Genomic DNA, 65,336 nt, shown 5'->3' with positions numbered 1-65,336 from the left:
CAGAGCAAGCTGTCACATTCGCACTTAATGCATTCACCTAACCCCTCTGGCCGCATTAATGGGGATATAACCCCTTGGCAGGGCAACGTTGATCAGAGTGAACCACTTGAGTACTGATAAGGCCTCTGATGGGACGGACGGCCAGAAGAAAGGCAAATGGATGATCAACGATGGAATAAGGAGATAGGCAGATGGAAACTATATAAGAAAAGTAAGTAAAGTAAGAAGGGGGGGGGGGAAAGAAAGAAGAAAAGGGTCTCCTCGGCCATGGGCCGAGGAGCATCCCCCCATTTGTAAAGAAACTCTTAGTATTTTTTATAAAGAAAGTTCATGCATAGTGATCGACGGCCAGCACCTAAACCTTTAACCCACTCTCTATAAATTTATTGTTTGGACTTGTTGGGCTGAAAACCCATCAAAACTCAGGGTCAATCCAAACTGAGTCCCTACAGGGAATAATGCAATTTAACTTCCAAACTAAAAAATAAAAATAAACAATTGCCAAATATGTCTGAATTGTATTAATAACTGGTAAGAACCATAAATCAATAGTCTACCAACTTGTGTTTGTAAAGAGGTTGTACTATTCAAATTTATATATGATTGAGTTAAATTGTATCTAAGAAATGGTTATTTTGGAATTATTTCTTTTGTTTATATTTGTTTTATTGTTTATACTAAACAGATGCTCATTTTATTTTTCATATTTTAATTAGTTTTGAATTTTAGTATACTTCTTAATTTTTTTGTTTCATTTTTTGTCTCTTTAAAGATAAAATATTTATTCTGTCCTTTTTTTAGTATGATTTTTAGAACATAATTTTTGTTATATAGTGAAATATATGATATAATAAATTAAGAGAAAAGGGGAAAAGGACAGTTGGTGCAAAATAAGGGCCCAAAGGGACCCAATGAATATTGGCATTTGGGATCTCATGGGCCATACAAGTTTTTCTAACCTCTATTGCTACTTTGGGGGGCATGATTCTCCTCCCTACGCTCAAAGATTTTGTACTCTTTCACAGTGTACTAGATTATCTGCTGGGCCCCTTATTCGGCCCCCTCAAAGTTATTGTTGTCATGATTGTAGCCCTCCTGTATTTCAAGCGTTATACATCAACATCTTTAGTTTCTTCCTTTATTTTTTTTATTTTTTGGCAAACTACCTTTATAAATCGCACAAGTTTGAGTTTCTAACCCAAAATTATAATACTGGTTTTACTATAAATACACCACTTCATATATATATATATATATATTATTTTGTAATAGGAAAAAAAAAAACCACTATGAATTGTCCATGTAGGTTATAAATTTTATCATATAATAAAATATAAAATATCTAAAAGAGTAATCATTATACAACAAATTTTCAAAAAATAAAATAAAATTATTATACAACAGATATTATAAATTTAAATCATCTTATATTTATTTAAAAAAATGTTAGAATAAATGAAAATATAAAAGAGAGTATAAAGAAAAGAGAGAGGACACAAGGATTATCTAGTTCGGCCTGGTGACTTTTGTCCACATAGGAAGCTTTTGATGATTACATCTTCACTATAATTTCAATTGTGCTATTACGATGAACCCTGGGCAAGATATATATATATATATATATATATATATACACGCTTGCAAGAATTAATGGTTTGAGTTTTTTTTTTTTAGAGAGTTTCAACCTATGCCGTCTGCTTATGATAATAGTTTTTTTATTATCAGACCAAGATACTAGTCGATTTTTGGTGTAGATGGTGATTGAACTCTAGATCTCTTATTTAATTAATGGTTCGAGTTGGGTATACATAAACTTACAATGTAATTGGACCTCTTGAACCAATATACATGAACTTAATATCTCTATAAACAATGTAGGTTCCAGTTAGCTCAACTAGTAAAGTCTCTAATGGTTAAATAAGATATTTGAGGTTCAATTCTCACTTACATCAAAAACTTATATCATTAAGAGTGGACGACATGAGTTGAAATTCTCTTAAAAAAAATCCCAAAAGAAATCTAATTCAAATATATATAAATATAAGTTATATAACTACCATTCATTAAGGCTTTAGCCTACCTAAAAGTAATATTTTTTTCGATTTCTCCCTTTTGCTTTGCCTAAAATAGGATTAAAAAAAAACCAACACCCTTTGATGTTGATCTCTCTCTTTCTCACTTGCACAAAACCGTAATATTCATCAACTGTCAAACTCATTTATTTCAGAACATAGTACATAAATAATTCACATGCATTCCACTGTCAACAGAAATTATCCGTACTCTGCCATGTCTTTAATTTTTTTTTTTTTCCTTCAGAAACTTTCATTTATCATAATTCATAAGTAACTAAAATATTCCCAAAAAAAAAAAAAATACACGTTTTTATATTTAAAGTACAATAAGGACTATAATTTTTATGTTTTATTAGAGCATTACCGTCAAATCTTTTATAAAAAATGTCATTTTGACACATGAAAAGTTTACTTTATTATTTTATCACATCATTTTACAATATTTCATTCATAGATNACTTCCTTGTGCAACCATTTTTTGCTCTCTCTCCTCTACTCCACGTCACTACCTCCCTCTCCGACGAAACCCAGGACAGAGCATCAAACCAGGCCAATCTCTTTTTTTTCTTTTTTCTTTTTTCTTTTTTCTTTTTTTGCAGTGATTTGATACCCAGTTCAGCAGTTGGTGGGTTGAGATGGTGATGGGCGGATCAGTGGTGGCGGGTGGGTCGGCTGGTGATGGGCAAATTGATGGTGGGCGAATCGGTGGTGGTGTCGATCTCTTATTTAGAGAGAGAGAGAGAGAGAGAGAGAGAGAGAGAGAGAGAGAGAGAGAGAGAGAGAGAGCAGATATTGGTCGGTGAAGATGAAGAGATATTTTAATCGGGATGAGAGAGAAAACTGAATAAAAAAATAATAAACCCATATGCTATATTGTTCCGTACTGTGCCAAAGTTATCACGGTATTGTAGCATGTTGCAAAATTTTGATACATTTGGAACACTCATGAGACTTGAATAGTGGTGTTTGGTGTGTCAAATGCTAATATTTGGCATTTGACACACCTGATGGTAATGCTCTAATTATTATGTAAAAATATACTAATGTGATTGAATTTTAATACTTCTATCAGCAATATAGTGGTTCATTAACTGTTATACTAATTATACCCACTTGTGTAATTGGTATTATAGTTGTTTGCTAAATATTATAACAACCTATGTTATTACTATCAACAACACAGTCATCCACATGTTTATTGTTTCTCAAAAAAGAAAAAAAAAAGTCACATGTTTATTGCTTTTTTTGAAAGTATGACTATAAATATAAATAAATCAAATTATTTAAATAATGCCGAGAAGGTGGGGCATTAAGATAGTTGAAAATATGGTAGAATTGACTTGGTTGAGGGAATGTGTGCCCTCTCATGTCTCATCTTTGGATTAATGGGCAAATATTTATTCAATAAAGGGGGAAAAAACCCTTAAATAGTAGTATCTTAAATTAATTGGTTTTTGACAAAATCTTACTCTCAAATTATTATATTAATTAATAACAAACTTATTAATCTAATATATGATAAAAACAGGAAAACATTTTACAATGTTGATTATAAAAAAAAAAAAATCTATAAAAAATAAACTAAAATAACAATAAAAAATATTATAAAAAAGAAAAAAGAAAATACATATTTTGTTCCATAGAAATTAGTGACTATTATGCAAGCATGGAAACATTTATGCCTTTTATATATATATATATATATTTGGTTTTCACTTTTTAGGGCTAGGCAAATGTATGTCTAAATTATTTTTAGGGTTGTTGATGAAGTGATGAAACGAGGACTAGGAGAGTCAAAATGCTATCATATGGATGAAACCACTGGTTATACTCTTTCTCTCTCTCTTTCTCTCTCTCTCTCTCTTTTTTTTTTTTTTTTTTTTGAGAAACAAACACACTTATACACACAAGGGAGATGAAAATGAGTTCTAACACAAAGACACATCATAATTCACAAATCTACTCAAAAGCTATGGTAACTTTTAATGGAGGATGAGACAAGTTATACTACACACAACATACTCTCTTAAGCAATGTGAGATAATTACCCATTATTTATTTATTTATTATTATAGAAACAACTATTTATACTCATTGTGTCACAATAAATTATATATAAGGTTCACAGTTCTTTTTATTGAATATTTTATAGAACCAACCACCAATGACCCAAGAAGTTAGTTGGCAAAAATTAGGGAAGGGAAGCAATTTCGAGAATTCAAAAAAAAAAAAAAAATCCTAATATATAGCTGACAAATCTTTAATGCCTACTAGTTTTTGAGCATGCGCTCACGCACGTGCTCAAAGGGTCTTCTATTTTATTTTTTTTTTGGTAAAAGTTAATAATTTGAATCCATTATAATTTGGAATTACTACATTTTCCAATCACAAAAATACCTAGGGGTGTGATGAAAAAAATATTTCATCTACAAATGCATAACACTCATTACACCCCTAGATATTTTGTGATTAGAAAATGTAGTAATCCCAAATTATAATGGATTCAAATTATTAACCTTTACAAATATATATATATATATATGAGAGGCAAATATCATTTAAAATTTTAAAATGTATTTTCTTGAAAAAGAAGAAGAAGAAGTTGGAGTGAAAGGCAAGACAATTGTTATGGATAATTAATTAATTTCGTAGGGAAGAGATGTGATTGAGAAAAATAAAGCTAAACTGTAGGAGTTTCGATTAATGATATGTACATTAATTTCCCAAAAAAAAAAAAAAATTGAATCCAACATAGAATTACACAAATTGATAAATATAGGCATAGATAGGATTTTTTTTTTCTTATATACAAAAAAAAAGGTCTTTAACAACCACTTGATAGATGACTGCCACTTTATGTGAGCTTTGAATTATACAATAATTTTGTAAAGTGTCTCACTCAAACTCATCCAATGTGCCCATTATGCAATTCAACAAAATTGTTGATATGTCACCCTAAAAAAAACAAAGAAAGAGAGAGTAAGGATTAAATATAACTACTTTCTCTAAATAATCAATTAACATATTAATTATATTGCAATCTTTTGCAAATTGCATAGTTCGTCAAGTTTAATGCACCTAAAAAAAAACTTTTCAATGTATTAATTATATTGCAATCTTATCCAAATTGCACAATTTGTCAAGTTTAATACTATTTTTTCATTGGTTAAGATTGCAATATAATTAATACGTTCTGTTAAGGACATATTTTATGTAATTGGCTAATTCTTTGACAAAATGCACTTTACTTGTAATTGGGTAGATCTAGGATGTGTTTAGTACTTCAAGAAACAATAGTTCAAGTCAAGTATTAAAGTCATGAAGATTGGACCAAGAAATAAGTGAAGAAAAACTGTTCATTAAAACTCAACAGATACCTCGATAGAAACGGTATCTATCAAGATTTAAGAATAAAGCTCGACAGAAGTTGAATCTGTCGAGATCTACAAAGTCAAAATTTCCAAATTTGATTTTTTGCCTTAGTTGATAGGTATGTGTAGGATTTCTTTTCTCACAACCCTAGACATAGATAAGATTTATTTTAAATGCTGTTATACATGGAGAACACACGCAGAAAGTGACCTAGTGCCTTATTCTCTTTGCAAAAAGTTACCGCGCCTTTTGTGCCTTAGGGTTTTGTAACCAAGTACTTTTTTATCTTCATTGTTGATGAAGTAAAGAAATTTGCAGCTAACAACATCTTCAAGTTACTGGAGTTAGTCACGCACTGAGATTCACACATCATTTATTAGTCACGTACCGAGATTCGTGCATTAAACGACGTTCATATATTGAAGAGTTCAGAGGTTCTGAAGCGATAAAAGATTTCTGCTGTAAGTTCATCTACGGGAATTGTAGAGGCTAGGGACAAAGGTTTTGTACTAGATCTGAAACTTCTCTTTACTATAATGAATTGCTTTTTGGGAAGGTTTCCCTCTAGGTTTTTTATTATGAAACTAGTTTGTTTCATTGGTTTTCCTGGATCATCATATTTTATCTTATTTACTATTCCGCTGTGCATGATATTGATGTTTGTTTGTTTTAACAAGGTTTATTTATAATAAATCTAATTAACAATTTGGGTTTAAAACTTGTTAATTTTATCAACTAGGGTCTAAATTTCCCAACAAGTGGTATCAAAGTAGGTACACTCTGATTAGATTAATTTCTTGAGTGTGATCCTTGATCCCTGTTGTCATGGAAACTCTTGATTGTGTTAATTTGCGTGATCTTATGTTGAATGATGATGATGATATTCAAGTTGCCTATTGCAAGCTTTATAATTTTTGTATGAAAACTTTTAAATGTGCTACAAAATTAAAAGCTAATTTTAAAAAGGTCAAACTTGAAAGAGATGAATTGATTGCAAAATTGGATGAAGCCAATAATTTGAATGAGAAATTTAAAAATCAAATTTCATCTCAAGAGGACAAAATTAAGAGTTTGGAAAAGCAACTAGTTGAATCTAAAACTGAAGTTGAAAAACTAATTAGTGCCAAACTTCTTGTTGAGCCTAACTCAAAGGAAAAATGTGTTTATATTCCTGCATTTAAAAGGAATAATGAAGATGTAGGAGTGCAATTTAGCTCCCAAGCCCAAAGGATGTATGAACTTAGGCCCAAAGAGTCCAATACAACGAATTTGTAGAGAGTAGGTTGGAAAACTGGGTTTCAATGAGTCAGACAATAAGCAAAGTGGATCCAGATGAAAAGAAAATGAAGATAAACTGGTTTAATATAAAGAAAGTCGTCCTCAACACAATCCGAGGATATCAATTCTTATATATTTCTTCTTGACTTTGATTACAAGTTTAATTTTTGATTGCTACAGTATTTTCCTCTCAATTTCTCCATCCCCTCCTTTCATTGCCTTCTTCCTATTTTATACTATCCCTTTGCCTTCATCTCTACCCTCCACGTGTAGATTAGATTGTTGGTATTGATCTCTGTCACATCAGCACCTTTCTGAAGTCTCTGGAGAGTAGCTGCAAGGTTGAAAACTACTGTTCATGTATCACTTCCTAATTAATGCGGCCAGAGGGTTAGTTGCAAAGCATTCAATGTGGTAGTAACAGCTTTCCCTCAGATATTTCCTGCCTCCTAGTTGTCTTGGACGTTTATAATGTATATCGTTATCACTAGAATTTCCCAGAAGGTCACCCTAGATGACAGGGCACTCTTTCTGATCTCTATTTCGCTTAGCCGAGGAGATACTCCTCTTTGGTTTACCTTCGCCAGCATTCTCACCCATAGCTCACTCATGAAACCCTAAGTCTTACATATTCATTACTGTTTATCTGTCCTCAGACCGCAAAGTGTCCTCGGACAAGGCCCAAGGTCCAGCATATGTTCTTGGGCCCCTTATCCCTACAATAGCCCCTCAAAACTCTGATTCTCTCCATTCTGTCTGAGGAGAAAAAATAGGGTTTTGACTTTGGATAATTAATTCCACACTTTTATCTAATTTCCACACGTGAGAATGTCGCTTCGTGTGTCCTATTATTGTTCTTGACACTTCGGAGCCCGCGATGTCTCATTAATTGCTCTAGGAGGCGCTCTGTTCCTTGCATCCTACGGTGGGGTGCTGATTCCATGGCTGGCATTTCTCCTTGAATTTTGAGCGGGATAATTCCCACTTAACTCCGCCTTCTATATAAGGCGCTTGGTGGGTTTACTTTTCTCTTTACTTCACAAATTTGCAAACTCTTAAGACCTTTCAAACTCTCAAGCTCTCAAGTCTTCCCAAATCTCCCAACTTTCAAGAAGCTCATGAAATGTCACATGTTTTCATGTCTCTACGTCTTTAAGTTATTTTCTTCTCGGCCAACCTCCTCGGCCTTCTAATCTTTTAGTTCCTTTTCAAAAACATTTCCCTTACTTTTCCTTAATTTGCTTAGATAGGTAGATTCAAGCACCTCGTAGATTCTTCCATCGGTATGGAGGGCTTTAGGGCCAAATATCACATTCCACACAGGATTGCCTTGCAGTATTGTGCTCCAAACTAGGTGGTTACAGATAGAAACAAAGGAGAGGTTGTCATTCCTATGATCGCTTTCATAGAAGGAGAAATGATGCTTCCCATGGGTAGGATGACCTGAGACTACCTAATCAACCATAGGCTGTGTCCCCACTAGTGCGCTCCCAACCTATTTAGAGTTTTAGGTAGGGTCGATGCTCTCAAGGAGCAAATGGGTTTAAGACTCACCTAGTACAACGTCGTCCATTTGTACAAGTGCCATTCACTTGCTGACTCGGGGTATTACCTCAAGTCCAAGTCCAACATTGTTAGGCTTGTATCATGCCTTCCCAAGTCCAACAAGGGCATGAAGGACGAATACTTGATTGCCTCTAGGGAATGGCATGACGGTTTTCACTACCCAACTCGAGAGGGAGAGCTAGGTGGGGTACCCTAGGGTTAGGTCCCTTGGCATGGGATTCAATTCCTTTAGCTTTGCCACTCTTTCTTTTAATATTTCTTTTTCCTTTGATGATGGGTTTTATTAGTTTAACTATAATTTGCCCCTTGGCTATTTTTGCAAATAAAAGGCACATGGTGCCCCGCCTTAGTTTGGTCAACGTCGCGGACCTTAACAGAGTCTTAAGCTTCGAGGTATTCGTGAGTGAGGATAGGCAGTTCAGAGTGGTCCACCTCATTTTGGACTTCGGACCAATCTCGGACAACTTCCAAGAAGTCAGCCACATGATTAGGGTAGATGACCCTAGACTCAGCAAGATAGACTTCTATATCCCTGGTTTCCTTACCTGAAAGGACGTCGTGCCTATTGAGCTGCCTCCCATCCTTGCTCTCCTTGAAGCAGCAGCTCTGAGGGAAGAAACCGCTTCCTTATGCTTATTACTTGAGGAGGAAATAGATCAATTCCAACTTGAGGAAGAATAAGAGGTGCGAGCAGATCCCATTGAGATCCCGGATTCTGAGGGTCAATTTGATAGGGCCTCAGCAGCTCGCTTCCCCTAGTTGATAATCGTCGAGGTAGATAGTAGCTCCGAGGAGGAAGACGCAATGGCTCCGAATCAAAGAAAAGGCTTGAGGGACCTCATGGCTGGGAGAAATAAAGGGTCATCATCCAAGGAGGCCCCCAAATCCCAACTTCCCCTTACCCTCCCCACTCCCCCTTCTCTTCCCAAAGCCACAATTGGCCTGCTCCCCATCCCTAACTTGAAGAAGAAAAGGTAGGAGCAGGAAGTAGAGAAGGGTGAGGTGGTTCCTCAGAAGGAGGCCAAACATTAGAAGACGGCTAAGGACAAGCGGGCCTCCTCTGTGGATATTAGGGAGAACCCAAGTATGGTCGAGGTGCGCCAACAACAAAGTACTTGGGCACCTTGACTAGAGCTGGATGGCGCTACCATCCTATGGACCTCCTCCATTAGGGAGTTCTAGAGAGGACTCTCCTCCTATGTTGCTAAAACCCTACAATAGCCCCTTCTCCTTTTGAAAGATATGGACGCTCTGAGGCACATGAGGCAATCAGACCTCTTCATGTCCTTGAAAAGGGATCTTCCCTTGATAAGTGCACCATCATATCTTTTAGCTAAATGCTAAGGTGCCTTTTCCATTCTTTCTACTTCTTTTTTTTTTTTTTTTACGTGGTATACCATTGTCATTTTTGTGCAGGCTATCCAAAAGGTTTTTGTAGCTGAGAAATGGGTCAAGGACGCCCGGAACGTGGCCAGGGTTGAGGCCAATCTCCACGCCAAGACCAACATGGCCCTGGGAGCTATAAAGCAGGAGAACTAAGAACTGACCACCAAGCTGACCGCCAAGGAGAGGGCACGGAGGAGCGTTGAGGCCAGCCTAAAAAATGTCCAGGTTCAGGCTGAAAATCTTACTGAGATAGAGCTGACCACACAGAAGCAACTAGTCTCAGACCTTAAAGCTGATTTGGAGAAAGCCAAAGCCATCGCTCGGACGGCCGAAGAAGCTGCGGAGGCCTCGAGGCAAACATCCTATAACCTCGAGGTAGAAGAAATTGAGATCCAGTCGGCTGAGGAGCTGGCCGAGGTATGCAAGGATTACTACAATGAGACATGGATGAAGGCCCTCAACCTTGCAGGGGTCCCAACTGCCCTTCCACCTCCCTCTGCCCTTGTTCCAGAATCCTTTAAGCAGCCCCGAACTGCTTAGGCCTTTCTTTCCCCCTTCGAGGCTTCCAAAGGATCCAGCCAAGCTGGTGATCAAGGTCAAGGGGCTGAGGTGGCTGAGGATAAGGGCAAGGGCAAGGAGGTCAAGCCCTCCTTAGAGGCCAAGGATACTGCCAAAGCTAAGGAGGTTGACCCCAAGGCCAAAGATGCTTTTGCCTCTCAGTCGAGTAAGAAAGAAGACCCTTCTTCTTCAGCCAAGGCTTAGCTCTTAGGATTTTATTTCCTTTCTGTCATTTTTCTTTTTTCTTTTTGTAGTTTTCCTTTGTATCTTTTCTTTTGTGGTGGCAGTTTGCCATTGTATAAAATGTACATTTCCTTTATTTAATAAAAAGGGTTGCATTTTTTACTTTATGAATCTTTCCTTTCTTTGTAATATTTATTTTATAGTTGGTGTAGTCATCATTTTTCCATTTGATGGGACTTAAAACTGATGCTGTTGTTGACAGTAATGAATTATTGCGACCCTGACTTTTCTAAAGGTAATAGTAGTGCATTGCTGCTAACTCACACAAATTAGACACGTATAAATATAGGGAAAATGACCATGTACTTAGGTAAATAACCAAGAACATTAACTTACCTGGGGCAAGTGATCTGAGGAGCTGGATATAACCTGTGACTTGTTTTAACACTTAGAAAAAATAAATAAAGAGTGCTGATTTACCCAAGGCATGTGGTATGAGAAGTTAGACATAATCAAAGTTCTGTTTAACACTTAGAAAGATGTTACTAAGTATTAATTTACTCAAAACATGTGATCCAAGGGACCAGGCATAACTAAGGTTTTGTTTAACACTTAGAAAGATGTCACTAAGTATTAATTTACTCAAAGCATGTGATCCAAGAGACCAGGCATAATTAAAGTTTTGTTTAACACTTAGAAAGATGTCACTAAGTATTAATTTACCCAAAGTATGTGATCCGAGGGACCAGGCATAACTAAGGTTCTATTTAACACTTAGAAAGATGTCATTAAGTATTAATTTATCCAAAATATGTGGTCTGAAGGACCAGACATAACTAAGATTCTATTTAACACTTAAAAAGATATCTGAAAATATCAATTTACCCAAGGTATATGGTCCGAGGAGCTAGATATGGCCAATGTTCTGTTTGATATTCAAATAAATAATAGGAAATACAGCAGCATAATGTAATAAATGAGAATATGACAAGGTAAACTTTTATTAATAATAATACATTCTCAAGTTGTTTACATTTTAGGGGCGTGGTACAACATTTTCATCTAGGTCTTCAAGATAATACGCACCTATTCCAGCCACCGAGGCGATGCAATACGGCCTTTCCCAATTGGGCCATAATTTTTCCCATGTTTGGTTCTTTGTAATACCTAAAACCTTTCTTAACACCAAGTCTCCAGGTGCTAGTGGCCTTAACTTCATGTTGGCATCATACCCTTGCTTGACCTTGTATTGATAATACGCCAATTAAACCATGTCATTTTCTCTTCGCTTTTCAATTAGGTCTAAGCTCTTCCCTAATAGCCCATCATTGTTGTTCGGGGTGAAAGAACTCGTTTTCAGCGTTGGGAATCCAATCTTCAGAGGGATAACAGCCTCGGCTCCATAAGTCATTGAAAGGGTGTCTCCCCCGTTGACATACGAGGTGTGGTCTGATGTATTCAAAGGATGTGTTATAGCTCTTCCACCCATTCTCTCTTCGCATCATCTAATCTTTTCTTGAGTCCATTCACTATGACCTTATTAACAGTCTCGGCTTATCCATTCTCTTGTGGATAGGCCAGGGCGGAATACCTATTTGTAATTCCCATGTCATAACAATACCCTGAAGTCCTTGTTATCAAACTAAAGGCTGTTGTCTGAGATGAGGGTATGGGGAATTTCGAGCCGAGTGACAATATTTTTCCAAACAAACCTCTTAGCATCCACGTCCTTGATATTTGCCAATGGTTCAACTTCAACCCACTTGGTGAAATAATCCGTGTCGACTAGCAAATATCTCTTATTCCCTGCTGCCTTAGGAAAAGGACCTACAATGTCCAAGCCCCATTGAACAAATGGCCAAGGGCTAGACAGAGGATTAACGACTCCTGTTTGGTGAATTTTTGGTGTAAATCTTTGGCACTGATCATACTTCTTCACAAACTCTTGTTCTTCCTTTTCCATGTTCGGCCAACAGTATCCTTGAGTGAGTGCTTTATGAGACAAAGATCTGCCTCTTGTGTGGCTTCCACAAATCCCTTCATGCAACTCCTCAATGAATAGCTATGATGCTTCAGGGTGTGTACATAGCAATTATGGCCTAGAGAAAGAGAGCTTGTACAATTTTTGGTCCTCAGACAACCAAAACCGAGGAGCCTTTCTTTGCAACTTGTCAACTTCTAATTTCTCCTCGGGCAAGATATTTTCTTTAAGGAATAGCACTATAGGGTCCATCCAGCTAGGACCCACCCTAATTTGATGGATATGGACCATATCTCTCTTCACTTCAGTAGACTTGCATAAGTCTTCAACAAGGATGACCTGAGGTAAACCTTGTGTCGAAGAGGTTGTAAGAGTGGCCAGAGAGTCAATATGTGTATTTCCATTCTTAGGGATATGCAATAAGTTGAAAGACTCAAATCTTGATTGCAAGTGCCTAACCTAATTCAAATATTCTTACATTCTCACATCCCTGGCCTCTAACTCCCCTTTCACTTGGCTTACGACCAATCTTGAATTCGAGAATATCTTCACTGCCTTTCCGCCCATTTTTTTGAACCATGACCATCTCCACCAATAGAGTCTCATACTCAACCTCGTTGTTTGTGTCCGAGAAGCCTAGTCTTAAAGATTTCTTAATAGTGATCTTCTCAGGAGATATTAACACTAACCCTACTCTAGATCCTCTTTGATTCACTGCACCATCAACATACACCCTCTAAGACAAAGGTTCCTGTAAGGAGACCATGCCAACTAATTTTTCATTCATGCCCTGCTTCTCTACCTCTTCTCCCAATAGGGATTCAACAAACTCAGCCACCAAATCTGTGAGGACCTGACCCTTGACAGAGGTGCAAGACATGTACTTGATGTCAAAAGCCCTTAGGATTGTATCCCACTTAGCAATTCTCCCTGTGATATCAGCACTCAAAAGTAATGATCGAAGCGGTAGTTGAGTTAAAACAACAACTGTGTGGGATTGGAAGTAGTGGGGGAGTTTACATAAAGCATGTACCACTTTCAAAATGGTCTTCTCCAATGGTAGATAACGAACTTCTGCTTCATACAACGACTTGCTTATATAGTAGACTGGCCTCTACACACCATCATCAATTCGTATCAGCACTAAACTTACAGATTGGGAAGCCACAACAATATAAGCAAATAAGACCTCGTCCACCTCAGGCTTGGACATGACAGGTGGCCAAGAAAGGTATTCCTTAAGCTGTTGAAAAACCAATACACATTTTTCGGTCTACTCAAATCCCTTCCACTTATTCAACAAATGAAAGAAGGGTCTACATTTCTCAACTGACCGAGAGATAAACCGATTCAAGGCAGCACTTATTTCTATTAACTTCTGGACCTCTTTAGGATTCTGAGGTGGTTGCAGATTGTTAATTACCTTAACCTGATCAAGGTTGACCTCAATTCCACAATAAGTGACCATATAGCGTAGAAACTTGCCTGATCCCATACCAAAGGAGCACTTGGAAGTATTAAGGTGCAGTTTGTGCCTCCTCAATATTTCAAAAATATCCCCAAGGTCCCCCACATGCTCGGACACCACCTTACTCTTCACTACCATATCATCTATATAGACTTCAATATTCTTGCCCAATTGTGGCTTAGACATACTAGTCATCATCCTCTAATAGGTAGACCTTGTGTTCTTCAAACCAAATGGCATAACTTTGTAGTGGTAATTTCCTATAGGAGTGACAAAAACTGTCTTTTCTTGATCATCTAAAGCCAGTGGTATTTGATGGTATCCCTAGAAGGCATCTAAAAAGCTCATCCGAGGATGGCCTAGAGTTGCATCCACTAGCTGGTGTATCTGAGGCATAGGGAAAGGGTCTTTTAGACAGGCCTTATTTAGATCCATGAAGTCCACACACACTCGCCATTTCTCATTCTTCTTCTTCGCCACTACAGTATTGGCCAGCCACTCAGGATAAACACCTCTTTAATAGTCCCAGCCTGCTTGAGCTTCACCATTTCATTTTTGACAACATCAGAATGGTCCTTAGATGAGTGCCGATGTGGTTGCTTTTTAGGGGTGACAGATTGATTGACATTCAAATGATGACAGATGAACCTCGAATCCACCCTCGGAGCCTCGTAAGCACTCCATGCAAACACGTCAATGTTTCTCTTGAGAAATTCTACTAGCTCTTCCTTCTCCTAAGGAGGCAGCTGAGATTCGACCTGAAAAAATTTCTTGGGATCGTTACCTACAACAATTTTCTATAAATCCTCACACTTTGCCTCCTCGGCTGTCCCATCCATGGGTAACACCGAAGTCCTTGATTGCTATAAACCCCTATCAGTAGAGGTCGAGGACCCAGTGTTGGGCTGATGCATGATAACGGCTACCAAGCATTGTCTAGCCACAGACTAGCTCCCTATTGGCTCCTCAACCTGATCCCTGAACAGATACTTCACTTTCAAATGGAGGGTGGAAGAAACAGCCTCTAGGGCATAGAGCCAAGGCCATGCTACAATGGATTTGTATGGAGAATAAGCATCCACCACAATAAAATTCACTTTCACCTCCTTTGAGCCTGCTTGCATGGGTAGTCTAACTTGACCCTTTGGAATAATAACATTTCCATCAAAGCCCACAAGAGGTGAATCATAACTCGTCAAATCTTCCGGCTTCAAATTTAGCCCCTTGTACAAATCATGATACATAATCTCCGCCCCACTAACCTGATCTACTAGCACCTTCTTAACATCTTACCCCCTATCCTAAGGGTGACCACCAGGGCATCATCATGTGGTTGTATAGTTCTAGCGTTATCATCGTTCGAGAAGCTCAACGTTAGTCAAAATTCTACCCTAGCCCTTTTTGGCTCATGTCCAAAACCCTCGACAAGCGACCAAGCCACAGACATTACCCTGGACGTATGAGGACTAGTCCTTCCCAGAGCAGCGAGGATGACATTGATTTTTCCTAAAGGGGCTCTCAACGGAGCATCCTTTCGAGGTTCTGATCCTGCCTGGCCCCCCTGACCAGTGGGATGATACAGAATTTGCTTCAACCTTCCCTCTAGGACCAACTGATCCAGATGATTCTACAAAGTTCTGCAATCCTCTGTGGTGTGCCCTCGGTCCTAGTGGTATTGGCAGTGAAGGCTTTGATTGCGCTTCGTGAGGTCACCTCCCATCTTATTTGGCCATTTAAAGAATGACTTGTTCTTGATCTTCTCCAAAACTTGATGTACTGGTTCTTCGAACGCCACGTTAACCATTTGAGTATTAGTGGACCCCAATTTCCCAGCGTAGTCTCTCTGGAGCCGGTTATTGTTGTATCGATCCGACCTGAAATCTCTCATCTCTTGAAAGATAACCTTAGCCTTCCCCTTCCCCGACTCTTGGTCTTCCTCGACCCTCTTATATTTATCAATTCGGTTCATAAGCTGGCGTACACTGATCCTAGTTAAAGACTTCCTCAAACCATGCTCAGCAGGTAGGACGACCTTGAAAGTCCTGATGGCCACATCGTTAAAGTCACCATCTATCTCATTGAGCATCTCCTAGTATCTATTCGAGTATGTTTTCAAGGTCTCCCCTTCTCACATGGTCATAGACAATAGAGAATCTAAGGGTTGAGACACTCTACTATATATGATAAAGTGAGATCCAAATGCTTGAGTGAGTTCCTTAAAGGAATCAATGGATCTCTATCTCAAGCCATCAAACCACTTCACAGCCACATGCTCTAAAATGGAGGGGAACACCTTGCATATCAAGGCCTTATTCTTGGAGTGCACTGCTATTCTTTGATTGAAGTAGCTCACATACTCCACAGGGTTTGTTCGACCATTGTACATGATAAACGTTGGCTGAGTGAATCATTGAGGAAGTCTCACCTCTTCAATTCTACACGTGAAAGGCGACCTAAAAATCTGGTTGAGCGCTTTGCTCATCGCATAATTTTCCAAACCTTTGGAAGATGAACTCCTGGTCCTGCACTTATGGTGGTTGTCCTCATCATACAAGAGAGACTCACTGGGGAGAGTCCTTGACCTGGGTCTATAACTATCATCCTCCTCATTGCCAGAAAAGAAGTCAGTATTGGAGGGAGTTCACCTTCACCATTCATGGCGTAACTTCCTTTTTAGGTTGTCAATCTTCAATTGTATGGCTTTAGTATTCTCCTTATGAGAAAGGTGGCTCCTACCTCGTGATTGGCTACTACTAGTATGGGTGGTATATACACTAACTTCTTGGTCCCTCCTTCACTCAAGATTAACAAAATGATCTTGACGTTGGGACCCCATAAACTCCTTTAGATTCGGACCTGAACTTACCATAGTTGGACGTTAATTTCATTACAGTAGCATAATTCCTACAAACAATGCCAATTGTAGGAGTGCAATTTGACTCTTAAGCCCAAAGAATGTATGACCTTAGGCCCAAAGAGCCCAATATAATGAATTTATAGAGAGTGAATTGGAAAACTAAGCTTTAATGAGTCGGACAACAAGCAAAGTAGATTTAGATAACAAAGAAATGAAGATAGACTGGTTTAATCTAAAGAAAGTCGTCCTCGACATAATTCGAGGAGATCAATTCCTATATATTTCTTCTCGAGTTTGATTACAAATTTAATTTTTAATTGCTACAGTATTTTCCTCTCAATTTCTCCATCCCCTCCTCTCAATTTCTGTGCTCTCTATCTACTCGATACATTCTCGATCCATTGAGATTTCTGGGTAGCTTCTCAATAGATTTTCAACACATATCTCGATTTATCGAGATAATTTATGTACTCTCTACCAGCTCAATAGCAGCTCAACAGCTTCTTGATTTGTTGAGATCCTCTTGCATGCATTGTTTTTCACATGTTTTGCATCTTTTTATTATCTTGTGATCCATAGCATCTTGTTTCATTACATTCATGCATTTATATGGATTCCTTGTGTTCCTTGATCAGCTTAGAGCATCTTTATATTTCTCCGGTGAAGCTTTATAGTTTCTTGTACCCTTTGTCAATCATGACAAAAAGGGAGAGAAAATGTGGTTTCTTTTTAAGATTCTACATGTTAGGGGGAGAAATACATGCTTTTGTAAGGGGAAGTGTGTTTCATCTTGTTAGGGGGAGTGTTTACTTCCTTGTTGTTTTAGGAGCTTCTTTTTAGCTTATTGTACACCGGTCTTGTAACCATTTTTATATACATTATGCTTATCTTTAATATATATATATATATATATGATGTATGTCTACTTCCCCTATCTTTACATGTGTTGTTTCTTCTCTATCTTTATATGCATGTTTCTTTATGCACGCAATCTTTATTTCTATTTCACAAATGATACATTGATGAGTTTTGTTTAAGTGTTTCAGAAAGACAAGTTGTGAAAGTCTATCATGCTATGAACTCTTTTCTTGCAAAGTTTTTCAAGAGTTTGTAGTATGGAGAGATTTATTTTGTAATACAACAAGTGGTTATAAGTTAAGTAATTTAAGACTTCTCTCATGATTAGTTGTTTTGTTGTGGTTTTGTCATGGATTGCTAAATGGGGAGATTGCTAAGGACATATTTTATGTAATTGGCTAATCTTTTAACAAAATGCACTTTACTTGTAATTGGATAAATTTAGGATGAGTTTAGTATTTTAAGAAACAAGAATTCAAGTCAAATATTAAAATCATGAAAATTGGACCAAGAAACAAGTAAAGAAAAGTTGTTCATTAAAGCTTAACAGATATCTCGACAGAAATAGTATCTATCAAGATTTAAGAATGAAGCTCGATAGAAGCTGAATCTGTTGAGATCTACGAAATCAGAATTTCCAGATCAGATTTTTGGCCCTAACTGACATGTATGTGTAGAGTTTCTTTTCTCACAACCCTAGACATATATAAGGCTTATTTTAAAGGTAGTTATACATGGAGAATACATGCAGAAAGTGACCTAGTGCCTTATTTTCTCTGCAAAAATTTACTGCGTCTTTTGCGCCTTAGGGTTTTGTAACCAAGTACTTCTTAATCTTCATTGTTGATGAAGTGAAGAACTTTGTAGCCAACAACATCTTCAAGTTGCTGGAGTTAGTCACGTACTAGGATCTATGCATCATTGGTTAGTCACGTACTGAAATTTGTGCATTAAACAACGTTCATATATTGAAGAGTTCAGAGGTTCTGAAGCGGTAGAAAGTTTCTGCTGTAAGTTCATCTACAGAGATTGTAGAGCCTAGAGGCAAAGGTTTTGTACTAAATCTGAAACTTCTCTTTACTATAGTGAATTTCTTTTCTAGAAGATTTCCCCCCAGGTTTTTTTAGTATGAAACTAGTTTGTTTCATTGGTTTTCCTGGGTCATCATATCTTGTCTTATTTACTATTCTGCTGTGCATGATACTGACATGATATTGATATTTGTTTGTTTTAACAAGGTTTATTCATAATAAAACTAATTAACAATTTGGGTTTAAAAATTGTTAATTTTATCAACCAGGATCTAAATTTCCCAACACATTCATCTTTTTTGGTTAATAATGGAGTAACCCATTTGATACTTATCCAAATTGCAAAGTCTTTTTTTTTTCTTTATTTATTTATTTATTTATTTACAAAGACTTTTATTAGAAAAACAAACTAAGACACAGAAAGAGTATCCTCCAAAGTTCTACACATTGTAATATTGTAATCAAAGAAAAGCAATGACTATTCCTAAATTGCACCAAAGTTAAAAAATAAAAAATAAAAACAAAGTTTTATGTACTGTAATATTTTAATCAATTTAAAAAAAAAAAAAAAAAAAAAATTGCACCAAAGTTAAAAAATAAAAAATAAAAACAAAGTTTTATGTACTGTAATATTTTAATCAATTTAAAAAAAAAAAAAAAAAAAAAACAAAGTTCTACGAACATACTGTAATATTGTAATCGAAGAAAAGCAATGAATATTCCATTTTGTAATCAAAGAAAAGCAATGAGTATTCCATTTTTTTAAGGTAATAAGTAAGCTTTAACCCACAAATGCATATCATACAAAAATAAAATAAAATAATGATAAGGAAATATTGAAATAAAGAAAAGTACTTTTGAGTCCATATAATTAGAATAAGGAATAGCAAAAGTAACCTACCCGAATTCAACAAAAACCAACTACAAATTTCATAATCCTCATCAATAGACAAATTGTCGATGATTGTGATTAAAAAAAAAGTGTTAGAAGACTATTTATTTTTTTATTAAAAATTAAAAAAAAAAAGGAAAAAAAGAAAAGAACTATGTACATTAACATACTTGTTGTTTTCCTAAAAAAAAAAAAGACATACTAGTTGAGATGGAAAAGCCTTTTTTGTTTGAGCAAGAACAATTTGAAAAGATCTTTTATTTTTTATTTTTTATATATATAAGTAGAGTTTCTTTTCCCTGTATCTATTTATGCAGTGATTGTAACACTTTACCAACCTTGATCAAGAAAAATAGAAATGATTACAAAGAATACATATCACGTGTAAATGTTTATGTAAAATAAAAATTAGAAGAGACAAACTAACCAAAATTGCAGTTAGATAACACATCCGCTATGTAAGTCTCATAGCTTTTGAGCTTAATTAATATGCTGTAAACATCAAATTCCAAAAGAAGTTATAGAACAGTGGTATTAAATAGAATTTGGTGATAGAGGTTCCAAAAATATAAAAGCTTAAATTATCTGACATGAAGGGAAAGAAAATGATGAGTAAATACATTTTTGAGTGGCTTCCTCTGACATGTAGTCACCTATTACTAAAATGCAAAAATGTTTGTTCCTCTTAGTATAAAAAGCAAGAACTTGAGGATGGAGATGGGAATTAAAAAAAAAAAAAAACTATGGAAGAGATGGGAAGTAATTTGATACCATTATAACTGCTTAATGATTATGGGGAGATTTAAATTTGTTGGGTAGAAGTTTGTAGTTTTGTGTATGACTAAAATGTGGGTGTACGATCGGATTTTTGATTTTTTTTAAATAGTATGACAAATGTGTTTTTACAAAGAAATGTGTGTTTGTTTTTCAATTTTTTTTTTAATAAATGGATAAAGCAATTTGAAAACCATCAAAAGAGTGGCCTTGTTTTGTAGGCAACATTTTAGTGGGAGTTAAAAGTGTAGCTACTTATAAATTAAAATAAAAAAAATGTGTATATATCTATTTAGTTTTTATTTTTATTTTTTATTATATATATATATATATTTAGTTTTTTTTTTGGATAAACATGGGGTTTTTTTTTTTTTTTTTTTTTTTTTTTTATAGGAAAAAAAGCAATGGGTTGTTTAACTTGTTTTTCTATTTTTTTTTTTTTAACTTATAGTTGCTTTGAAAAAGTGGGTTAGTGAAAGAGTGTTTCCATTTTGTAAGCAATGTTTTAGTGCAAGTTAGACATGTATTTTACTAGACTATCCTTTAATTTGTCTCTACTTAAATAAATAAAAAAATCAAATCAAACAGAGGAAGCTCCTTAAATAATAGTTTAAATATAGGCATATTATATATAAATCAATTTTTAGAAGAATGTATACAATAGAGTTAGAACAAATTCTTTACATCTTAGGGCTTGATTGGTAGGAGGATTTTTGTTTTTGTTTTCAAAATAGTATAAAAACAATTTTCAAAAATTTGAACTTGAAACTAATTTTCAGATAATAATTTTTATATTTTACGTGTTTAGCTCCCACTTTTAAGAATAATTTTCAAAATACTAAAAACAAAAATAATTGTTTGGGAAACCATTTCTATTTTTGAGATTTTAAAAAAAAAATTACAAAAAGTAACATGTAAAATCTATAGATTACTTTTTTATTTTTTTTATTTTTTATGGATAATGATAAGGGAATATAGCTCATCATTTTTTTTTTAGTAATAAGTTTCAAATTTGAGGTGTGAGAATTCTTTTTGTGATAAAGATGAACTCATAAATTTAAGAGATAAAAGAGTTTGGACAAATATGTGGAGTTCACTGTTTTCAATTTATTTATAGCTATGTCATTAAAAACATTTTCTGTTTCCTAAAAACACCTCTTAAGCCGTTTTCAAAATCCTATTTTAAATTAGGAAAATAAGATAAAGTTTTTTGAAAACTGTATTTAGAAAATATTAGCCAAACAATAAATTCAAGTGTGGAACCCACCATTTTATGGATTGCAAAACAAAAAACTATATTTAAATACTCTTAACAAACAGTCCCTTGGTTTTTGTGGTTAAGCTTCTTCCCCTTCTTTAGATTGGGAGAAAAGAGAGGAAAGGAGAGGAGTGTTGTCTCTCATGGGAATTCAAATGGATTGGATAATGAAAATCACTTTCTTGAATTTCCATTTCCTCTTAGTTCGGGATATTAAGATTTTTAGGAATATATTTTGAGAAGGAAAAAAGAAAAGAAAAGAAAAAGCGGGATACCGATTGTGATAATGTGAACAACTAGAGCAAGAGTTGGTTATACTCAATCTTACTAGTATCACATATACCTGGAACATGTTTAGTCTCTCCCTTGATGGGATTGAGAGGTGCTGAGATTTCATTTTCTCCATTTTATGCATTACATATTTACGTCGACCAATAAAATTGTGGATAATTAAACCACTTTCTTGTAACAAATTTTCCTCTTTTTCTTTGTGGCTTTAATACAGAGGCAAATAAATTCTAAAAAATAAAAAACCTCTTCAGAAAGTGTCAGCATTTCAGAACTGACACTAGTAAGTGAATTTAATTTACACCAAGTGGGAATTCCTTTTTCCCTCCAAAAAAGAAAAGAAAAAAAGAGTGGGAATTCCTTTCTTTCTTATTTATGATTTTGAAGATTCCAAGAATATTACAGCTGCGTGCTACTTCAACTATCCTCAGAATGGGAAATGAAAGCATTTTTTTTTGCTCAAACAGCTGTGAGTGGAAGTGGGTACTCTCTGGCAGTGCCCTGCTTTAAAAAAAAGTGTGACAAGGATTGAAATCACTTTGAGCAAATGGAGAAAAATACTTTTCGATAGTGAACAAATCCAAATTAGCAAGCTTTGGATTGAAATTCCTAAAACAGTCAAAGATCGAAAAATGAACCAGTCAGTCCGCATGCTTGATGTCATGACACTCTGATACTCAGGCGTGAGATCTATAAATGTACTTCCCAACTTTTCTTTTTCAATAATGCTAGGGTTTGGCTTCCTATTTTTTTGAGTTGAAACTAAAAAATAGGGTAAACTAAGTATTTTGTTTATATCATTTACAGCTTAACCTTTCACTATCATGTCAATTTAGTTTTTGTTGTTATCTCTTTAATGAAAATTAAAAAAATTAGTTTATTGCTACATCAATAGAAATTACTTTTTTTTTTTTTTTTAGTTGTTTATCACTTCAGCAATTTTCATCTAAGGGATAAGTACAGAAACTAAATTGACGCTAATACTGAAAAGTTATGAACAAAATTAAAATATAATATAAAAGATAGAAGCCAAATACATAGTTTACCCTAAAAAATATTATAGACATATAATATGCATCACATATGACATAACCTCAATGAAAAATAGAAAATAGATACATCAATTTTCTAGAGTAGGTGTAGCAACAAAATTAGAAAAGACCGAGTCTTGAGTCATGACAATTGATATGGGAATTGTATGCAGTTAATAGAATCTTTTCTGCTTCAAATTAAGTGGTGGTCCTAGCTACTACTTGGAATGAAATCATTTCGAAAGCGAAAATGCATGAAAGAAATAATTAAACTGGTACAAGTTGTAGGCAAAAGAATAAAAAAGAAGAAGGGATTTTCATTAGAAGTCATTTTTTTCTTCAAGTTGTCACGGATACACCCAAAAACTCAATGGAGAACTGAATTCCATAAAATGCTACACTAGAGGAAAACATCAAAACGTTAATACTCTCATCGAAACCCTAGGGGCAAATACTAAATAGAGGTTAAAACATAATTATATCACTAGGCAAACAATTATCAAACATGGCTCTCTATAACTCTTTCCCCCCACACTTCTATCTTCTTCTTTTTTTCTCTGGAAAATGTCATACCTAACACTACTAATTAGAGAAAACCGGTAATGTACAACATGTACAAATAGCTTATGAGGTCCATCTTTTTTTCTTCACTCTGAAATCCTCCTTTCCAATGGCCTGGCTTGTGTCATTTTGTGAAGCAAAAGAGTTCCGATTCAACTCTTTCCCCACCCTTTTTTTCACCCTCAATTGGAGGAGCACCGGCATCGGTACCAAACCATCAAAACCCTCCAATTTTGGTACTAACTTTGCACTCGTTCACACTTGCATTAGCCATGATCATGATTTTTGCCGAGTCAAAGATACAGAAATTGATGATTGAAGAAAGTGAAAATGTAGGTGAAAAAATTTGATGGTCATTCACTATTTTTTCACTTCCTAGCTCCAACTAATGTCTAAGTGTCTAACTCGGCAAAATCATGACGATGATTGAGGCAAAAGTAAACGGATCGAGCAAAGGTGGGTATACATGATGTCTCCAATCATTCATCAATGTTTTACTCTCTCGATCGATTTCCTGTATCTCAAACTAGACAAAATCATAGTAATATGACTTAGGACAAAAGTGAGCTAGCAAAGGTTGTAGTATTGTGTTTTGCTTTCATTTTCCAATACCGTTCGATGTCCTCAGCTATTCTTTTCGCATCCACTGACGCACCAAGAATTCCACGTTTTGTAAACCCCACTGCGTAGAGCCCACACTCGCCTTTCCAACCATTTGGAAATGGCCTTCGAGGCAACCCATCTTTCTCTGAAAACATTTGTCCCTCCTGACAATATAAGCCCATATAATCTCTTTTTCAGTCTATGAAACTAGGGTTAACATGAGGAAGGAAAATAAAACAATAAGTAAATAAGTTCACAATATTTTTCACAGACATGACTCGTTGTAATTGATGCATAATGTATAAAGGTAGTAAGTGATGATGCTACAACCGCAACAGACAAATAAAAAAAGACACTGGCTTAAAGAATCAAGGAACTAAAACTAGAATGAAAAAGACAAAGAGGAAAGGTACCTTTAGCCAATAGGGTACATTGCTTCTGTAACCGGTTGCTAAAATAATGGCCTCAAAGTTCTCTATTTTTCCATCAACAAATTCCACAGCGTGACGTTTTAACCGCTTAATGCTTGGAAGTACCTGAACCAGTATAGAAAAAGTTAAGACTTGTGAAATTATTTAGCTTGAGAATAACTTCCGCATAAAGAATCAACTAAATTTGGGAACTAATTGACACCCTCAAGAAATTATTCACTCTTACAAGAGAAGTTCTCTCTCATCTTTAGAGGCATTGTAGGCCCGTGGGATTGAATAGTTTCTCCCACTAAATAAAAAAAACTTGAATTTATTGGTGAAAACAAAATGTATGGCTAGATTTAACAGTCTTTCTTAATAAGGCTGGAAAAAAGTTTCCAAAATTTGGAAAGGCTCAAAAAATTGTCATGCATAGTTAAAGTGAAAAACAATAACAAAAATTTGGAAAAAGTTGGTGATTTGATTCAATAAAAAGAAAAGCAAGTGTGCCATCCAGAAAAGCAAATAATAAGTACAATCATTTGTCAAAAGGATAGTAAAATCTATGAAAAAATTTGTGTTGGCAACAGGAAGTGAAATAAAGTGAGATATGATTTGATAAAAGGGAAGTACCTTAATGTCACCACTTTTGATTTTGGCAAGCGTTCCGACATCTAAGACTGGGGTCTTTCCGGACAAGTTTTTGAGTTCGAGGGGACCCAAGCTCGGCCGGTCCAATCCGAATCGAGAAGTGTCACCAAGAATGAGCCATGACACAATCAGCAGTAGCCGATCGACAAGGCGCATGGGCAGCCACTTGAGCAACCACATGGACAGCCCGAAAGTCGATCTTCCCAGCATCTCTCGTGGTAGGATGTGCACCTTCGAACCAAAAAAAGTTACACCCAAAAAAGCTTAATAAAAATGGACCAAAAGAAACATAGAAAAGACATGGAGTTGATGTATGTGAGGCCCTCATTATTTTGATAGGACTAGGAGGCCTAATTTGACTCTAAGCTATATGATACTTTATATGCTTAATGGGGATGGATTGTGTTTCATTTCTTTAAAAATACTCAAAATCATAATAGGGAAGAAGAAAAAGGCCAAAGTGGTTGTGTGATTTTGACAATATTTTTAACCTCCTACGTTTCTGAACAATGTTGCGCATGCTTGAGAATTCCTAGAAAGTGAAGGATAAAAAAAAATTGTCTTTCCAAAAATGAATACAGCTACTTCAAAAAAAAAAAAAAAAAAATCATCTTTTAAAACAAACTGTTGGAACTTGAAGTCACCAACTCTTAACAGCAATAAGCAGTTAACAAAACAGTCATAGTGAAATGAGTGTTCTACATATTGCACAAAAAAAAAAAATCAATAGGGATTATAATTGTATAAAACATGTTTGAAGAACCACATGAGTGTTTTAGACACTGAAAAAAGCCTTTCCCAACATTTATTTTCTCTCTTCCTTAATTTTGGGAAAACTTTTGTAAACAAAAAAAAAAGGAAGAAACCTAGGGAGATTTATACTGGCTTTTTCCTAGTTCAATAAAAAAAAGTCCATGATTGGAGAGACAATAAGCGGCTAAAAATAAAAAGTGAGCTTCTTGCTTTGGTGCGCGGGAGAGAAAAAGAGAGAGAGAGAGAGAGAGAGAGAGAGAGAGGACATGGCTATGAAATAATAAGAATACTTACCGAGTCTCTGACCACAATAGAAGGCTTAGCATCATGGTTGCAAAGATCCAAACAAACCTCCATGCCTGAATTCCCACAACCCACAACCAAAACTTTTTGACTTCTAAACTCTTCCCCACACTTGTACACACTAGTATGCTTTATAGACCCTCCAAATTCTTCTATTCCTTCAATCTCAGGCTTCACTGGCTCTGCATTTTCACCGGTGGCCGCGACTAACCAGCGACACACATACTCCGTCATCTCACCGTTTAATCCCTCACTCTTTACACGCCAAAGACGAAGAGTACAGTCATACTCCGCTTGTGCCACTTTCTCATTGAATTGTGGCTTGATATCAAACTTGTTGGCATAATCTTCTAAGTACTGAATAAATTGTTCCTTAGTAGGGTAAGTAGGGAAATCATTAGGAAACCCCATGAAAGGAAGCTCACAAAATTGCTTTGGTAAATGAACTCGAAGGCGATCATAGGTCTTGAGCTGCCACAACGAGGCTATGCAATTGGATCTCTCAAGAACAACACTAGGAACACCCTTTACTTTGAGAGAAGCCGCTACAGCCAAACCTGAAGGCCCTGCACCAACGATCACTGGCCCTTCAACATACTTGAATTGGGGTGACCATAACTTGTTGGAATTAGAATTAGTCTTCTCTATGAATAAAGGATCATGGGCTTGTTTTCCTTCTATCTCTCTCAAGTAATAGTTCCCCATATGAACAATGCAAGAACAGAACAAAATGGCTTTAGCTAGCTTGAGGATTTGTGTGCTTCAAGAGCTGGTTGAGTAGAAAAAGACTATATTGGATAAGCTGACTCTGCTCTGTGTTTCTCGCTATGACTCTAAAAGTGTGATCTTTTGGGAGGTCAAGACTGAAATTTTGATCCAGTGGCAAATTCCTCTCTTATCTAAAGGAAGATTAGGCTGGCGAGGAAATTCCTGGAAATTTGGAGTGGATTAGAAGGGTCTTATCCACTTGCGAGAATTAGTATTTTTGGTTTTTATTTTGTGAAAAATCTGTGTTGTTCAATGGAGAATTAAGCGGAGGCATGAACAACAACTACGGGCTAATCAGCATTCAACATGAACGGTAACACACACACCCACAGAGAGAGATAGTGAGAGAGAGAGGGAGGGATGGTGATATGTCTATATATATTCCTTTTGTTCACAGAGGATTTATATCATAATATGTGGGCAGTAATACAAGTGGGAACATAAACAACTAGCAAATTTCTCAATATATGAATATTTCGATTGATTATTATTTATAATACTAATATTATGATAACCAAAGCTATAGCTATAGTTATAGTTCAACCCCTTAAATCGTGGAAAAAAGAAGTTTGATTGGGTGTGTATTACATGAAATTGTTTCTCCTAACTCCTAAGAATTCTATTGTTTGACAAAATCCAAAAATAATAGGAGTAATTTTTTTTTTTCTTTCTGTTTTGGAGAAGCAATAGGAGTAATATTTTGATTAGTAAAAGTAGTCCTTTTTATTTATCTAGAAGATAGCTGGGGTGGTGATTATTTTTGCTTACGGACCAACTTGGGCCAGGTGGAATATGAATTGTAACCAATTGTCCACATTAGGGATTTTCTTCAGATACTCTGGGTAATTTCTAATTTGTCGATCGAGAAAAAGGTTTGTAATCATGGGAAAGCACTTGAGAGACAGCTAAGAATTTAGTAAAAAGGTTTTACAAATAGAGGGCATTTCAAATTTCTGGAAATTCGAAATATGTAAGATATGACGATATATTCCTTTTTCAAATTTTCAATTGGAACAATTCCCACGTGTAGTTGCGTCATTTGACTTCTGTTTTAATTTTTTTTTTTATTTTATAAAATAAATCACGGTTGAATTTTTAATGTTGAAATTGTAGTGGTCAAACTGATTGGTGAGGATGCCCATGGTTTTAGCTTTTTAGACCTTACCAAAAGAAGTAAAAATATGGAAAAATTAAAAGAATAAGTATAATCACAAAAACAAATTTTGTAGTCTAAGGGTGACAAGCATGTTGTAATTGGTGTATAATAAAAAAGAGAAATGTTACAATTTTTACGTCAAGAATATGATTGATGTGACTTAAACAACATAATAAATAAATATTCAAATTACTTTTTTGTGATTAGTGACCGGCTTATTTATAATTCTTGTATAGTAAAATCTGTTACATCCCAGCATCGCTTGTAAAAAAAATTGTAAAATTTATTGTGTCTATATTGTTGCTAAAATAAAATGACAAATTACAACTTATCCATCTGCAGTTTGGCCGAAATTTAAGTTACCTACCTATGATTTAAAATTTGACACTTTACCCACCTGAGGTCTGACTGAAATTTAAGTTGCCTACTTGTAGTTTGAAGTCCTATGATGCAGTGTTTAGCTGGATTCTTTTTAATATTATTTGATATTGTATTTTTATATTTTTTGAGGAGAGAAACATAAAAGTGAAGCAAAATCATATATTTAGCAATGTTTTTAACAGAGGTGAGTAAAGTGTCAAATTTCAAATCACAAGTAGGCAACTTAAATTTCTATCAAAGTACATATGGTTAAATGGTAATTTGCCCAAAAAAATAGAGAAGAATGGCATATATAGTAGAGCTCAACATGACAGTGGGGGCAATAGTAATAGTAATAGTAATAGTAATACATACACAAGTACTGTTGGAACTGCGTGGTGATGGTTACCGCTATGGGAGCACCGGTGACACTGGTGCTAGTGGCAACTGGCACGGAAGTGGTGAAAATACGGACAATTTTCTAGATGCCGTAGCAATGCGTAGTGGAAACATATATAATGTGGTTGTGTGCTAATGAGTTGGTCACTTGGTCACTAGCTACTTAGTAATAATAGTGACGGTCTATGATTTCCTTAGAGTTTGGTAAGTAAGGAAGTTCATGCTCCAAGTTGAGGAAACATACATTATTACAAAATCCACCGTTACAAGTGAGAACTGTTGGTGAAAGGATGATTATGGAATCATACATAAGTAGCTCATATGGTGGGACACAATGTTTATGCACTGTGAGCTCTTTGATTTGATTTGAGATACGAAAAATCTTATTACACACTTGTTATTGCGTACTACACATTCTCTTTTGAGTTTTTGAAATCGTAACACAATTTCACAATTCTAACTATAATTGTATTTTTAAACATATAATTTCAGTCCATATAATAATGTGTGCATATTAAATGTGTAATAAAAAGTGTGCGGCTATCATATATTACTAGGAGATATGAAGTCACCTGATACATGATTTATACAAGTGAGATCCTAGATTCAAATTATCTAACAGTCCTAAAAAGAGAGCTGCTCGCCAAGGGAAAATATTAGTACAATTAAAGGTATTTGATGGGTATAAATGTAAAGCTAACGAATATCCTTTGGAGATTTTCACATGATTCTGTTATGAAAATTTTTAAAATTCTATTCTATCAATTTGAAGAAGACATGCTCAAAAAAAAAAAAAGAAAAAAAAAATTGAAGACGAGTTCTTGGATTTTTTTTTTCCTTCATATTATCAACATTTAAAGTTTTAAACAAGCATAGTCAATAATAATTTTGATATTTATTTAAATTACTGATAATGTGATAAAATTTAATACACTCATTTCAACATATAAAAACAAGATTTTATTTATATAAAAAAAAAGATTTTAGAAATATTATGTCAAAGTTATCCTAAAAATTTTCCTTCACATTATCAACATTTAAAGTTTTAAACAGGCATCAACAATAATTATTTTGATATTTATTTAAATTACAGATAATGTAATAAAATTTAATCCGCTCATTTCAACGTAGAAAAACTAGATTTTAGAAATATTATGTTACAGTTATCCTAAAAGGTTTAAAAAAAAAAAAAAAAAAAAATTTAAGATTCATAACAAATAAGATTATGTAAAATAGAAGATAATTGATTTTTAACTTCAAATGTAAATTATATCTTAGCTTTTAGAGTCAAAATTGAAAATTCCCACACTTTAGAATACCTCGGCAACACAAAAGTTTGTTGAGAAAGGCACAAAAATGTCCACTTGCCATGTTAAAGATGATCGAAAAACTTAATTCAAGTTCAAAATCCATCATATTCATATTGTTTTGATTGTTTTGATTTTTTTTTTCTTTTTTCTTTTTTGTTTTTTGACATATGTGACAAAAATTGCATCTATTACAGTTTCAACAACCCCAAAGTACAACGACAAAAAATAAATAAATTGAGTAATTGCAACTAGAGGAACTCACAGCTTATCATCGCCTTTCCAGTGTCCAACCGTACCTAATCATGGGGAAAAATCAAAATATCAAGTAAAGAGTTCTACGGAAATGAAATGAAGCCCATAGGTGCTGATGACTTTTTTTTTTTGACTGAATATAAGTTAATGACTTGTTCAAAAGAGGGCCACCATTAGACATGACAATGCAGTTGGTTATTAACTACCTCAGCTGAAGAAATCGTCCTCTCTCTCTCTCTCTCTCTCTCTCTCTCTCACATAAAATCACCATCTCATAACATATGAGATCCACACATTTGTAGATCCAACGTACTGTAAAAAGATCGACCTCCATCTTATAAATGATAAAACCATTCCATGTGTTACTTCCTCCTACCCCACCTTTTAACTATCAAATGAGATTATGGTAAACGATACCTTTATGTGATCTTTATACTCGGTACATTCTCAATCTGTTTAATACAGATTTCACTTTTCAGTTCTATGCATGAATAAATTTGAATCATATTTCTTTTCCTCTAATGATTACATCATTATTTTTTTTTTTTTTTCTGTTTAGAAAAAACACTACATTTTGTTGCTCAAAAAAGGGTTTCGAAACGAGTTTCATTTGCCTTTCCCAAACCATGACACTTTTTGTTTTTTGTTTTTGTTGTTGTTGTTGTTGTTGTTATTGTTGTGTCATCAATGTGAATGTTTAAAGTTCTTTAAGCACCTGACTATTTCCCCGAGCGTATATAATCCCCCATCATATACACATTATTTCAAACACTTGTTGGACATTTGCGTTTATACCATAAAAATAGTTTGTTGACCCTTGCGTAGGTGTCTCAATGTCTCAACTATAAAAAATTATGTTAAGTTTTTATATATAAATGTAACTTATGCAATATAGTTCCTGTTTTATAAGATCAACATGATTAAATAAAGGTGGGTTTCAATTAACTTAATCAATACAAAATTTTATTGTCAAATAATGGAAACCTGCCAACACAAAAAAAAAAATTACCCAAATACAATTATAGTTGATATGATGATGAAGAACAAGTATCATATTGTTGTCCTATGTTCGAATTTCTATAGTCTTTATTAAAAAATGATTAAATAATAATGCATGAGGGCCACTTGGGTGGTGGAAGTGAAATATTAAATAGTATTCCAAGTATTAGTTTGGCAATTACTGCATAGAACTTTGTCATTTAAATGCAAGTGATGTTGTGGATACTAAAATTTACTACATAAGCTTTTCTTTTTTTTTTTCTTTTTTTTTTAAGAATACTAAATATTTTAACACATACACATGAGAAGAAAAAAGATAATCTTAAAAAAATTGATAATAGTGTATATTTAAAAGAGTCTAACTCTTGGATACACACTACATAAGCATTTCAAATTGAGTCTCCAATCATTAAAAAAAAAAATACATGCATTATTTATCATGTTGTACAATATGTTAAAAACTTGAAGTGACACAATTATATTCATTAACATGTCAGATTTTTAAGAATTTTGTGCTAAAATTGTTAATAAATTTTACTTCCTTAAAATAAAAGTTAAACAAAAAGTGACTACTAAGAAAATACAAAATCATCTATATTTCAAATTAATTGCATGTAAGAATTCATGTAAAATTTCACTTGACAATAGTCAAATATATTTTCTTATGATTTGGTTTAATGCATCTACCAAAATACTTCGCCACAATTCTATCAAAAAAGAAAAAAAAAAAAAAAAGAGAGAAATGATATGTCCACAATATTTTCACAATATTTTTACAACAAATCATAAGTGACAGGTTGTTACTGGTTGTTATTGTTAGGGCAAAAAAATAATCTTAGTATTAGATTCAAATTTGAACTAATAACAACTAATCGTCTGTGATTTGTTGTAAAAATGTTATGGACGTAGCATCTCTTAAAAAGAATAGAGTTAGCATAAATGATAAAACTGATAGCAAAGGAGGAGGCAAAGGGAAAGGATTTTGGATTTGAACACATAACTCAAGTTTCAGTTTCAATTTTATCTTCTTCTTTTTTTTTGAAAAAAAAAAAATATATATATATATATATATATTGGGCAGATCGAGGGTGGTGGCTTTTTAAAAAAAAAAAATATATATATATATATATATTGGGCAGATCGAGGGTGGTGGCTTTTGCAAAATCCTCCCTCTTCCTCTATATTTAAAAAAAAAAAAAATTGAATTACCTCTAAATTTTCTTTTTTAGTCTCCTTCATATTTTTATTTAAAAAAGTATCCAAACACTTATTTAAAATATTAATATTTTTTTCTTTTAGCATTCAATTAGTCCTATTCAATACATTATAAATCTTAGGGAATATTTAAAGTATATGATTCAAAAAATATAAGAGTAAATCTCTTTAATAAAAAAAAAATATTTTCTTTTCAAATAACAAACTCTTCTTCATTTTGTGTTTAGGGACTGCGGTCTATAGGAATGAAATTATTTTCTTTTTCTTTTTCCTTTTCCATCGGAAGAAAAGGTTCTGTGCAGGGTTTTATGTTTGCATTTTTGGAGATTTTCTACTTTTGTCATCCATAAACAAAAGATTTTTTTTAATATTTTATTTTCATTATATTCCTCTTATATTATAGTGTATATATTAATGCATCTAAAAGTGATAATTAGTATTCAATTTATCTGAAACTAATTGATATATACATATATATATATATATATAGACACATTTTATGTTTTTTCAAGCTGTTATTAAATTCTAATGTTTAAACCTTAATTTATTTAACAAAATCTTGAATTAAAATTAATAAAAAAAAATACTAGTTATGATAAATTTTATCTAAAAGATGATTATACATGACTTAATAAAAAAAATTTATCTTAAATTATATAAAATTGACTTGATAAACTTTTCTTATGCACATTAAAATGATATAAATAACAAATCATGTTAAAGACCTGTCCAAAATATAAATTACATACATCCATATGTGTAGTATTTTTGTGGAGTTAAAAATGATTGATATAATTACTTTGACCATGCTAAAAACAAATGTGAGCACACTCTCTTCCTAGTCATGACTCCCGCGTTTTTTTTTAAGCTGCCAATAACCCAATATTTTTACCATTAAAGAATAGTATAGTCAAAATACTCAAAACTTAAAAGCTAGAACACCACCACTTTATAATATAAAAAAAAAAAAATCGATTAAAGAATTAATTGAAAAATTATATTAAAGAATTAATTGAGGAAGAAGGGCATCTAATCTTATACGATCAAATAAAATCTTATGTTCTTCCAAAAATAATAATAATAAATAAATAAATAAAAGTATGTATAGTCCAAAATAATTTAATGAACTGTTTGGATTGAGGAGGGAAGAAGAGGGAGTGGAGGAGAGTAGAGTAGAGTAGAGTTTGCTGAAAATATGTTAATTTTGAGCCAATTCTATTGTACTCCCTCTTCTTCTTCCTTAATCCAAATGGACCATAAATTAAAATGGTTATAAATAATATAATCAAGAAAAATTGATCGTTAAAAATATTATGTTTTAAAAAAAAAAAACATTTTACATGAGTTTTCTTTTGTAGTCAAATCGAACATCCTTTCTTTCTTAATTTTAAGAAATAAGAGAAAGTCTAATAATACAACTATTATGGCAATCCTTTTTTTTTAGAGGCATAATTTTGAGTTGGTCGACTATAGATGGTAAAAAAAAATTAAAAAATAATGAATTCATGTAAAAAAAATGTTTTTTTTTTTTTTGATAATAGAAAAACTTTTTTATAGACCAAAACAAGCCAAAACAAAACAGCAAATGAGCTACCCACAAACTTACTAACATGCCTCTTTCAAGATTACATTTACAATAGCAGAAGGGATACCTAAGTCAAAATATCCAAAAACAAAGATTAAGCATAGACTATCTAATTAAGGAGTGTGCTGCTCTGTTTTCTTCACGATTAACTCAACTAACACCAGTATACTTTCTCAAAAAAAAAAAAAAAACTAAAACTAACACTAGTATTCGCAAAGTTTAGAAACTCTCGTTCTTATATCATATTAAATTATCGATTGTCTAAAAAACTTTTTTTTTTGAAAATGTCCAAAAAATTTAAACTATTAAGATATAATAAATTTAATCATTTAATATTTTAACCGCATATATTTTACAGTAACAAAATTCTTAATTCTCCAAGGAACTGCATCACCACCATCCTTTAACATTAACGAGAAATAATTATCTACTACTTAACATTAACTGCTTCATCAAAACTTTCTTAAAAAAAAAAATAGTGCTTCATCATATTATGACAAATTTTGCGTCGTACATGAGAAAATTAATACACCATATAAATAATCAACTGACACAAATCAGAGTTACAAATAATACAATGCCTTGTAGTTTGCACTGGGAATTAAATTCTGAGTTGGGGAGTCAGAGATGGAAAATCATTGGGGACTTCAGGAATCGCGTCAGCTTCACAGTGACAATGCACATTGCTCAGTCGGTCAGTCCTCGCATCGTCCTTCGAGTCGAGACTGCCATCGTATTATCTCTCTCTTTCTCTCTCTATCATTATTTTTTTTTTTTTTGAGAAACTCTCTCTATCATTATTACTTGTAAAATAATTCAAACCTATATTTATTGTAAATCAGTACTATTCTTCTTTTTTTTTAATTTTTTAGGCATATTATGTCATTTAAATTCAATTCTTGTCAGTTATTTTTATGTTATCAAAAAAAAAAAAAAAAGTCAGTTATTTTTAAAATTGCGAAAATAGCAAAGTTTGCTAACATAATCCTTTGCCAATTATTGTACCTCCTCGATGTGAGGATGAAATGCCTATAAACTTTTTCTTTTATTTCAAATATATATATATATATATATATAAATTGTACTCTTGTTTACTTTTTTATGTATAATATTATTAAAAAAGTCTTATAACTTAATAGTATTATTTAATTTTTCTTAGGTAGAATTTAGAATTTGGGTTTCAGTTACACTTCTCCACTTTTTTTTTTTTTTTTTAATTTTAATGAAGAAAATAAAACTTTTTTTTTTTGGTTGAAGACTTGAAATTTTGTTACAAGTGTTAAGTTCAATGTGGACAAAAAAAATTGGAGTGTCCTCTAACCATTGACCTCTTTAATATTTCCAGCTATTAAAGTAATTTTTTTTTATTAAGTAGATTATTTCAAATTAAATTGTTGGAAATCTTCTACCAAAAGTAATACAAAGATTATTGTATTTTTCTAACAAAAAAGTATATCATAAATATTTCAGTAATTTTTGTGGCGAATTTTATACTAAATGTATTATACACGTACTATACATGTAACATTATTTTTCCGTCTCAGATTTTTTTGCCGAATTTTTGAAACATACTTTTCTTAAAATAAGCTGAACTATAGACATTTGTATGTTTACATATTATACATGCATCGTATTTTACTAACTATGGTTGAAGTTTTGTTACAAGTGTTAAGTGCAATTTGGAAAAAACTTGGAGTGTCCTTCTAACCAAGACTCCCGAATCATTATTATATCAAGTAAGTAAATAGTGGCAGAATGAGAAGTAAGGTTCAAACCAAATAAATGAAACACTACAAAGGATGTTATTATTACAAAAGTATCATTTGAACCTTGTTATATATAGGCATACATTATGATTGTGCTTTAATATAAAAGTATCTATTCCCCCGTTAAAAGAGAAAAATATGACATGATAAGATTATAATGGAGTACGAAAATTTAAAATCAATTTTATATGTATATATATATATATATTCAAACTTTTTTCTTGCTTAGCATAGGATACAAGGACGAAGCCATTCTTAGGCCAAACGGTCACGGCCCTCCTGAAGTTTTATTTATTTATTTTTTTTATTAGTATGTGTATCTATATATTGAAAGTTTGAAAGCTTTTTTTTTTTTTTTTTTTTTTTTTTTTTTTTTTTTTAAAAACCTCTTGGTCACAAAAAGTTGAAAACTAGCTCTCCCAAATTGAAAGTTGACCGAAATAATATAATTTTTAAAAAGGTCAGTTGATCGATTTATGTTTGGCATGACAATTTGCTTGTTTGATGTTTGGGACTCAAAATTAAAATTTTGAAAAATTGTGTTTTGAGTGATACTTTGATAGGATCAATTCAATTCAAGAAAGGAATAGAGAGAAGTTGAGTAGTTCTTCGAGAGAACTAGACCTCCTAAGAAAATTTTAAATGAGAGAGAGAGAGAGAGAGAGAGAGAGAGAAGATTCTGTATAAACATTCTGAATGATTCTTTTTCAATTCATACAATTCCCTTTATAGGCTTTACAATACCAATTCCATTACACTAAAGCTACTAACTAACTATTAATTAGTTATAGCAACTAACTAACTACTTGTGAAGAGCCAAGTTTGATCAGCAGACCTTCAGTTAATTTGGTCGACTATGAGATTGCAGACTATCAGTAAAATGGGTCGTTATTAACACTGACAACCGTTACATACATTAATGATCCGGTCCTAAATCATTTCCTTAACAATGTCTGGACGTTACGGGCTTTAGCAGACAGCCTCAAACAGCTAAGCTAACTGTTGTAAAACTGTTACAAGACTTTAAACAATGATATAATGGCATTCAACAAGTTATTCAAAGCCTCCAACGTCTAGCACAATAAATGGCCCAAGCATTTATTCACAGACATGCTATATAAGGCAAACAACAACAAGTGAGCAGGCATGAACGCATTCGCTTACACACTATACTCAGACTATCTCTTACTTTATTTTGTTTTTCAAGGAGATAAATTGACTTAAGCATCAGAGACTCCCCTGGGACCCTAGGTGCCCTCTTACATTGTTTCTTTGAAACAGGTATTGACGGTCGTTCATACCAGTGATGAGGAGCATATTGACAAGCGGCAATTTTCTGCTTCAACAACTTGTAACAACCATAACGGAATAACTCCAACTCAGCATAACTAACTCCAACTCAGCATGACTGACTTCAACAACTTCAGCTCTTATCATTCCCTTCCCCTTAAGAAAGACCTTGTCCACAAGGTCCATGCCATATTTCAAGTACTTGTAACTTCAATTTGAACAACATACTACACATGCAAACATAACAACTCCAGCTGCATAAAGCAATTCAAGACATAATTCCACTACAACACACCAGATGTGCACAACTAATTCTACACTACCCTCACCAACAACATAATCCAAATCACTACACATCACCCCTCCTTTCAAAGAACCTTGCCCACAAGGTGGGGAAACTTATTTTGGAGGAAGAACAAGGACTCCCAAGTAGCATCTTCTGGAAGTTGGCCCTGCCACTGAACTAGAACCTCAGTGATGGATTTAGTTCTCAACTGCTTAGATTGAGTTTGAAGGATAGCAATAGGTTCGTGATTGAACAACCCCTCATCATTAATAGGTCGAAGAGTAGGAATAGGGACCACATTGCTACCCAAATCGAGCTTTAAACAAGAAATGTGGAAAACTGGGTGGATAGAGCAGCCAATAGGCAGATCAAGCTTGTATGCCACCTATTCAATCCTTTGAAGAATTTGGAAAGGACCATAATATATGGGGGACAGCTTGTGAAAGTTGTTGGACCTAAGAGAAAGTTGCCTATATGGTTGGAGTTTGAGGTAAACCCAATCACCAGCTGAAAAGGACTTGTCAATCTTGTGTTGATTAGCCTGAGCCTCATTCTTGCCTAAGCCATCTCCAAATTATGCTTTAAAAGTGGTAACAAGTGTTGTCTCTACTGCAACAATTGATCCACAGCTGCAACCTTTATAGTACCTGGAACGTAATCAAGCAACTTTAGATGGGAATAACCATAAAGAGCTTTGAATGGTATCATTTTAGTAGAGGTATGGAAATTAGTATTAAACTAGTATTTTGCCAAATGTAACCAAGTAACCTAGGTGTGAGGTTTATCATTAACAAAGGCCCTAAGATAATGTTCCAGGTTTCTATTAACCACTTCAGTTTGTCCATCAGACTACGAATGGTAAGCAGAGGACATGGCCAAGTCAGTGCCTTGTAATCTGAACAACTCCTTCCAAAACTGAGAAGTAAAAATTGCATCATTGTCACTTACAATAGAAGCATGCATGCCATGCAATCTAAAAACCTCCTTCATGAACACAGAAACTACCTTAGTAGTAGTGAAAGGATGGGATAAAGGTAAGAAATACACATACTTTATGAGCCTATCAACCACGAAAAAAACAACCTTATACCCCATGGACTTAGGAAGGCCCTCAACAAAATCCATACTAATGTCAACCCAAGGCTTGACAGGAATGGGAAGTGGCTGAATAACCCAGCAGGTTTTGATTCCACCTTGATTCTTTGACACGTCTCACAACATTTAATATGGGACTTAACATCTGATTTCTTACCCTTCCAAAAAATATCTTGTTTCACCCTATGTAAAGTCTTCAAATACCCCGAGTGACCTCCAAGTGGTGAGTCATGCATGTGTTGTAAAACTAGAGGTTTTAAAAGAGAAAGAGCAATCAAAAATATCTTATCCTTATACAAAACAATACTATTATGCAAAGAGAAATCCGCAGGTGGATTACTGCTAGTAAAAGAAGCAAGAAGTTGTTGGTATTCCTACTCATTAAGGTAACTATCCTATAAAATGCTCAACCAAGAAGGACAAGGGAAAGAAATTAAAAACAAGGCCACATCTTGGTTAGCACACCCCAATTTATTGTCCTCATTAGTGTCAGTAGGAACTGAAACCATGGAGTTGAGAACACCCTCCATTCTTCGAGATAAAGCATCAACAACCTTATTGTCCTTACCCTTTTTATACTCAACCACAAAAGAATAACCCAAGAGCTTCATAATACATTTTTTTTTAGTAGGTGAGCCCACCCTTTGTTCAAGAAGAAACTTCAAACTCTGCTTGTCAGTTTTGATGACAAAAGGTTTCCCTACTAAGTAAGGTCTCCATTTTATTACTGCCTTCACCACAGCCAAGAACTCCTTCTCATAGGTAGAGAGGTGCAAACATTGACCCTTAAAGGCTTCACTATGAAAAGCTAATGGCCTTCCTTCCTGCATAAGAACAGCACCTAACCCCACACCATAAGCATCACATTCTACCACAAACAACTTTGAAAAATCAGGCAAAGCCAGAACTTTAGGACTTGAGACAACCAATTTGAGAGCATTAAAATTAAATTCAGCTTGTGAAGTCCACTGAAATGCATCCTTCTTTAATAAAGCATTCAAAGGGGCTGCTATGATACCAAAACCCTGAATAAACTTCCTATAATATCCAGTTAACCCCAAGAAACCTCTCAATGCCTTCACAGACTTTGGAGTAGTTCATTGTAACATAGCTTCAGTTTTGACCCCTTGACCTGAAATGATATGACCCAAGTACTCCACCTCAACACAGCCAAAGGCACACTTGTTTTGCTTTGCTTGGCATATAATTGATTAGCAAGTAAGATGGTTAAAACAGCCCTCAAATGTTCCATATGATCTTCTAAGGTCTTGCAAATGACTAAAACAAACTTCCTCAAGTGGGGTTTAAAAATGTGATTCATCAAAGATTGGAAAGTAGATGGAGCATTAGTTAATCCAAAGGGCATAACCAAAAATTCAAAGTGCCCTTCATGAGTTCTAACTGCTATCTTAGGTATATCAGAATCTTTCATTCTAATTTTGTGGTAACCCAATCTAAGGTCTAATTTAGAGAAAATCGCAGCACCACCCAATTCATCAAGCAATTCATCCACAATTGGAATAGGATATTTATCCTTAACAGTAGCTTGATTTAGAGATCTATAATCGACACACATTCTCTACTACTGCTTTTCTTACCACTAAGATAGGAGAAGAAAATGAACTATGACTCACTCTAATAGAACAACCTCAAGTAAATCATGCACAATTTTTTTTATTTCAGATTTTTGATAAAATGGATACCTGTAAGGTCTTTCGCAGATGGGTTAAATGCCCTCCTTTAACACAATTTGATGTTCATGGCCTCTATAAAGTGGTAGATCAGTAGGTAAAGCAAAGACTTTCTTAAATTCCTGTAGCAAGTTGTCAATCACAGCATGTTGTTAAACTGGTTCTGTAGAAGATTTGCAGTTGATGATCTGCAAAAGTAAACATTTCTTGATGGTAGGCTTGAAGAAAACATCAGCATCTTGAAGAGCTAGACCAAATGGCTTCAATCCTTAAAGCAAAACTGATTTCCCCTGCTGAATGAACACTATTGTTAGCTTCTTGAAATCCCATTGAATCAAGCCTAAAGTGTATAACTAGGGGTGGTAATTCATGTTCACGACTCAGGTTTGTGTCGTGTCAAGCCATGAGTATTCGGCTAAATGGGTTGACCCGAACATGACCTCTTTAGTAAATGTGTTAAGAATCCTCAACCCGAACACGACCTGTTTATTAAACAGGTCGACCCGACCCGACACGTTTAACTCGTTTAATTGACAAGTCATGTAAAAGTCAATACAAATAACTCGTTTAATAATCTATTTAATTAAAATGTCATACCTAACCTATATAATTTTTATCAATTTCCATATATCTAAAATTAAAATACAATTACAACCATAAATATAAAAATAAACATACAAAAGCAACCATAAATTAAGCAATAATATTAAAAAAAAAAAAAAACTAATAACTTAATAAGCTAAACAGATCTGACGGGTTCGTATGTTAAATGTGAACTCGACCCGTTTATTAAATGGGTTAGCCGTGTCAACCCGAACATGACCCGAACCCGTTTAGCCTCAACCCATGACCTATTTATAAATGGGTTAGTCATATCGGGTTCACGAGTCGTGTCAGGTTCACGACTCGTGTCAGATTTTGCCATCCCTATGTATAACCATTGAGTCCCCAAAACTACATCACAGCCTCCCAAGGCTAACACATTTAGATCCAACAAGAAATTAGTGCCCTATATTTTTAAAGAAATTGCATGACATGCCCCCTTTGTTCTCAGCACAGCTCCATTAGCTACCTTCACCTCAAAACAATTTGCACAATAGATAAGGGTATTTGCAAGGACTGCCACATAGACACGTCCAAGAAATTATGGGTGCTATCAAAATCAATCAAGATTATCATTTCTTGGTTGTTAGTCCTTCCCCACGCTCTCATAGTACCTGGTGATGGACTACCAAGCAGAGCATAAAAAGTGATTTCAGCTATCCCTTTTACTATGGCCTGTGAACTCTCCAAATGGTCACTAACTTCTTCCACTGACATCCTTAGGATCTACCTCATAAGAACAGGTTAATTGTTGTTGTAACCCTTCCAACAAAAAGACCCTAGGGGTTTTACATTGGTGACCAATAACCCACTTATCATCACAATGAAAACACAAGCCCTTCTTCTTCCTTTCCTCTACCTGAGATGGCGACAACTTTTGAATTGGCAATTTGACACTCCTAGCTTCATTCTTGATAAATGGTGGTGGACCAAGAATTGATCCCTTCTGATTATCATTCCATGGCCTTATCTTCTTACTACCCTGAAGGTATTCTTCTTGGATTTTTGCAATTCCAAATGCTATGTTTAGATTATGAGGATTCAACATCCTTACTGGTAACCTTATTTCATCCTTCAACCCACTCAAGAAGCAACTCAGCTTGTGCTTCTCAGAGAGTTCTTTAATTCGATTAGACAATGCCTTAAATTGACCCTTGTAGATAGCTACTGAACTCATTTGTCTTAGCCTAGTTAGAGTTTCCATTGGGTCATCATAGGCTAATGCACCAAACCTAGCATGTAAGGCTCCCACAAATGCTTCCCAACTCATGAACTGCCCAGATTTCTCAGCATCTTGAAAGCATACCAGAACTTTATCTTCCATATGATACGAGGCCAACAAAATTTTCTGGTTAGGTGGAGTATTGTATAATTGGAAGAATTGGTGAAGCTTATAAACCTAACCCGATGGATTTTCATCCTTAAACCTCAGACACTCCAATCTCACAGCTTTAGGAATAGCTGCCATAGTGGAATCTTGATGATTTGTGGTCATTGGAGATGAAGTTCTTGAAGGGGATGTAGCTCTCTGTTGCCAACCATTGCCAACTTCTAAAATTCCTTGCACAGTTTTTGATAGGGCCTGCAACATACTTGTGACTACATCTAGCTTTTGATGAATTATACGAAATTCTTGGTCGTGTTGCTCTATTGTCAATGACAAAGCATTGAATTTTTCATTAAGAAAAGAAGAAGATCGAGCTTCTACCATAGTGACAGAATTGACTCTGATACCAAATGTTACAAATCCATGGGTAGAACTCACCTTTGAAAACCGGCTTACAAAGAGAGGGTACCCAAAAGCTAATAAACACACAGTTAAGCTTACACTTAACCAATGTGGGACACTAGTATCATAACATACCACCACGCTCTGCAACCGATGTCCACGACTGCTCACTCTAGTGACATTGACCCATTAGTAACCCTCTCTCTTTTTGGTGGCTTCACTTAACTATTAGTAATTTTAATCCAGCCTCTAGGTCGCCTATTCCAGGATCCAACCACAAAGTCGCAAATCATTTGATCCCATACTCAATGAGCTACACTTGATTAATCAGGATGATGGTCAGCTCTGATACCAATTTGATAGGATCAATTCAATTCAAGAAAGGAATAGAGAGAAGTTGAGTAGTTCTTCAAGGGAACTGGGCCTTCTAAGGAAATTGTAAATGTGAGAGAGAGAGAGAGAGAGAGAGAGAGAGAGAGGGAACTGAATAGATAGAAGATTATGTATTAACATTCTGAATGATTCTTTTTCAATTCATACAATTCCCTTGATAGGCTTTACAATACCAATTCCATTACACTAAAGTTACTAACTAACTATCAATTAGTTATACCAACTAACTAACTACTTGTAACAACCATAACAGAATAACTCTAGCTCAACATAACTAACTCTAGCTTAGCATGACTGACTTCAACAACTTCAGCTATTATCATATTGTCTAACTCCACTTAAAGGATTATTTAGCTAGGTACTTTTTTTTTTTTTTTTTTTTTTATTTGTATATCATGAATTTGAGTTTTTTTTTTTTTTTTTTTAAAAAATCCTAAAGCTAGGATGGCCCACCTGGCTCTCCTGGTTAGGTTGGGCAATGAAGACTGTTATGCCACGCGCCCGAGACGATCAAATAGTCGTCTTTCATCCTTTTGTTAGATTTGGGAAGGCAGGAGACGAGCCTAACGGTGTCGGATCGGGATTTAAGATAATATCCCACTCCTTTTTGGCTATGACACTCGTACATATGTACTACGTCAAGCCAGGTGAGCTCCAAGCCTAGATGACAGTTCAAATCATCAACTGCTCCTAGGATTCTAAAGACGTTAGGCGCACACTATTCGGGACTAAGCCTATGGTTTTGAAGATAGTCTCTGGTAATGGGGCCCATAAGGATAGTCATTCCCCCTTCTAGGAAGGTGATAATGGGGATTATAACCTCGTCTATCCTTCATTCTGTTAGTAGTTTTTCTAGGGGACAATATCTCAAACCTACATCTTGAGGTATGTGATATGTTTTCCTAAATTCTTCTATCTGGGCAGGATTGTCCACCATATACATAAATTTACCCATCTTAATTAAGCACAAAAGAAGAGATACTAAACACGGTAACTGGGAATTAAGTATTTGAGAGCCAAGGAGGCTGTCCGAAGAGAGGATGAAAGATTTAAAGAAAGGGGAACTTACAAGAACTCAACTGGAGAATGATCTTTAAATTTGAAGGGAAATTCTTACAGATTCTTAGAAGAAATGGGGTTGATGATTTGAAGAACTTGGCGGATTTGAATGCTCGAGTTTACTAGAGAATAAGAAATCGCAAAGCAAGAGAGAGAGAGAGAGAGAGAGAGTCCCCTCTAAGGCTTTATATGATGGCCAGAAAGTGGGTGGGAGTTATCCCGCCCAAATCTTGAGGAAAAACATCATCCATAGGATCGATGATCCACCGTTAGATGCGAGAGACAAAACACCGCCTGGGGTAATTAATAGCGCTTCGTAAATACCGAAACGTCAGCCGCAATGATGAAGTGCCTAAATCTATGCTCTCACGTGTGTGAATTCAGGTACTTTCTATATTCACAGCCATTATTTCCTGTGATAAATCAAAATCTTATTTTTTTCTCCTTGGATGCAAGGGAAAAATTAAAATTTTGAGGGGCTATTATGGGGGTAAAAACCCAGAATTATGTATTGGGCCTGGGGTCCTATTTGAAGACTAGGGCATGTTCGAAAAGGAGAAAATGATTGAGAGGGAACCCAGGTGAGAAAAATATAACAAGAAATGAACAAAGAGTACAGTTCGGAGAGAGCGTCAATAGTCCGAAGAGTGTGATTTCCTCGGATATGGAGAGTCTCAGTCAAGCAAGTACCTGGGAGGTTCAAGTGGCCTTCCTGATGGTTCCAATAATAAGGATAAACTTCAGGCATGTATGGAGATGATGAGAACGGATAAATATCTAGAGGAAAAGCTGCTACCATCACATTAAATGCACTGCAGCAACTTTTCTGGCCGCATTAATGTGAAGAAGACCCATGAACAGTGCACTCTCAACCACCACCACTCACAGAGAACCAAAGAAGAGGCCTGATAGGATATATACTCAAGTAGATGCTCAGATAACTAACAAGTGTACGATCAAGATAACCCAAAAGACACTATATAATGTAAAAGATCTCTCATAAGAAGGGGAGGGAGAGAAATTGTAGGGAGGAAAGATTGTTAGAGTTCAAAAACAAGATTCTAATTTATAAATTATCTCCTCGGAGGTCTATTCAGTGAGACTTTAAGAGTGTTTTTATGTTTATTTATTTTGGTATTCCATGCTAGCCGTTGTTTAATTCATATCCAGCCCAGCTCTTTCACCCAGTCTCTACAAATTCATTGTCTTGGGTTCATTGGGCTCATACTCCAGATCTTTTGAGGCTTGGGTTACAAATTTTGACCCTACACAACAAAATTAATCATAGGTGATTTTCATGATTTAGAAGAATTTTTGGGTTTTTTTTTTTTTTTTTTCTTTCAGAATAATGTTGAATTTTATTTTGATAGAACATGAATGATTGAATACAATTTAACTAAGAAATAGTCATTTAATATCTCTTTTTTAGTTTATGTTTTGTTTAATGTTGAATAGATACTAGTTTATGATTTATATATTAATCTAGTTTTGAATTTTTTGAATTATTCTTTTTTTGGTTCAAATATTTTTATTCATGTTTTAGCCCTTAAAAAAAAAAAATCCTTCCATCATTCATGGAATAGCAATTAGTGTGTGTGTGTGTGTGTATTATAACGTATAATAAGACCCTACAATTATAGTTTCAGGACAAACAAAGCAATCCTTACAATTTTGATTCACTCGGCTTTCTTAACAATTTTGTTGAACATAGTGCTACGGATTACGGAGGAACAATTTGAGGGCATGTTTGGTATCAGGCAGGATCATGAAAAAGTAATCACACATTTGGTACTTGGCAAAATCATCCACCACAACCATAAACATTTAAAGAAAAAACCATTCCATCGTTCATGGAATAGCAATTAGTGTGTGTGCGCGCGCGCAATTATGGTTTATGGACAAACAAAATAATAACTCTTGAATTATGGTGGGAGATTCAGATTCACACGGCTTTCTTACAAGTTTGTTGCCCATAGTACTACGGATTACAGAAGAACAGCTAGAGAGCATGTTTGGTATCAGACAAGATCATGAAAAAGTAATCATGCCTTTGGTACTTGGCAAAATCATCCAACCACAACCACAAAAATCCCACCAGGAAAATCATGTATTCTCACATCCTCCATTGCATAATTGATAATAGTTTAAATTGCAATGACAAACACAGATGTAGTTGGGTTGGTGCTAAGGGATTTGAAATACGGCACTACCCTTATCTCTCCTACTTCCCTTCCCCTCGTGTATGTAGAAAGAGAAGTATGGATGGGTTAAAAAGTGGCACATTAGAGATATATATGAGTATTATGGTATATAAATCTATATATTTAGTTTGCTTATATAATATATAAACATGCGTGTGTGCGCGCGAAGAGAGAGAGAGAGAGAGAGAGAGAGAGATTTTGCCTATAAAATGTTTAAAATTAAAGTTTTTGTATTTAAACAACAACCTTAATTTTATATTTGTTAGATCAGGTATTTAATTTATTAGTTGGACACGTGGCTAAATAGGGACAAGTCATGTGAAAAGGGAATGTTAACAAATCTACCAAAGTCCAAATCTTCTGTCCCACTTTTCTTGCTCTACTCTATACTCCACCAATAAAAATTTGCCATGTGTTCACCTAATTAATTAAATACTATTATTAATTAATAATTGTAGTATTAATAAGTCAATAATGATAGTATTTAATTAATTAGGTAAACACGTGACAAGTTTTTATTGGTGGAGTATAGAGTGGAGCAGGAAAAGTAAAACAGAAGATTTGGACTCAATCTACCATGTCATTGACAGGCTAGTAATAGATTAAAGCCTAAGAAGTGACCTATGGCATTAATCTATTGGCAATTAAGGAATAACAGTTATCTCGAGCTTCAAAGTTCATTGCACTTTGAGTGGGCTTGGTAACTTAGGATGGTTAATTTAGGTTGCTTCCTTGTTCTCGAGGTTAACTTGTGCATTTCTCAACAAGACATATTGTGGAAACTCTAATTGAGTAGTTAATATAATATATATGGATACCACCTAACTTAAAAGTTTAAACTTATGAGTTTGAGTTTAATTATGTTATATTAACAACTCACACTTGTCATTATTATTCTATGTAAGATTTCACTCACATGTGATACATGTATACCCAACAATATTTACTTCGAGCATTTGTGAATCATGTCGAGTAATGTAAAAATTACTTTGGTTAAACAATATTAATCAAGATCTACCACATATAAAAGGAATGAATTTATGGCTTAGATAAGGCAAAAAATTCTTAAATACTTTTGGAGTACGGAGAAATGATATTTCCTCCTTTTACGTTCATGGTGAATCCTATCATAAATTTAATGAGTAGACTCCATCATAAATATGAGAGAAAAAAGCACAATTTTCTGTGCTCCAAGAGTATCTAAAAATTACTCGAATAAGAAATGCAATATGGTTAATCTGAAAAATCAGCATATTTGTTAAGTACAAAGAAAAACATATAGTCCAATAGTAGGGTTGTTAAAGCAATAATTAAACAACTAGTTTTTTTAGTAGTGAAATATTAAAATGGAATTATGTCTCTCTATCAATCTTATAATCCACATGGATAGGTTCATTATAATCCTCTCCTCCATTTATGATTAATTGTTGCTTCTTCTTCTTATTCTTGCACGTCAGTATGTCACAATCCCGCGAGACGCTTCTGAAAGTTTCCTAGCGACTATAAAGTCTGGCCACTTGATATTTTGAGCAAATAAAAATCCAAGTCTTTGAAACAGCCTAATTGTTCGGTGAGAAGAACAGAACAGCCATAAGTTCTTCAGGGGCATTAAACTATATGATCCTCTGGTGCCTATGCTTTTTACCCTGTCAGGCCGCGTCCCATCAGTATTATAATTTATAAGTTGAGTTATACTACCTACACAAAAAATTTCACACAATTGAGTTTATAAATTTTTTAATCTTTTTTATTTATAACTTTTTTTTTATCTATTACTAACTATATGTCACATTCATGTGTGAATTTTTTTTGTATTATAAATTTGTTCTAATAAGTTTTTGACGTATTCTTAGCTTTGAATGTTGACATCTTTTGTTAGCTTTGAACATTGACATCTTTTGTGGTGTTAGATGTCCGTGATTCGAGTCTTATCTCCTCCTCCATTACTATGGTGTACTATAAAAATTGACAAGATTATTAATAAACTCCCTCTTTTGGACTGGATAAGTAATGGGGGTTGGCATATCGTTCAATTTAAAGAAACAATAATTCAGCCAAAAAAAACAAAAAAAGAGAAATGATAGCCTCTTCATTTTTTGCTTTAATGTTTTAATTATTCAGTTGACGCTTGATGCCCATCTTTTGAATATGTTTACCCCAAACAATTATCAAAAGTGACACCTTAACTGGATTTGTGAATTTGCCAACGAAAGTAGATATATCATTAACAATTAGATGATTTAATTATCCAACAAAGAAAAGAAAAAAGAATTTTCTCAAAAAAAAAAATTTTAAAAGAGAAAAAAAAAAAAATCTAACCCTATGTTGGAGAGGAGAAAGAAATGAAACAAAAAAAATACTAAAATTTTAACCCTACAAGAGTATATGGTTGGTGGGCTCATTGTTGTGGGACATGGCGTAAACTCGAACGTCCTAAGTTCAATCTACCAAAATATCGATCTATGAGAGTTCTCAACGTGTCTCATGGATAGGGAAATGAATAGTCTGACTGAAATTAAAATTGATACAACACTTCCTTATATTTAAAATGTAAAGTAATAAATATTAGTATATTTTGATTACCTTTTGCTCTATCCCCCTCCCCTTTCAGGCTTTCCTCCTCTTACGCTTCAAAAATATGTAAATTTTTTAATAATTCGTTAGTTGTGAGAGAGGGGGTTTGAACTTGGACATCTTCGTTGGAAAAACTTAGTGTTTAATATTAACTTGTTTAAATTTGTGATGATTGTCTTTTTCTGGGAGTGTGTGCTAATAATTGTAATTTGAAAATGTGAAGTTAAAAAAAAGACAATACATGAAAGCTAAAAACTATATGAAAAAGATGTTAGGCAAAAATGTGTAATGATAAACATAGTTTAGTTTTTCTTCATACTATGTGTGCGTTTGTTTAGCAACGCGTCTGTGTTGCTGCTGCTTCTGGGTTTTTTAGCTGGTTCTATGGCACTGTTCTTGTATCAACCAAAACACAAAAACACGTGAACAATAGCAAGTGAACAGTATTCTGCCTTTTAAAAATTATTTTGTTACAGTGTTTTTAGCAATAAATTTTCAATTTTTAGCAAATAAGCGATATTCAAATAAACTTTAAGTTCTGTGAAGATAGACGTGGTTCCAACAAAGAGCAAAGAGCCAGGGACAGATATGAAACAAAAATGGAAAAGAGGAAAAGGATACCCATATAAATAATTGGAGCAGCTTCTCAAAAATAAATAAATAAATAAACAATTGGAACATAATGAAATATAAAAATAATATAAGATTAAAAAGCATGCCGAAAGCTTATTAGGTTATAAAAGTAAAGAACACTGTAGCTGTGTATCCTGGTTCGTTTGGGGAAAAAAACATATCTAGATAGTGGGGGTGGCATAGACAAGATAACCTATCTCCAATTTGTAAGGAAGAAGTCAATAGGCATACGCATATTTAGAGCTAAAAAACATTTTTTTTTAGCTAAAAAACAATTGGGAATGAGATTTGGGGTCAAAAAGTTGACACCATATTTAGTAACATATACGCCCTGTCAAATGGGAACCAGAACTAGCTAACATATGAGCCTCAGCCCTCCTATATCACATGCCACTTTCTTTCTTTTGTTTGATTTAATTAATTCTCAATTGAGGGAAGTGGGCCATGTTTATTAACTTTGACATGGGTCCCATGAAAAGCTTGGTAAGCCCAAACAAACCAATGATTTGGGCTTGCTTATGCCACCCCTATCCTCTTCCACCAAGACCTACTTCTGCGGTCCCATTATCGAATTTCCTCTTCATTTTTTTATTCAAAGAAATTCAGGCCATAAAGTTTAACGCAACGAATGCGACAAAACTCGTACAAATCTATATTATTTAAACAAGTCATAATGATTAGTTGAAAAAATCTCTTTAGTTGTTATTTAATATGTTGGAGTAAGATAGTTCCAAACATATTTGAAATCAAAATTTTTTTTTTTTTTTTTCTGTTTAATGTGCTTTCCGAAATTTATATACATTGTGAATATTTTGGCTAAATTGGGCTATATGGATTTAAAATCAATGGAAATGAAAAATAAATAGTAATATAAATTGTATGATATGAATTTTAATGAGCTGGTATCTTATGCGCTTAGTGCATGAGAGATTTTTTTGAATTTTAACAATCAGGATAGATTTAAAGTTCTAAGAATTTTGCTTTAACAAAAGTGAATTTGGAATAATATCTTATATCTAATCATTTTAAAATACATATTAATATGCCTAAAATTTAACCAATAATTTCATCTATATCGTAATGTGTACTTTTGTACTTTATTATTCAAGTCCTTTTAAACTACAACCTTGCATGTTATTCAAATACTCCAAGAGTTTTTCCACGGACAATAAATTGTTAGCATATTTTTATTACAGTTGAGGTATCAATCCCTCGTAAGTCAAAATAAAATACAATAACAATAATAAAATATTAGGCCAAAACCTACCATAATTAAAAACAGTGGTGTTATGAAAATGCTCAAACAGTGGTGTTATGAAAATGCTCATGACATTTAGTTATATCCTTTTCTTTTCTTTTTTTGATACAAGATAGAAATTTTATTTTAACCTAATTTAAATGTATATGTGTATAAAACTCCCTCTTGAAAACTTGAATCTTGGCCCTTGCCCTCTGCACCCTACAAAGCACTTATACTTGTAGAGTGACCACCGCACTAAGGGTGCGCGGTGATTAGTTATACCCTTAATTAGACTTTCTCATTTTGAAATGAACCAACATAAAATTACTCATCACAATTATTAGTTAATTATGGTAAGAGTTAAGACCGTTCCTTGCACTGTATTTGGATTTTTCTTATGAGTGTCACACTCTCTTATAATTGGTGTTCTCACTCTAATAATACAGGGTCACAATCTTGCTCCAAATGGATATAAATACACTCATAATGCTAATATGCTTATCTCTCTCTCACTCTTTGTTGTGGCATGTCTAATCAAAAACTAAACTTTATATATTTGATTATTTATGCCTACTTTACCTAAGAACATTGGAAGGTTTAGTACCACTTGGAATGGTTTAATAGTTTAATGCACCCTTTTATTTTATAATTTCCTTATACCTATCCTCTTTCGTCATCATAAATTGCATATCTTGTTTGCATAGCCCACATGAAACTTAATGATGGACAATCACCATAATGCTCTTAGAAGCTTCACTAACAGCTCCATCATGCAATCTAATTTGTAGTTGGGTCTCAAACAATTCCTCACCACTAACCTTTGTTATTTACTTTAGCACTTAGTCACTTTATCAAGAATTATAGTCAACATAATATTACTTTGCAAGGGATATTATCTCAGTTAAATGATGATAATCTGACTTATAGGGGCCCTAAAAGATCGTGGTTTCATCACACTTAAAGCTTCATTATAAGAAAATATGCTAAATATATGATTAAGCAATAATCTTCACTAAGACAATGAATTTGAAGAATCAGAAGAAAGATTATCTCAAGCCCCATTCGGAATCTCACACAGAAAGCACCCGTGGTTTCCACAAACTTTTCTTTTCCTCTAATTTTTTTATCTTTCTCAATCTTAATTTCCTATTAGGTATTTTTATTAATTAGTCGGCCACCATATATTAATATATAATTATAAATAAAGAAGATGACCATATTATTTATGTTGAACTCATCAAAACAATATTATGTATGTTGAAAGTAAACCGAATTAGAAGCCACATAAGTTAAATAGTAATTGAATACATAAGTTATCAGTTTTTTTAGAACAACAGCGATTACCACAATATTTGTCACAATTTGATGATATGTGCAAATATAATTGGTGAACTACTACTTTTACATATATTCATCATTTTTTTCCACTATTTACAATTGCACGTATCAAGATTGTGGCAATAATTATAACACAAAAGTTGTGTGCACGTTTGTCTCATAAGTTATAATAAATTCATGTGGTTTTACTTTGCATACGATGGAACAATAATAACTATTTAAAAAGGCAACTTGGGTAACTAAAAAACACAAAGAAATCAGCAAGCGATATATATATATATATATATATATATATAATTTCTCTCCCTATTCATGTCGGCAAATCCACCTCTAAAGGAGTTGTTCAATTGTAAATATTTTGGTATTTACCAACTAAAATCTCTATTTAACTAATTCTTTGTTATTTTTTATGGAAAACGCTTTTCAAAAAATATTTTATTCATTTTTTTTTTTTTTGGGTATTTGGTACTGCAAAAAATAAAAATCAACAAAAAAAATGATTTTTGTGATCAAGAAAAAACAAGCCAAAAGAGGCGAGAAACATTTTCCATTATTCATTTCTGCCCTCGCCCCCTCCATGATTCAATCTCTTTGGAGGACATTCCCTAATTGTCTAAGAAGCTCTAAAATCCTCAAGGAATGCCAGAAAACCCTAGTTTTGTCTTACAAATACCCCAAATCACTGAGAGAGAGAGAGAGAGAGAGAGAGAGAGAGAGAGAGAGAGAGGCTTCTAGCTACCACATTTGCTAAAACCCTATTTCTTCTTTCAATTTTCTTTACTCTAGCACATTAGCGCAATTTCAATCATTCAAAACCTTTTTCTAAGAGTCCGTCCTAGGCATAATTCATTTTCAATATTGCTTCAAAACCTTGGAAAAAATTCTTTCTTTGAATTTTAATTACCATGTTCTAAATATGTTTTAAAATCCCTCTCAATGTCAATAGGAATTTGTTATTGTAGGAGGGAATTTGTTATTGTAGGTGTTGTAGGTTCATTTGATCACGATCCAATACATCTTAAGGTCAAGATTAGTTCTCATTTTTAGTGTCTCCTTATGTTTTATAAAGTTTAGATGTTAGAATATATTGTCATTTTAATTTGAAGATATAGATCAGATTTCTAGCTATGAGGGTCTGTACGCATCTCTTAAAGTTGCATACACATGCTTCTATATGTATATGCAAACTAAAGAGATGCGTACGCAATCACATTTTTTTCCAAAATTTAAAACCTAGTTTCCTTTCGTTTATAAATTTAGTGTATATTTTTGGTGATATCAACTCGTCCAGGTACACTTCCTGCTTCCTTATTTTCAGTCCTGTACAATCTCCCAAAGAATAAAGATATTTAAATTTTGTGAAAAATTGAATTTATGTTCAATGGTGAGTACACATACCCTAGGAATGCATACACAAGCTCAAGTATATGAATGACTAGATGTTGCCAATGCAATGAGGATAATTGTGTATAAATGTCAATAAGTTGTTTATGCAACATGTCTCCTTGTGTATACAAACTGTTTTTGAAGAACATAATCACCTTTTGGTTCAACTAGGGTTGTGATCCTTTCAGGTTTTTTGAAGAAGATTTACTTGCTTTGTTCCATTCATAATTGAGAATTAGAGATTTTAAGATGTTGATCAAGATAAAATGGGGTGTAGGCCTATAATATCCATTGTCCAAGCTAAATTATTTTCCGTGCAAGTTAACATCAAAATATTTTAAAGATAATTTTCAAAAATTATAACCATACACACACAAGAATAAGTCATTTTTTAATTTCCAAAATTTATTTTGTTTATTTGATGTTGGAACCGAGCTAACTTATTGAATAAAAAATTCTAGGATCACGCATTTTCTCACATCATTTACCACAACTATTATATGTGATTAATTGTGAGTGATGAAGAGGGGTGTGATTAGGTTGTGATTCTAAAATAACTCTTATTGAATTGAGTAAGTTGTGAAAGGACTTGGTTTAGGTCCAGTGCATCTAATGTACTGGACTTGGTCAGATGGTGACACATATCCAAAAGTTGACACATATTATCATATCAACAGATCCAGTGCCACTAGACACTAGATCTAAGCCTAACCTGTTGTGAAACAATAAACAAAGTGCCAAAAAAGTAGGCAAAACAGACACTGTTTTTAATTTGTGACATCTTTCTTTGCTTTATATTTATTTATTTTTCTTAGTTCACTGTTTCTTCGACTTAAAATTACATTTGGAGAGGAGAAAGAAAAAGAAAAGTGAATGCATCATTCAACTTTTAATATAAGCAAGCATGTGTAATTAAATGAGGAAAACTGTAATTACCCCCATAATTGTCTGTAGAAAACTAAGACCCGCGTGATACTTTAGCCTAATAAAGAACTCTTAATTGTAGGTTGAGTTGACAATCTTTTGCATTTTACTTTGATTAGACATAATTAAACCGAAAGCATTATGAAATGATTCTATCAAATTCTCCTATTAATAATATAATATGTGAAATAAACTATGGATAATAATAAAATCAATCTAATCATCATGAAATTAAGTGGGGACATGAGGAAAAGAGATAGCAAAGCAATTCACTTTGGAAGTTCTTAAATAAATAAAGTTTAAGCACTAAAAACCTGAATAATCTGATATGTACAATGGAAAAAGATGGTGTCTAGTGTGACAAACGCAATACAAATTAAGTTTAAAGATGAAAGTGACTTCATTGTGAAGTCTAGCTAGGCTCATTTTAAATGTTTTAATTTGTTTTTTTTTTTTTTTAAGAGAATAGAAAAATGCTTAAGAAAAAATGTAATCGGCTATGTATAATTTAAATAGAAGCCCTTTGCTCAAATATTCTTTTTTCCCTTCACAAAGTGCTTTCTTATTAAAAGCAGAATGAACATTCATAAATGAGTAATTTTAAAAGCAATCTAGGAATAATATAATATGTCACTTGTTCACTTGTAGGTTATAAAGGTTAACTCGGAAGAAGTTAGATGTCTTCTTTCCCAACTCCCAAGCCTTTCCCACCTTTTTTTAAAAAAATTAGTACATCTACAACTATTTTAATCTTTAATGTTTTTATTTTTTAACAAAAGTTATAATATATATAGAGTAGGTGATGTAGAGAACGATCAATCTAAATGATTAGTATAGAGAATGTCTCCTCAAAGAATGCCCATGGTGTCCAATTATAAATGGTTGTCTTAAAATTATTTCAGTGCAAAACGTGCATGGTTTTAGTGAAAATAATATTCTGTAACACAAATACAGTGTTTTAGTTTCAGTGAACTGGGGTTTGCCGCTCTATAATAATTATTTTTTTATCATCGAGCCAAAAAGTCACTTGATTTTCGGTACAGGTAGAATGAACCTCATGCTTTACTAATTAAACTAACTAGTCATTAATCCGTGCAATGCACGAATTAGTTGAACAAAAATTTTAAATTTTAAATTAGCTTAAAGTTATGATCACTTGAAAAAATAAGTTACAATTTAGGAGGGGAAAAAAAAAACTACTAATACCAATAATGTTAGATATGCCATGTCTATTATCAATGGCATCCTTTCTTTAATGAAAATTAAAGTCTCAATCATTTTTTTAATATAATATAATCCCTCCCATTGCTCAATTTGTTTGCAAAATCCTAGGTTTTTTCTTGTCATATAAACGTGCATGGTTTTAGTGAAAATAATATTCTCTAACACAAATACAGTGTTTTAGTTTCAGTGAACTGGGGTTTGCCACTCTATAATAATTATTTTTTTAATCATCGAGCCAAAAAGTCACTTGGTTTTCGGTATAGGTAGAATGAACCTCATGCTTTACTAATTAAACTAACTAGTCACTAACCCGTGCGATGCACGAATTAGTTGAACAAAAATTTTAAATTTTAAATTAGCTTAAAGTTATGATCACTTGAAAAAATAAGTTACAATTTAAGAGGGAAAAAAAACTACTAACACCAATAATGTTAGATATGCCATGTCTATTATCAATGGCATCCTTTCTTTAATGAAAATTAAAGTCTCGATCATTTTTTTAATATAATGTAATCCCTCCCATTGCTCAATTTGTTTGCAAAATCCTATGTTTTTTCTTGTCATATAAAATGCAACAAAAAAAAAACCCAAAAATAAGAAAATAAAAACTATAGAAGTTTTTATAAGGAAAACAGTAATTATTTACACTCAGAAATGAAACTGACACTGAAAACGAGTCATTAGAGCAATAGGTTTTGGAATTTTTTTTTTTTTTTTTTTTGAGAATTGGAAAAGCTAATTTAGTGTTATAGGCAATAGTTATAATATTTTAACATGTAAAAGAACAACATCAAAAAGGAGTATTAGATGAATAAATTGACTTCGTTAGAGAATGAAGTCAAATAAATGCATTGGAAAGAATAGATTTCAGAATATATGAATGTAAAAAGAAGAAGAAGGATGTACCAGTTGAAAGGCCATAGAGTTTTAATCAAGATAGAAAATGACCAATCTAAGAAGCACTTGGAATGCTCCTAATATTAGAAAAAATATAAGAGAAAAATAGGTTACCTCAAAAGAACAATGCATGACTATAGCAATTGAAATTTGTCAAGACAATTTCATATATTGCAAAACATGAACCCAAAATTTAGATGTTTAAACTTCTAAAAAGCCAAAAGAAAGAGTAAAGAATCAATGCAAAAATACCATCTTGATTTCTTTTGCCACACCATACAAAAAAGTAAAAGCTAAGAAAAACACCATAAGAAAGTGCAAAAATAAAGCAATCTTATATTCAAGTGTGGTAGATATGAACTTTATTGATTATTCCATACCATCTCGACAAATCCGTAGAACGTTTTGTTTCATATTACAATGCATTGATAGCTATTTTCATGCCGTTTGTGCAATGCCCTGGAAAGCTGCAAACAAAAGCAAAAGTAAAAAGTAAAAAAAAATATGACTACATAACAGAAAAAATTGATAATTCTTATTAACAAAAACACTTCTTAGCAATCATAAATTCATAGTTCTAAATATCTAATCGGTTACTGATTGTAGTTTAAAGTTTAAACTTTATAAAGTCAATTGATTTTTGTTTTGACAATTTTACTCACAGCATCAATTGTCCATTAGATTTAACAAAACAAACAATTTTTTTTTTTTTTTAATTTTGTATCAACACAGAATCATCACTCTAACCATCACGTCATGTGGAACGAAAAAGTAAAGACTTATCGGCACACCACTATGAAATCAAGCAGAAAAGAAACACCGAAACAGATCTAGCCCACAATACTCAAAAGGATTGATAGCACGCATATCCAATCACATATGATATGAATATTTAGAACAAGCTCATATAAAAATAATCGCAGTGCCTCTGAATCAGGATTGTACTAAAACACAAATTAACACCGAAGGAAAAATAGAGGACTAAACACGGCAGCAGATCATATATCTCATATATTACGACACACATATTCATGTCAGCATGATACCACCGATGTGATCTAGTGACTGTGGTTTGGTTTGGCGACTAACAAGTTGAGGAGTGAGCGTGAGTCTATCGTGTGGACCGTCTGGTAGTATTCAATTTAATTCTTAAAAAACCCTAATAGTGATGTTGTTAGCATGATACCATCGATGTGATCTAGTGACTGTGGTTTGGTTTGGCGACTGACAAGTTGAGGAGTGAGGGTGAGTCTATCGTGTGGACCGTGTGGTAGTATTCAATTTAATTCTTAATAAACCCTAATAGTGATGTAGTGACCAGAGAATTAGAGAAAGAGATAAGGAAGAGTCCAAAACAAAATAGAAAACTATATGAGAGAGGTGGTGTTTGCCTTTGAATACATCTTAAAAGTCCTAAATCAAATTAAAAAAATTAAAATAAAAAATGTTGATGTGAAAAATTGTGAGAGTTTCAGAGGTTTCGGTTATATATATATATATATATTAGAACCTACAAGTTGTGTTTGATATTTATATATGGGAAATGCTAATGGATGAGCCTTAGGACAATGGTTAACAATACATTTAAAGAAAGTTTTTATAGGAAAAGGAAAAAAAAAAAAAGTAATTAATGTTTTAACAGTTTTTTTCATTTTCCATAAAAGTAGTGTCAAAACTTTCTTAAAATGGATTATTAACTATTGTCCTAAGGGTACTCGTTAGCATGACCCTTTATATATTAATATATGACCTATTTTGAATAGTGGGTCATGAAGCAATGCTTCCTCCCCTTACAAAAGAGTGAGTCTTGATAATTTAATTATGATGAAATCTACCATTCATGTAAGAGGATGAAACATTACTTTTAGAACATTGAATAATTTCCTATTACGAGGGGAAAAAAAATCCCTTCCTCTTAAAATTAGGCTTTGTCGTAACTAATATTAAATTTATGATGAGACTTATCATTCATGTGAAAAGGGGTATTGCTCTAGAAATATTAAATAATTTTTTGTTGATTTAGGCATTGAACTTTTGATTTGAACATTTAACCCCTACACTTTAATTTTTTTAATAAATTAAACATTTTACTAGCAATGTCCATTGAAGAGTAACATATTTTATCACATGATGTAAACAGTTTAATCCACTCCATCATTAATTTATGTAATTAAATGTCAAATTTAACAAATAGTAATAATAAAAAGTCTTATTTACAAAATTAAAGTGCAATGAATTAATTTTTTAAATTGAAAGATTAAAGACAAAATTGAAATTCACGTCAAAGTCTAAGTGGCCTATTTCAAAAAAAAAAAAAAAAAAAACATTAAAGATGTAACTTAAATTTACTTCGACTTATTTTGTAATTGTCCATTATAAAAAGAAGAGATTTAATAAGATAACTCTCTTACAACATGTTAGAGTCATGAGACTCACACATGTGAGAAAGATATCATACAAGCCCGTCTTATGAAATAATTCCTTGCATGTTAGATATGTACAGAAGTAAATGGTTTTTTTCTTTTTTTAAATGAAAAAAATATTTTGTTGCTGCAGAATTAGAGAAGATTTTCTAATATTGGACTTGGCCCATTAGTTTGATCGTCACCTTTTGTTTTACGGGTAACTTTGGGCATAAATTTCAAAATGTTTGTGTTTATTTGGAGAATCTATTATATAGTAGGTTTGATCATGCTTTTGTCCATGTGGACAAGGACCTTTTGTGGGTTCTTCTCTCCCTAATGATTGCCTATTTCCTATTAAATAAGTTCAAATGAAAGCTTTTAAAAGCCTTTTTAAAAAACAAAACATAATAAACTTTATATTCCATCAAGTATCACTGTGCAAATATGATGTATCTATTTGATAGGGACAAGTTGAACAAATAAACAAAAAAAAGAAAAAGAAAACCAATGTGAACAATCTCTTAAAACCTTGAGGCAGCATTCCACAGGTCATGGTTTAATTATTGTGACGAAAGAAGTGACTTTTATGAGAAAATATATACACTTCTTCCACACATACCACTACGATGGAGCAGCTCACTCAGTATGAGAGACAGAATCTGTGTGGGTCATGTCTCCCACTCCTTTAAATTTATTTGTTTCCTATTTAAAAATCTTCATGAGCTCAAATAGCAGTTTGTTTATGATTTCACATAAGTTCAAAGCTTTGATTAGACAGTTGTGGGGATGGTACTTTTCCATGATTAAAAGCGCATTTGTCCAAAACTCTTTTTATTATGATTCGAAGAGAATGCCTAATTGGTATCAACTTTGACAGGACACAATCTCATTATTCATTGTTTAAATTTTCACTATTTTTATAGTAAATGTTGGTAAATATTATTGGTCGAGGTCATTCATGGAAGTGTATAAACAAAATAAAGATAGATATGTTACTAATTAACTTAGCTTGATTTTATAAAGTTACATGATTGGTATTTTTACTTGCATTTGAATGGTTAGCATTGCTTTTAACATTTGTTATCTCTTGTATAAAATAAAAATTAAAAAATTAAAAACCTTTAACCATTATCAAAAAAAAAAAGAAAAAAAAGAGAGAATATAATAACCTTTAACCACTTTAATATCTTAAACTATTTCAAAAATCCACACATATAGCTTAAAATAAGCGAGGCCCATTCTCCTTCCTCCTCCACCGTCCCAATACACATTATCACATAAATATTAATATAATAAGATTTAAATTTATGAGATTCATTCTATAATGATTGTATTTTTATTATTAGATTAAAAGGTTTATTTGTTTTTTATTAGGCAAGTTGTTTGATGACAAAAACCTTTACCAATAACAAATTGTTATCACAAAATACAATTTGATAATATTGGTCGCATGCATAGGTATAAAATTTTTATTATGTATTTCCAAGGCAATCATTGGACCATTTGAAATATTTTTAAATGCCAAAGACGTCTTGGCAGCTATTGGATGATATAGACCAGCATCTTGAACAAAGGTAACCGCTTCTCCTTGGTCTCAAGTACAAAAAAAAATATTACATCCAATAAAGAAAAATGACATTGGTGACAAACATCTACTTAGTCAATTTCAATAAATAGTCTTCAATTTTTGTATTGCTCACTTCCCTTTGTAGTGACAAGATTCTTACAAATTTGCAATTTACTTTTATATATATACACACACACGTATTTAGAATTTTTCATGACATTCCTTTGCGTTCGGAGGCATTGTGTAAATTTCATTATAAAAAATAATTAAAAAATACCTTGTCATAAAAGAAAAAATATATTTGAGATTATCTTAGCCATATAGTAAAATCTTGAAGAGTAGTAACTCAATAGATTTGTCTTATGAAATGGAGGTCATTATGTGCTGATTGAAATGACCAGCCATGTATAGTTTTAGTTAGATAACTTTTTTAATGAAATATGACTTGTTTAAATAATACACAAAGTCATAGACAATCTTATAAATTGCCACATAGAGGGTTGGAAGAGATAGGCTACACTTTGTCCTACCAAATATGTATGTGTGTAACTTTTATTAATATTACACCACTTAATAACTTTTTATTTGGTATATTTTTCAACAAATTTACTATTAAAAATCTCAAGAATATCGGAGGTTAAAAAAGAATCACATCTATAAAATGTTTAAATTTTTTTATATTTTGAAATTGTATTCAAAATATGAGTTTATGGATTGAATATTAAATAATATCTAATTCACACTGCATGCACGATAAAAACAAGAAGACATGTAATCCAATGGTGAAATTTTCAAATATTAATTCAACAAATTAAGTGGTGTAATATTTACAGAAAATCACACTAGCTAACTATATTTTTAAAATTGTTCTTAATCTATACTATATATAAGAGGATTCTCCTCTTTCAACTAGACTTTTATTTGGTTTAAAAATGCCCTCATTAATGAAGGATAACTTCATTTAAAAATAAGATCATAAGTGTCAAATAACAAATTTCATTTTGAACTCAAAAAGAGAATTCCTAAAATTTAGGATTTGTTTCCCTTCACGTTCAAAAAAGAAATTACAATTACTGTTTATCTCTAAAGTTGATCATTTTTATTTGTTTGAAAAATAAAAATATATATTTCTAAATTATAATAGATACAAACTATTAATTTTTACAAAAATAAATAAATAAATAAATAGAAAACAGGCGTGCTTAGAGGCTAGTATATATGATTATAGGTAGACTCACACCTACTAACATAATCACTTTTTATTTAAAACAATCACCATATTTGATTTTTTTTTTTAAAGTTCACCAAATTTCTTAATTTGATTCATTTTGGAATTTCAACTTTCAAAAGTAACAATTAAAATTTTGAAAGGTATAAATGATCTAATTTAGCCCGTATATATCTTTTAAAAAAAAATACTAATGTGTCACCTAACTAAACACATTTATAATCATAAAAGGTTTAGTGTTTTGAAAGGTAACAAATTTAGTGATACAAAATTTTTCACAAATGTTGACGTATTCTTTTGTGATTGATACATAGTAAATCGGTGTTAATAATAAACTCATGTGAAAACAATATTATTCCAATCAAAACTTAATAAGGTGTGAAAAAATTTGAATTTGCAGCATTTTTTTCTTTCTATAAAAAAATATAATTTTTTTTTATTATTTTGAGAAGATTTAAAAATATATATATACATGATTAATCAAAATGGATTGAAAGTGTACCTGGCAGCGTAGCCACATGGCAATAATGAGCCTGCATTGGCGGCATCATGGTGCTAGGTGAGCTGATGAATGATGATAGTGTAACACTTTTAATCTATTTAGGCTACTCGTGTGAGTTTTTAAATATATTTGAACTTTTTTATTAAAAAAAAGTGTAAATGTTTATAATAAGATGACAAACTTTAAGAAATTGGACAAACTAAAAGTACAAAACGTGGAGTTTTTTTTTATTTATTTATTATATTTATGAATTATGCTACGTTTTTCTTCCTACTTTTTCCACCTCCCAATTCCAATAGGCAAATGCAACAAGAAGATATTTTTTTTTATTATTATTATTCAAGCAGATGTCACATGTCCATTGCAGTTGCATATGCCTACTGCAATTTTGTGATATTTTCCTTGAATATTATAAGAAAAAAGGATCAAAACTAATAGGTAGTTCAATACTTGGGCCTTGGCATTGGCAACCTTCTTTTTGTTTTTTTGTTTTTGTTTTTGTTTCTTTTTGTTTGTTTTTTGGTAAGTAAAAGAAGTTAGGTATCCAAGTACTCTGAACCTCCTATTCAATTGGATTGTATATATCATTATACTCAATTATTGAATATGATAAGATTACAATTATGACCTACTACTAGTACTACTTTTTTTTTTAGGAGAATGTACTACTACTTCAAAACGTAGTTTTTTTTTTTTTTTTTTTTTTTGGGTGCCTTCCAATAAGCACCCCAAATCATATGGTTTATTGGTCATTTAGTTATAATGAACAATAAACCATACGATCATTAGAGAAAAAAAAAACACTTATATTGTACTAACACAATGCAGTTGATTATCTAGTGTTTTTGAAGAGGTAATTGAATGAACTCAAGTTCATCAACTAATTGTTTTGGTTAGAAGGTCATCAACTATTAACAATATATATATATATATATTTTATATAAAGTATCATGGTTGCACGAATGACACAACAAAAGCTTTTTGACTCTAGTTTTTGTTTAGACTAATTATAGTCTCTAAATATGCTTCATCACCAATCTTAAATGGTCAATCAATAACCAAGCTCAAACTAAGTTGAGGACTTAAAAACAAATTACCTAATGAAATAAAATAATAGAAACTCATAAATTTATGTGAAAAAGTTAATATTATATCAAGTTTGTATAAAACTTCATATTAACTATACTACGAGAATACCAAAATAAATTTTCGAGAAAGAAAAGATTAAGTAATTAAGTTTGAAAAAATCAATGTGAGAATACAAAATAATGGAAACGCCAAACAAATAGCAATTGTTTATTTCAAGAATTACCATGCTAGTTCTCTTTGTTGTACTAATTATTGTTCCTCAGTAGTAGTTCATCCGATGCAAACGATTCCTCTCTTTCTTTTTTCTTTTTTTGGGTTAAGCATTTATTTTCTATTTATATTCTTCCAATCTTGTGGTAGACATAAAGTGTGTGGCACTATAAGAAAAATTCAGGATTAACAACTTACAACTAGAATAGAATCCACTTAGCAAACATTTATATTTTTTCCCCATAGATCCCTATGGGAACTATTTGTCATGCAACCGCCCCACCAATATAGCTTTGCCAAACAAACCCCACAAGAATTGACCATTTAATTAACACTTAGGCATAAAGGAAACAAAACATTTCTTCAATTAGTGGAAGACACCGTGCCCATTAAAGATTACTAGCACAACAATAGGGTCTCAAAAAGACACATTAGTGGGAAAAAGGAGTTTTTTAGATACACCTGAAAATGCTAACATGTGAGAGAGAAAAAGGAGATAGTGCGGTAGCCCACCATAGGATAGGATTGAAAAGTTCGAAAAGTCTAGGCTGAACCTGAATCTTCCTTCAAAGTTTCAAAAGGAGTGGCCAACCAAGCTGCACCAGGTTTCATTAATATCCTATCCAAAGGCTCACAGCCATCTAGAACCTGTTTGGTAAGTTTGGTTTGAAGTAATAGGTAACTAAAATGTACTTGCAAATTTTGCATTTCTTGTTCCTAAGTAGGGGGAGAAGACCCTACATTTTAGGATTTTGTGATAATAAAATTATGAACCTTTTTTGAGGAGATAGAATCGTTTTCAATGATTTGACTAGGCATTCTAGATAGAGATTTGTAGTATTCAAAATCTCACCAATACGTAATACAAATGTCTTTGATTTAAACCTCATTTCTTTGTCACCCATTATTTACCTATTAAAAGTTTTTTTTTTTATTTTTAAACAACTGAAAGGAGTGTAGCTTAACACGAAAGTTGGTGAGTTGAACTTGAGCCCAGTCATTTGTGTAAAAAAAAAAAAAAAATTAGTGTCTGAGGAGGTGCCAACCCACCTAAAGGTTAGTTGGTCATATTTGCACTATTTAATTTAATCATTATAGTATGCCTTGTACAATTTGTGACCGAGTATCAACGTACGTCTCATGCAAAATCTAGTCTTAATTGAGTAAGTTTTTCACTGGATTTGGGGCCCTGTAGATGCCCATAAGAATAGAGGGCATTAGCGTGGGAGTGGTCCACTAAGTTTTTTTTGGGCCTGAATGTGCCAACTTAGATAGCCCATATAGTAACAATCATTTTTGGCCCAAGCCTGGCCTGATCCGACCTGAACCTCATATTCTGGGCCAGCTAGGCCCTATTGTAAAACTTACAAAAAGAAATAATCCTGAAGCAGCACATGATTTTTGTTTTTTTTTTTTTTGACATGAAATCTATATTTTCGAAACAGAAGATTATATTTAAAATGAAAACAAGAAAGAGAAGATTTTATAGCACATACTAAAGGTTAATAACAAAAAGGCTAACGGTCTTGTAATTGAACTAGTTGACATCTTCTGGTGTTTCTAATAAAGACATATATGATTTAAATTTCCTCCACTCTCAACTATTGAATTATAAAAATTAAAAACTAAAAAAAAATAATAATAATTAAATTAATTTGGCTCAATAACAAATTACATTTTCAATGTGTGTTTGGATACCGCTTATTTTGCTGAAAATTGAAAACACTATAGCAAAATAATTTTTAAATGTGTGAATAGTATTGTGGGACCTATTTGTAATGAAAGTTTTGGTGAAAAAAAAAGTTTGTGGGTCCCATGAATAATT

The 65,336-nt window shown here is 33.1% G+C and overlaps 2 protein-coding genes across 2 annotated transcripts; one reads left to right on the top strand and one right to left on the bottom strand.

Moving 5' to 3' along the window:
* Positions 1-6,272: 6,272 nt before the first annotated feature.
* LOC136062252 (uncharacterized) lies at positions 6,273-10,439 on the top strand. Its single transcript, XM_065761100.1, has 4 exons — positions 6,273-6,644; positions 9,708-9,767; positions 9,903-10,094; positions 10,218-10,439. Exons 1-4 carry the CDS (start codon positions 6,273-6,275, stop codon positions 10,437-10,439), a joined length of 846 nt encoding a protein of 281 aa, XP_065617172.1.
* A 12,714-nt stretch (positions 10,440-23,153) lies between these two features.
* Positions 23,154-27,373, bottom strand: LOC111987769 (indole-3-pyruvate monooxygenase YUCCA6). Its single transcript, XM_024019510.2, has 4 exons — positions 26,129-27,373; positions 25,064-25,312; positions 24,434-24,556; positions 23,154-24,184 (listed from the first exon to the last, which is right to left on the bottom strand). The coding sequence occupies exons 1-4, from the start codon at positions 26,840-26,842 to the stop codon at positions 23,969-23,971; spliced, it is 1,302 nt and encodes a 433-aa protein (XP_023875278.1). The 5' UTR covers positions 26,843-27,373; the 3' UTR covers positions 23,154-23,968.
* Positions 27,374-65,336: the final 37,963 nt, after the last annotated feature.

This window comes from Quercus suber, unplaced genomic scaffold, assembly GCF_002906115.3.
Source record: "Quercus suber isolate HL8 unplaced genomic scaffold, Cork oak 2.0 scaffold_18, whole genome shotgun sequence".
NCBI lineage: Eukaryota > Viridiplantae > Streptophyta > Magnoliopsida > Fagales > Fagaceae > Quercus > Quercus suber.
Note: the sequence above shows the minus strand (reverse complement) of the source record. Positions and strands in the feature narration are given on the sequence as shown.

What these genes read in the sequence shown, in the direction of transcription:
- LOC136062252 (XM_065761100.1), top strand. Translation starts at nt 6,273, where the DNA reads ATGGAAACTCTTGATTGTGTTAATTTGCGTGATCTTATGTTGAATGAT. An exon ending in TTAAAAGGAATAATGAAGAT is followed by an intron (nt 6,645 to 9,707) that starts GTAGGAGTGCAA and finishes ATTTTTGTGCAG; the next exon opens with GCTATCCAAAAGGTTTTTGT. An exon ending in CGGCTGAGGAGCTGGCCGAG is followed by an intron (nt 10,095 to 10,217) that starts GTATGCAAGGAT and finishes CGAACTGCTTAG; the next exon opens with GCCTTTCTTTCCCCCTTCGA.
- LOC111987769 (XM_024019510.2), bottom strand. Translation starts at nt 26,842, where the DNA reads ATGGGGAACTATTACTTGAGAGAGATAGAAGGAAAACAAGCCCATGAT. An exon ending in CTATTGTGGTCAGAGACTCG is followed by an intron (nt 25,313 to 26,128) that starts GTAAGTATTCTT and finishes TTTGGTTCGAAG; the next exon opens with GTGCACATCCTACCACGAGA. An exon ending in ATGTACCCTATTGGCTAAAG is followed by an intron (nt 24,185 to 24,433) that starts GTACCTTTCCTC and finishes TTATATTGTCAG; the next exon opens with GAGGGACAAATGTTTTCAGA.